The 60,948-nt window shown below is 59.2% G+C and overlaps 2 protein-coding genes across 8 annotated transcripts; one reads left to right on the top strand and one right to left on the bottom strand.

The window, feature by feature from the left end:
- The first annotated feature begins 1,221 nt into the window (after nucleotides 1-1,221).
- Nucleotides 1,222-23,650, top strand: LOC141978693 (signal transducer and activator of transcription 5B-like). 4 transcript variants are annotated; one of them, XM_074941017.1, is made up of 19 exons: nucleotides 1,222-1,358; nucleotides 5,911-6,048; nucleotides 13,023-13,179; nucleotides 13,664-13,753; nucleotides 14,031-14,205; nucleotides 14,708-14,838; nucleotides 14,933-15,084; nucleotides 15,589-15,744; nucleotides 16,221-16,400; nucleotides 16,780-16,867; nucleotides 16,944-17,066; nucleotides 17,427-17,519; nucleotides 18,050-18,256; nucleotides 18,800-18,894; nucleotides 18,987-19,117; nucleotides 19,454-19,609; nucleotides 19,935-19,986; nucleotides 20,749-20,856; nucleotides 23,060-23,650. In XM_074941017.1, the coding sequence occupies exons 2-19, from the start codon at nucleotides 5,921-5,923 to the stop codon at nucleotides 23,184-23,186; spliced, it is 2,349 nt and encodes a 782-aa protein (XP_074797118.1). In that variant the 5' UTR covers nucleotides 1,222-1,358; nucleotides 5,911-5,920; the 3' UTR covers nucleotides 23,187-23,650. The 4 variants fall into 4 exon arrangements, with proteins under 4 accessions (XP_074797118.1, XP_074797117.1, XP_074797120.1 ...); XM_074941016.1 differs by lacking the exon at nucleotides 1,222-1,358 and adding an exon at nucleotides 2,269-2,409; XM_074941019.1 differs by lacking the exons at nucleotides 1,222-1,358; nucleotides 5,911-6,048 and adding an exon at nucleotides 6,607-6,743 and having other exon boundaries at nucleotides 23,060-23,648.
- Nucleotides 23,651-26,721: 3,071 nt separating this feature from the next.
- STAT3 (signal transducer and activator of transcription 3) lies at nucleotides 26,722-60,629 on the bottom strand. Of its 4 annotated transcripts, none has more exons than XM_074940967.1 (24): nucleotides 60,530-60,629; nucleotides 44,157-44,303; nucleotides 42,973-43,117; nucleotides 41,225-41,323; nucleotides 40,482-40,577; nucleotides 40,288-40,369; nucleotides 39,527-39,621; nucleotides 38,583-38,734; nucleotides 37,447-37,605; nucleotides 37,172-37,264; nucleotides 36,152-36,211; nucleotides 35,765-35,794; nucleotides 35,545-35,638; nucleotides 35,297-35,344; nucleotides 34,786-34,869; nucleotides 33,138-33,236; nucleotides 32,334-32,469; nucleotides 31,883-31,935; nucleotides 31,706-31,800; nucleotides 30,670-30,809; nucleotides 29,971-30,183; nucleotides 29,672-29,714; nucleotides 29,103-29,215; nucleotides 26,722-28,855 (listed from the first exon to the last, which is right to left on the bottom strand). In XM_074940967.1, the coding sequence occupies exons 2-24, from the start codon at nucleotides 44,282-44,284 to the stop codon at nucleotides 28,800-28,802; spliced, it is 2,313 nt and encodes a 770-aa protein (XP_074797068.1). In that variant the 5' UTR covers nucleotides 44,285-44,303; nucleotides 60,530-60,629; the 3' UTR covers nucleotides 26,722-28,799. The 4 variants fall into 4 exon arrangements, with proteins under 4 accessions (XP_074797068.1, XP_074797067.1, XP_074797070.1 ...); XM_074940966.1 differs by having other exon boundaries at nucleotides 29,968-30,183; XM_074940969.1 differs by lacking the exon at nucleotides 26,722-28,855 and having other exon boundaries at nucleotides 29,183-29,321.
- Between the last annotated feature and the right edge of the window lie 319 nt (nucleotides 60,630-60,948).

Here is a 60,948-nt window from a genome sequence, read left to right on the forward strand (position 1 = left end):
AGATGGTCACAGGGCAGAAATTCAGTTACTCCCCATTTTGGATCTATCAATCTTTTCCTAGGTTCCTCGGCCAGGAGGGGCCATTGTGATCCTCTAGTCTGACCTCCTGTGACACATGCTAGAGACCTGGCCCCAAATCATTCCTAGAGCAGATTTTTTTTGCAAGTGACTTGCAGCCATACCATGCCATTAGCAACGTTCACCCCAGGATCTCAGGAAGCAGTTACTAAAGCCTCCCAGCATTGCAGTGCGCCAGGCAAGTCCTCGGGATAAACTGAGGCAGAGAGGCCAAGTAACTTGCCCATGGTGTCCAAGGCAGAGCCAGGAAGAAAACCCAGGTGCCCTGACTCCTCATTCCCAAACACGACTCCTTTTCCTCCATATCTGTACTGACCTAGCCCCCTGCTGCTTGCCTGCTCCCTGTGTAACAGACTTCTGCTGTGGGCTCCAAGCACTTTAAAAAGGAAAGGAAAGTCAGTAATTGAAGTAAACAGAAGCTGAAGCCTCCCCCTCCCTGGGTGGCCCATGCCCCTCCCTCTGCCCATAGCTCAGCATTGGGGGCAGCTGCTTGGGACGTGCGGGCAGAAGCAATTGCTGAGACAGCCCCTGGTTAAAGTGAAGGGTGCTCCTCAGGCCTGGCTGTGTAGCTGCTGCATCTATTTGCAGTGGCCAGTGGCCACCCTGCGTATTTCTGGCAGGCGTTGACTGCCCCGTGCTAGCTAGGCAGCACTTCAATTGATCTTGCAGCTTTTCCTTTTATCCCCAGGGGTCTGCCCTCTGAGGCACAGCTCTCACGTGAGCATCTGAGCAGCTTAGCTGTATTTGGAAATCCCTAATCCGTGGGGGATTTTGATTCACGCTCTCTGATCAGCCCCTTCCTTGCTGGGCAGCTGGCGCCGTGTCTCTCCCCGCTGCTGGGGGCCTGCTGCAGAGGGGTGCCCACCGGGGCATCTCCCGCCCTTTGGGAAGGAGGAAGTCTGCTCTAGTGACCTACTTTTCTAGCTGCAACAGACTGCTACACAGCAGAGACCCAGCCCAAGGCTGCCTGCTCCTTGCTCTGGGCTGGCTGGCTCGCTCCCTGGCGCTGCTTTGCAGGACAGCGTGTGCTGTGTGTGTGGGTGGGTGGGGACAGAGATCCCTGCAACTCCCTCCTTCGGGCAGGCCCCTGGCTGACTGGGTGCTTTAGAGACCAAGCCGCTCCTAAAGGTGGGGAGAACCCATCCCACTTGGGGGAACGCCCATGACTGTGCCATCTTCATGAGACAGGCAGCTACTGGGGTCGGAAGGGGCATGCGGTCTCTACCCCGCCTCGCTTCAGGGGAGTTACTGCTCGTTACCACAGACCCAGGAGCTTCCAGGTATGAGCCCCTCCCTCCAGCCCCATGGACATCTGCAGGCGCCTCTCTTGCCTTTGTGCACATCCCAGCTGGAGCAGATTTCCAGCTCGGGTGGACATACTCCCCACTTGCACAGATTGAGCCAGCGTGCTGCGAACAGCAGGGTAGCCTCAGCGGGATGGGTACACTGCCCACCTGGAGTACAATCCCTTGCCGCCTGCGTGGGCAGCTGGTGCGTGCTGCGCAGCTGTTCTTAGCATGCTAGCTCTCACCAGAGGTAGCGTAGGTAAGTCTCCCCTCCAGCTGTAGTGTAGAGTACCCATTGTTGCGGGAAAAGGGCTGGGAGCCCAGAGCTTGTGGGTTCCAATCCTGCCTCCAACACAGATTTGTTCCACAGCCTTGGGCAAGTCACTTAGTGCCTGCCTCCATCTCCCTCTGTCAGAGGGGGAGAACGGACCCTGCTGGCAGGGGGATTGCAGTTACTCAGCCTGCGATTGCGAGGCACGGGCCGACGGAGAGGACGTGGGGATCTCAATGCCACCCACGGCTGAGCCCACGTCACGTCCCGTTCACATTAAAGCCAGAACTGTAAATCAGAATTAGCCAAAAGCGCCATTTTCCAGCTGGTTTCCTTTTGTTCTGTCCTCCCAGACAGTAAAACTATAAATAACTCTTGGGCAAGGAGCACAGATGTAATGTGACCCTCTGACACTTGTGCGCTGCCGGCCTCACGCGGCCTGGAGCTGGCGCTCCCAGTGAGCATGGCTAGATCTGCGCACTCGCGGCCGCGGCGGGGAGGAAGCTGCCAGGAGCCCAGCGCTTGCTGTTTGGTCCGCGAGAGGCAGCTGACGTTTTGGAAGGAAACAGTTGCTCTTCACTCCTTCCTGTAGCAGGCAGCCTGAGGAGCGGCTGTGCTGGGCTGCCACGCTAGGCTGTCCCTGCGGACGCGACCCCTTCACCAAGAGGCAGGATCCCCCTCGGTGCCCAGGGTCAGGGTGCCCAGGTGGCTGGCAAGGCGCTGCCAGGGCGGTGCATGGGGCAGGGCAGAGCGCGGAGAACACCTGTTCCTGCCGTGAGTATCTCCGGCACTTGGGGAAGGGACTATCAGCTTCTGACCCGGGGCCAAGAGAGATTTGTCGCCAGGGCCACCGCTCTGTGCTGGAAGGAGAGAGTTTGCTGCCCAACTAGTAAAAGGCTCCTAGGAATTGGAGAGATGCTGGCACGGACGGCTTACGAGGGACATTCTGTGCAGAATCTTTCTGAAACGCAACTCCTTGACAGAACAAGGAGTAATGGTCTCAAGTTGCAGTGGGGGAGATTTAGGTTGGATATTAGGAAAAACTTTTTCACTAGGAGGGTGGTGAAACACTGGAATGCGTTACCTAGGGAGGTGGTGGAATCTCCTTCCCTAGAAGTTTTTAAGGTCAGGCTTGACAAAGCCCTGTCTGGGATGATTTAGTCGGGGATCGGTCCTGCTTTGAGCAGGGGGTTGGACTAGATGACCTCCTGAGGTCCCTTCCCACCCTGATATTCTATGATTCCATGATCCGCACCCCCGGCCTCTCATGGGTTCCCTGGGCAGAGGGCACAGCTGCCCGCGCTCCCGTGTTGGCTGATCGAAGTCTTGCTACCTGGAAGACCACAAGGGGAGCTGTAGATGGGGTTGTCTGTGTGTGTGGGGTCAGGGGGTGTGAAGCAAGAATGAGAGGAGCTCTGATTTAACCATGTCCGGTTAATGCCTGGTAAGCGAAGACGGCAGCTCCCTGGGCAGGAGAGCTGGAGCGATCGTGGTTGTGCAGGGCAGGGGTCCAGTCTTAACATTAATGCCACTCCCGGGGTCCTTGGATCTGAATTTAGCACTGTCTCCACCTGAGCCCAGCTGACAGGGAGCCAGCCCTGTGCGGCATGGCCAGCAGGTGTTTGGCTGGACCCGCTGTAACTCCGGGTAACATGCCTGCCTGATCATGGGGGCTTCGCCCGAGCTAACGGGCAGTCGGAACCGCAGGCTAGACAGGCCTGGGAGATCAGGCGCCGACAGGGCAGGGATGGTGAGGACGGGGGCTCAGGGAGATGCAGGAGTTACACATGAATGTGTTATGCAGCCCCGGGGGAGAGGGGATGAAGCAAACAGCCCCAGATCTAGCAGCCCTGGGAACGTAGTGTGTCTACAGGAGACCCACAGCCAGAGGTGGCTCATTCTCAGCAGATGCCAGGGAAGGCAAGTCCTGTTAACTGCACTAGGAAACAGCATCTGCTAAAGGAGCCAGCATGGGCTGTGCCCTGGACAAGGGTGCTACCGTCACACGTCCCCTGACCCTAGCTCGGCTCCTGACCTGCGCTGGTGGCACTGCCAGGAGCACGGTGGGGCAGGCTGGCTGCAGGGGCCACGGCTAGTTGGCCAGGTGTAGCCGGTGGTGTGAATTTAGAGGACCTGGTACAACCCCTGTGTGGACATTTAGCTTAAACCTTGTCTAACAGACCTGGGTGAACCTAGACAAAGCTGCTCTTCGCGGAGAATGAGCATCCACAGAGCTCGGCACTGGCCTACCTGAATGAGGGCCAAGTCACACCTGGTGCGAGTGTCCATCGCAGACGAGCCCTCATCAGGGCAGTAGCTCGGCAACAGGAGGGAGGCTGCGTGCTGAAGTCACCCGTTATTGCCCCAGCTCCCGCAGTGGCGGCCGCAGGAAGCGTGCCAAGGGAGCGGTTGTGAAGCGAAGTGTGTGGATGAGGGGCTGAGGGTGCCGGCTATTAGCGAGCTCTCCCTTTATACCAAGGCAGGTAACGCCTCCCCCGCCCCCCAAAACGGGCCGCTCCCTTACTTGCTGGATTACGCCATTCAGACACCTGGACCCCCATCTGCACTAGATAAATGCAGCCACATCAGGGACCCGAGGTACAGCCGGGCCCCGGGGGGGTAGCACAGAGCATTTGCTGTGGGGAGGCCGAAGCCGCCGTGCACCTGGAGCCCCTTGTCTAGCACGCTCCCGAGCCCGCTGCTGGCGCACTGGCACGTACCTGAGGCTGGCTGGTGGATGCAGCTGGGCCTCTGGCCCCCCGCTGGAGCAGGGCTGGCCGCCCCCCAGGCTGGCTGTCTCCTGGGGGCTGCGGCTCCCCTTCTGGTAGAAGAGCCTCCCCCTGCCAGGAGAACTAAACCTCCCCAAATGCTCCTTCAGCCTCCCAGCCCCATTCCTGGCGCTCTTCAGTCCCCCCCAGTCTTGATGGGGGAAGGGGCTTCCCCTGGCTGGGACCCCCACAGAAGTGCAGGTGGCAGCACCAGCCTGTCCCTAGGCCTCCCCACAAGCCCTTTCCTGCAGCCACCCTGCTACCCCCCACCACCCACTCACTCTCCTGAGCTGCAGCTGCCTTGCCCTTGAGCGCTCCTGCACCTTATATACTCGGGCAAGTCCTCCCAGCATGCCTTGCATTAGCCTACAATTCCCATGACCCTCCCCTAGGAACTACATTTCCCAGAATTCCCTTGGTCTAGCTTGACCTGGGACTGGGCCATGCCTGGGGGTCCAGGGCCAGCTCCTGCATGACAGTGCTCAAGGGGATGTTCTGTCCGGGTTTCCCTCACAGCAGGGGGAGGGGATTCATGCAGTGTGGGGTGGGTGAGGCTCGAGCTAGTCGAATCCCTCTGGGACCGTGAGAAACTCCTTCTTGGCTTCTGCATAAGGATCCGGGGTAAGGCAAGCAGTGACCCACGTGCTAAGCTTTGTGCGTGGGGCTGGCTCCTGTACGTGAGTCAAACCCACGTGGCTGCGCGCCGGGACACCGGTACCTCGGACGCCCCTGGGTTCCTGAAAGCGGCATCCGTCTCAGCCAGGAGATACCCCGCAGGCTGCTATGCGGCACCGAATTCCTGCCGGCGTCAGGGTGTGGTGGAGGATGGTGTTTGCTCACTTCTCACCTGGGGACCGGGGAGTTGAGTTTAGGAGTTTACCCGCTTCGTTTTCACCACCACTGCTCCGGGTCAGAACCTGGCTCTTGTCTGGGAGAGCTCGATGCTCGGAGACGGCTGGTAACTTGGGGGGCCTGTCTGAGGGACTCTTTAGGGACTGCTCAGCCCCTGCCCTCTGGAGAGCCAGGCCCTGCTAGGGGCCTCCAACCGGGCCCCAGAAATTGTGAGTTCCTTGGAAGAGCTAGACCTGAGCTCATTAGACATCGAAGTTGCTCCTGCCGTTGGCTTCGGCTCACCCTGTCGCACCCGTCTGCCTGGAGCAGCATCTTTCCCTTTGGGGTGGTGACGGTTGGTGGCTTTTCCAGTCATTCAGGGCCAGGCTGGTGGGCAGCTCCTGCTGCAGCCTCCGGCTCCAGGTTCCCTCTGCCAGTGCTTTTGTCCCCTCCCCTTCTTCACATCCCCTTCTGGGCACAGATCGGATCCTGTGCCCCACTGCTGAGGGAGCAGCTGTGAGACGTGCCTTTGACTAGACAGGAAAGGGTGTGAGGGAGGCAGACAAGTTTCTTTTTCTGCGGGCACGCAGCCCAGAGAGACAATGACCATTGAGCGTGCAAATCCTCTCGAGTGGGGGAAGAACCTTCCTGGGTAACTGTCGTGTGCCTTCCCCAGGTTCTGACCGATGGCCCTGTGGATCCAGGCCCAGCAGCTGCAGGGCGAGGCCCTGCGCCAGATGCAGGCGCTGTACGGCCAGCACTTCCCCATCGAGGTGCGGCATTACCTCTCGCAGTGGATCGAGAGCCAAGCATGGTAGGTGAGCCCGCCCCGCTCCATGCCATTGTCACCGTGCCAGTGAAATCTCTTCCTCCAGGGGCTGCATGGTGGAGCTGGGGGCCGGCTGCTGACGGTGCTCGTTGCTGCTTGCAGAAGGTTCACCTAACTCCCCTTTCCTCTTCCCCCTGCAGTACGAGGGGTCTAGAATGGTGCTGCCGCATGAACGCTGCATCCCGGCTCTGTCCCAGGCTGGGGCGTGTGTCCTCTATCAAACGCTTCCCACTCCCACCCCACTGTTGGCCAATCTCTGTTTTATCAATTAAGAAAGGTAAATGCTGCTTTTGGCTGTGACAGAGACAGGCAGCACAGCCTAGCGGGTCTGAGCTCAGATCTGGGGCCCATTGCTGGTTTGCTGTGCCTCAGTTTACCCTTCTGTAGGCACGTGGGTTACATTAACCAGTCATCCTTTGTAAAGCCTTTTGCCCAGTGCCGTGCATCAGCCTTGCTACCTCATCAGCCTTTCTACCTCTGTAGACACCACTTGAAGCTGCCTGGTGAGGGATCCTGCACGAGGGGAGCTGCCCACTGCGGCAGGGAACCTGGACGCAGCCTCAGTGCCTCCCCCGTCAGAGTTGGCAGAAAGGCTTCAGGGCTGGGCTCGCAACTTCACTCAGCCCGCACAGCAGCCAGGAGTCAGCAGCTGAGGGGACAGCCCTGTGAACACTCAGCAGGTCCCTCTGTGTACGCCCCATATAGTGGGGGGGGCACTGGCATGGTGGGGGAGCCAGAGGGTCCTGCACCCCAACTCTGCAGTCAGACGGGACTCTCAGCCAGCCGGGGAAACAGAAGGTTCATTAGATGACAGGAACATGGTCTAAACCAGAGCTTGTAGGTGCAGAGAACAGGACCCCTCAGCTGGGTCCATTTTGGGGGGCAGTGAGCCAGACAACCACGTCTGCACTTCACTCCTCGTCCCCAGCCAGCCCCAAACTGAAACTCTCTTCAGCCCCTCCTCCTCTGGGCTTTGTTCCTTTCCCGGGCCAGGAGGTCACCTGATTCCTTTGTTCTACAACTCTTTAGCTCTCACCTTGCAGGGGGAAGGGCCCAGGCCATCAGTTGCCAGGAGACAGAGTGTCGGCCATTTATGTACATTGGCCCTTTGCTCTGCAACAATTACACCCCCTTATCCCACCACCTAGAGACTTAAGAAATGCATAGGGGAAACTGAGGCACCCCTACAGCATTCAGAGGAAACATTAAGAACAGTCCCGCTTCGTCACAGTAAGTCAATACCCCTGACAGACACAGGCACATTTTCTTCACTGTCACAATTCTCCACCCAGGTAATAGGTAAGGTCCAGGGACACTCATCTTCTACTCTCCTCGCCTTCCCACATTGCTGACTAGACAAAGCCATCAGCTCACAAGGTTGCCAAGGCTCATCCAAACTTTCCTTACCAAGCACCTTGCCACTCCCAACAGATCCCCTGCCCTGCCTGTGTCTCCCCCCCCTCAGCTGGGGTCTCAGCTCCCCCTGTGCTCAGCGCTGCCCTTGCTGTCCCAGTGGGGGTAGGCAGCGAGCTCGCTGCTTTCCTCACTGCATCAGAGCCAGCCTGAGCCCCCGCTCCGGTGTGCAAGGGGGCGGGGAGCATCTCTCTGTCCCACCCAGCCCCAGGGGACTGGTTACAGGCAGGCAGGTAGCCTAAGCCTAGCAGCTCCTCCCTGCTGCCAGCCAATTCATCTGCATTTTCACTGACCATTTCCCTCTCCGCCGATTGGTTCCCTGGATTCAAATTCAAACCCTTGGCAGTTACCAGAGCAGGGCCTGGATCCTGTCCCAAAGAGACACAGTCACCCCACAACAGGGTCTCGCAGCTGGTATCCTGGAGCACCCCAACGACCAGCCAGCCCCACCCCTCCTGGGTCTGCACAGGGATCTGGGCCATAGGCAGGGTGAGGGGCTTCGTCCCTGGGACCCTCACCCACCTCACACAGCCCCTTAGCATCTGAGGCTGCACCACCCAGGGCCTGACAACAGTTCTCTCTGTCCCAGGATCTCGCCACCCCAGGAATGTCTCCCCATTGACCATCACCTTCCGCTCCCACTGGAGGTCCGAGGGACCTGGCCCCAGGAGACTCCACACAGACATATAGGTTGGGGTCAGGAGTGGGAGCTTGTCCACCTCCCCACCCATCTGGCTGATGGAGTCTATGGCCTTGGGACCCAGCAAGGGAGCTAGATACCGGGGCTTTTCCGCAGGGTCCCCCTGGTTCAAATCGCCAGCCTGCTCAAAGGCAGTGAGGTGGGCATCCACATCCCCCCACTCCTTAACCAGGGGCAGCAATTTAGTCTTGAGGTTCCCTGTGGAACTGGCCCCGCCGGGTCTATCCCCACTCACCCCTGGGGGGTCCCCTAGGCCTCTCCGCTCCCCCACCGCCAGTTCATGCTGCTGCATCTCCTGCAGCTCTTTCTTGGGCTCTCGCTGTCTCTCACAGTCCTCTTGCTCTCTCGGACTCAGCTCCAATCCCGTCCGTCTCCGATCCCCGGATGGGGAACCCGATCGTGAAGACCCCCGTCTGGTCGGGGACAGGAGTCTTGGCGATGCCTGGCTACTACTCCAGCTGCTCCCAGATCCTGCTATAGCCCCATTTGGATCAGGAATCTGTTCCTTAGAGCGGTCATCCTCCTCCAGCTGCACGATGAACTGTGCTTTGGTGAACTTCCCAATGTGCAACCCTCTCTTTCTGCACAGGGTTACAATGTCCTTCTTAAGGAGATGGTGATAGGCCACCACTCCGCTGTTCCCAAGTTGTTGTGGACTCACAGGCCTGTGTGCTCTCAGCTCCCCACAGTTTCCAGGGAGAACCCCTAGTGTGCCAGCCCTTCTTGAGGTCACCACCTCTTTGCCAGGGTCGAGCTGCAGACTCCTCCGCCCCTGGGACCGCTCGCTGCAATCCCCAGGGGAACCCTGTTACTGCAAAAGTCCTTCTCTCTCCCAGGGCCAAGCCGCAGGCTCCTCTGCCCCTGAGACTGCTCACCGCAGTCCCCAGGGGGACCCCATTACTGCACCGTCCTTCTCGCTGGTCACACACTCCCAGGGGTTAACCGCCCCCCGAAACCACTCCTCTCTGAGCCTTCAGCACGCCTGGTCCCCATCAATCCCCCTTCGTTTTACTGCTCCCCAGTCACTTACTGCAGGAAGTGCCATCCATGGGGTGCAGTACATCCCACTTCTGCCACCAGTTGTCACGGAGTCCCCGGGCGATGCTCTGGAACTGCTCCCTACGAAGCCAGGCAGGACTCTGGGGAAGTCTCCTCTCTGGGAGCAGCCTGTCTCCAGGGCAACAAGCTCACCCGGCTTCCACCTTCCTGGGTCTGACCTCGGAGCATTCAGCATCCTCTGCCCCTCCATGCGCTTCCCACAGCGAGTCCGCCCAGGCGGTGTCCTGGGGAATCCAGAGGGTCCTGCCCCCCAACTTCGCAGTCAGACGTGACTCTCAGCCAGCCAGTAAAACAGAAGGTTTATTAGATGGCAGGAACATGGTCTAAACCAGAGCTTGTAGGTGCAGAGAACAGGACCCCTAAGCTGGGTCCATTTTGGGGGGCAGTGAGCCAGACAGCCACGTCTGCACTTCACTCCATGTCCCAGCCAGCCCCAAACTGAAACGCCTTCCAGCCCCTCCTCCTCTGGGCTTTGTCCCTTTCTCGGGCCAGGAGGTCACCTGATTCCTTTGTTCTCCAGCCCTTTCGCTTTCACCTTGCAGGGGGAAGGGCCCAGGCCATCAGTTGCCAGGAAACAGGGTGTTGGCCATTCTCTGTGTCCAGACCCCTGTACACACCTGCCCTCTAGGGCTCTGCAACCATCATACACCCTTACCCCACCACCTAGATACTTAAGAACTGCCTAGGGGAAACTGAGGCACCCCCACAATATTCAGAGGAAACATTAAGAATAGTCCCGCTTCATCACAGCAGTCTCAGAGGCTGAGGGGCTGTGTGAGATGGGTGAGGGTCCCAGGGATGAAGCCCCTTGCCCTGCCTATGGCCCGGATCCCTGTGCAGACCCAGGAGGGGTGGGGCTGGCTGGTCATTGGGGTTCTTCAGGTTATCAGCTGCGAGACCCTGTTGTGGGGTGACTGTGTCTCTTTGGGACAGGATCCAGGCCCTGCTCCGGTAACTGCCAAGGGTTTGAATTTGAATTCAGGGAACCAATCGGTGGAGAGGGAAATGATCAGTGAAAATGCAGATGACCTGGCTGGCAGCGGGGAGGAGCTATTAGGCTCAGGATACCTGCCTGCCTGTAACCAGCCCCCTGGGGCTGGGTGGGACAGAGAGATGCTCCCCGCCCCCCTTGCACACTGGAGAGGGGGCTCAGGCTGGCTCTGATGCAGTGAGGAAAGCAGCAAGCTCGCTGCCTACCCCCACTGGGACAGCAAGGGCAGCGCTGAGCACAGTGGGAGCTGAGACCCCAGCTGAGGGGGGGAGACACAGGCAGGGCAGGGGATCTGTTGCGAGTGGCAAGGTGCTTGGTAAGGAAAGTCTGGATGAGCCTAGGCAGCCTTGTGAGCTGATGGCTTTGTCTAGGCAGCAGGGTGGGAAGGCGAGGAGAGTGGAAGCTGAGTGTCCCTGGACCTTACCTGTTACCTGGCTGGAGAATTGTGACAGGGAAGGAAACGTGCCTGTGTCTGTCAGGGGTATTGACTTGCCTATGGAGGGAGCTACCCTGATCTCCAAGCAGTTCTCTGTGACCAGCCTTGTGTGCTGGGACAAGGGGAATGAGATCCCAAGCTGGGTGTCTGGGAAAGGAGAAAGTGTGTCTGGCTCTTCTTTGTCTGTGGAGCAGACAGAAGGGGCCTTTCAGCCCGTGATGGTTGAGGGTAGTGCAGTTGTCTCAGAGTTGGTTCTGGATTCAGCTAAAGCCCAGGAAGGGAATGGCCCTAAGTTTGTGTCTGCTCGGGAGAATGGCCCTGTAACTCGGTCGCATCCAGTTAGTGTCTATGCAAAATCCCAGAGACCAGACAATTCTGGTGCTTGTATTTTGCCTGTTGCTAGTGTGTGGCTGGGAAAGGGTGGAGCAACTCTGTCTAATCAGGGTGAGATCCTAGCCAGGGCACAAGGAGAGCATGAAGGTGATGTGATTGTGTTACCTACTGAGGGTGTGGAAACCTGTAGCAAGAAGGAAAAGATTCCTGAACTTGTGTGTGGCAAAGGGAAGGAGAATGCTTCTGACCTTTTATCTAGGAAGTCTGTGAGTTTGCCTGAAAGGGGATTGTGTAAGAATCCGCCCGATGGGCCAGAGGTAATTCTGGATGTAAGGGAGACCCAGAAAGAGTCTGTTGTTGCTCAGGAAAGTGTTCCTCTAGAGCAAGCCCTCGGTGAAGAGGGTAAAGGCAGAATTTCTGTGAAGGGTGAACTGTTGCATAGAAAAGCCCTAGGGAAAGGAATCCTCATGGAGTCTTTGTAAGCAGTTTACTGCAACTGAAGGGTGTGAAAGTGATTTAATCAAGAAAGTTTCAGTTCCTAACAGCCAGAAATTTTCTGTTGTGAATGGATCCACTGACTTTCCTGTTGAAAGATCCAGTGTGGATAGCTTTGAGAAGGTCTCAGATGAAGTGAAAGCTGTTAAGAAAGTTAAACAGTCCTATAACCAAGTGGCTGTGTCTGGCCAGCTTGCTGGGGAGACAAGGTTGTTGAGAAAGGAATGTCTCCATGCTAGTTCTGTAAGTGAACAGTATGTGGCCCAGGTCAAGATGGGGGCTCTTAACCAAGAGAGCGCGAATTGCAGGCCTCCAGACTGGAGCGCTGGGAGAAGACCTGATCCCAGTTTGACCCCCGGGGGTTTTGGGGTGGCAAAAGGGCATGGGCCGCATAAACCTTCCCACATGCGGTATGCGAGTGCTATCGACCACCCCCGTCCTAAGGGAGGGCATGAAACTGGAAGGGCTTGGTGTAACTCCCACCAAGGAACGGGAGAGATGCTGGGGCATCCATGGGAACGTTGGTGGCTTCGAACTTCCCCAGGTCACTGGCTAAAGTGACCCCACTCAGTTTGGTCTCGAAGAGGGGAGAGATGTGACGAAGTGGGACTGTTCTTAATGTTTCCTCTGAATATTGTATGGGTGCCTCAGTTTCCCCTAAGCAGTTTTTAAGTCTCTAGGGGGTGGGATAAGGGTGTATGATCCTTGCAGAGCCCTAGAGGGCAGGTGTGTGCAGGGGTCTGGACACAGAGAATGGCCGACACCCTGTTTCCTGGCAACTGATGGCCTGGCCCTTCCCCCCTGCAAGGTGAGAGCTAAAGGGTTGGAGAACAAAGGAATCAGGTGACCTCCTGGCCGGAGAAAGGGACAAAGCCCAGAGGAGGGGGGTTGGAGAGAGTTTCAGTTTGGGCTGGCTGGGGATGAGGAGTGAAGTGCAGACGGGGCTGTCTGGCTCACTGCCCCCCAAAATTCTCTGCACCTACAAGCTCTGTGTTAGACCCTGTTCCTGTCGTCTAATAAACCTTCTGTTGTACGGGCTGGCTGAGAGTCACGTCTGACTGCAGAGTTGGGGGGCAGGACCCTCTGGCTTCCCCAGGACCCCGCCTGAGCGGACTCGCTGTGGGAAGCGCACGGAGGGGCAGAGGAGGCTGAATGCTCCGAGGTCAGACCCAGGAAGGTGGAAGCCGTGTGAGCTGTGTGTCCTGCAGACAGGCTGCTCACAGCGAGGAGACTGCCCCAGAGTCCTGCCTGGCTTCGTAGGGAGCAGTTCCAGAGCATTGCCCGGGGACTCCGTGACAGTGGGGGAAGAGGGGCAGGCATAGGGGGCAGGTGCAGGGCCAGGGGGCGGGCTTGGGATGGGGCTTTGCTCCCATTCGCTCTGGGCTTTGTGTGGTGGGTTGGCTGGATCATCCCAGTGGGCTGAGGGATGGACGCAGGGGGGCCTCATTTTTGGGGGGTTGGGTTCCCGCATTAGATGCAGTCCCTGTGCCGAGTTGGACCCTCCGCCCACTTCCCCCCTCTCTCTGTGCCAGGGACTCCATCGACCTCGATAACCCCCAGGAGAACCTCAAAGCCACCCAGCTGCTGGAGGGGCTGATCCAGGAGCTGCAGAAGAAGGCAGATCACCAAGTGGGCGAGGACGGGTTCTTGCTGAAGATCAAGCTGGGGCACTATGCCACTCAGCTGCAGGTCAGTGCCCAGAGCCGCAATGGGGCGGCCTTTCCCCTCGTGTCCTGCCAGGGGCCGGTCACTCCCACTGGGCGCTCCCCCGTGGGCTGGCCAAGCCTGGCGCGTAGCAAGGGTCTGGGACAGCGGCAGAGTGTGTGATGGCAGGTGCCTGGTGCCCGTCGCTCCCCTCTCCTCACCGCGTGGGACCAGCGCATCGCTGAGCCCCTCCATCCCCTGGCATGTCGCAGCCCCCCCAGCCGCTTCCGTCCCCGCAGGCTCCTCGTCTGGCCAAGGGGAGCTGCCGTCCTGGCACAGTCTGGCTGGGGTGACCCCCATCCTCCCCCACATGGTCTGGGAGCAGGGATGCTGGCAAGGTAGGTTAGGGCAGGAGCAGCCCCCCCGCCCAGTGCCCATGGCACCCCTTTTCCCCCAGCCTGGGGCGGTGAGAGCCCCTGACTGGCCCCGCTCTGCGCTTGGCTCAGGGCCTTTGCTTTCCCTGCTGCAGAACACGTACGACCGGAGCCCCATGGAGCTGGTGCGCTGCATCCGCCACATCCTGTACCATGAGCAGCGGCTGGTTCGGGAGGCCACGAACGTGAGTAGCCAGGCAGGGGGGCCTTGTCTCTCTCCCCGTCTCTCTGGGGCCCCAGGGACACTGCCCCAGCCCAGCCCCGGCGCTGACTCTGCTGGGATCACCCTGGGGCCCCGCACCCCACCCTGTGCACATGGCTCCAGCCACTGCCCCATGGCGTGAGCCTCGGCCTCCGTGCTCTGGGGCCCGTCGCTGCCCCCCATGGCCGCCCCTGCAGCCCAGCCTCTCCCTGCCCCAGGTGTGGGGGGCACAGCACTGACCTGGCGCCCCCACTCTGCAGAGCCCCTCCCCGGCCAGCAGCCTGGCGGACGCCATGTCCCAGAAGCACCTGCAGATCAACCAGACCTTCGAGGAGCTGCGCCTCGTGACCCAGGACACGGAGAACGAGCTGAAGAAGCTGCAGCAGACGCAGGAGTATTTCATCATCCAGTACCAGGAGAACATGCGCCTCCAAGGTGGGGGGATGGGGGGCGCTCGAGCCATGGGGAGAGGGAGGGGCCGTGGGGTTGGACTGCTGGGGGCAGGGACCTGCCCTGAGATCCCGTCCTTGGGGAGACGCCAGCCCGTGCCAGCAAACGTGCCGAAGCACTTGCCCCGTCCCAGCTGCCGAGGGGGCGCCAGGCCCTGGGCTCCGGCTGGGTCCGGCGGGGGCTGCAGCTGGCATGGGGGAGACTCTGCCATAGCATCTGGGGGGGCATCATCTCACCCACCCGCCCACCGCACCCCCATGAGGAGGCTGCAGGTATCTGAGCACTCCCGGGACGGTTCCCTTCCCCTCGCAGTCCCATGGCAGTCCCCAGCTCAGCACCGCCCCACCGGCTCCGTGGGGCCCGGGGAGCGAGTCTCCCCCCACCCCAGGGGCAGGCCTGGCGCAGGGGTTCTGGGGATGCCACCGAGGGTCGGGGAGCCCCCGGGGCAGGCGGGGCTCAGGCCTAACGCTCTTGGCCTCCTCCCCAGCCCAGTTCTCCCAGCTCTCCCAGCTGGGCCCCCAGGAGCGCATGTCCCGCGAGATGACGCTGCAGCAGAAGAAGGCGTCGCTGGAGGCCTGGCTGCACCGGGAGGCCCAGACACTACAGCAGTACCGAGTGGTGAGTGCCGACCCGGGGGGCCCCGCTCCCTGCCCTGGTGCCAGCAGGGGGCGGTGACGCCCCCGTCCCCCGCTAACACCCCGTCCCCTCGCAGGAGCTGGCAGAGAAGCACCAGAAAACCCTGCAGCTGCTGCGCAAGCAACAGACGACCATCCTGGACGACGAGCTGATCCAGTGGAAGCGGCGGCAGCAGCTGGCGGGGAACGGCGGCCCTCCCGAGGGCACCCTGGACGTGCTGCAGTCCTGGTGCGTCCCCCCTCCCAGCGCTGCCGGGAACGGGGCTCGCGGCCCTGTGGGAAATGGGGACTGGGCACCCGGGAGCTGCCGCTTGGCCCCATGGCGGCTGGCTGGGAAACCAGCGAACGGTGCCGCCGGCAGCAGGGAATCCGGGGGAGTCACCGTGCTGCCCTGGGTCGCAAGAGGCAGCCCCGGGGGTGACCCTGGCGGGTGACGCTGCCCTCGCTGGGGTTGTTAGTCCAGGGCACCAGGGGTCACCTGCCCCCATCGCCAGGGATGTGGGACTGGATTCCTGGGGTGGCTGAGCTCCCCACAGGGCTAGGCTAAGGCCGGACCGCGCCAGCCAGGGTTGGCCTGGCTCGGCCTGGACACCACGGCCTGGGGGGTCCCCGTGGGGGAGGCGCAGACAGGGAGCCCCATGACCAGCAGACATGGGACGCCACAGCCTGGGGCTCTGTGATGTCCCTGGGCCTTGCCAGAGCGCTGACCTGGCCCGGGGGCCCCTCGCCCCAGGTGTGAGAAGCTGGCCGAGATCATCTGGCAGAACCGGCAGCAGATCCGTCGGGCCGAGCACCTGTGCCAGCAGCTGCCCATCCCGGGGCCCGTAGAGGAGATGCTGGCTGAGCTCAATGGCACCATCACAGACATCATCTCCGCCCTGGTGACCAGGTAACTCAGGGGGCAGAGCCGGGCTGTGTCTGACTGCCCCACACGGGCTAGCAGAGCCAGGCTGGGTCTGGGCCTGTCTGCCTCACACAGGCTCGGGGGACAGAGCTGGGCTGGGCTCAGGCCCGTCTGCCCCACACGGGCTGGCGGGGCTGAGGCTGAGCTCAGGGCACGGTTGGGACTCTGACCCGACCAGGCAGGAACTGGGCTGCGAGGGGCCACGGGCCGGCTAGGTCGGGGGGCGGGGATGCCGCTGGCACTGCAGGCCGGTGGTGAGAGAAAGGGGCTCGTGGGGCAAGCGCTCTGGGTGGGAGGGGACCTGGCTCGGGGGCTTGGAAGGGGGATCTGGGCGCAGGTGCTGTGAGCCAGGGCGGGGATGTGGTGGTGTCGTTACCCCTCCCCGCACCTGGCGGTTGTAGCTCTGGCCCCGGGGCCCATCTCGCAGCCGCAGGCCCCATGACGCTGGCTCCTCCCCCCAGCACCTTCATCATCGAGAAGCAGCCCCCCCAGGTGCTGAAGACGCAGACCAAGTTCGCAGCCACGGTGCGGCTGCTGGTGGGGGGGAAGCTGAACGTGCACATGAACCCGCCCCAGGTGAAGGCCACCATCATCAGCGAGCAGCAAGCCAAGGCCCTGCTGAAGAACGAAAGCACCCGCAAGTAATGCCCCCCCGCCACTCGCCCGGGGCAGGTCCTGGGGGACACCCGAGCTGGCCCTGCTGAGCCACGCGGCTCCTGTTGAGTCCCGGGGTAACTGGGTGGGGTAACTGGGGGGCTCTGGCAGGACCCTGTGGGGCTGGTCCCTTGTTCTCTCTGCGTCCCATTGCTCACGTAGCCTGGATCCCCTGGAGAGAGCCCAGCCCAGCGTGTGGCTGGCGCTGCCCCCTCTGACCCCCGGGGTATCGCTGAGTGGAGGGAGGGTCAGCCGCATGCCTGTGGGGCTGGCGACTGGCCCCTTTCCCAGCACCCCCAGTGGCGTCCTCTGGCCGTCGGAGCTGGCCCAGTGCCTGGCCCCCCTCACCTGCCTTTCCCATTGCAGCGAGAGCAGTGGGGAGATCCTGAACAACTGCTGCGTGATGGAGTACCACCAGGCCACGGGCACCCTGAGCGCCCACTTCAGGAACATGGTGAGAGCCGGGCCGCAGGCACCGCCCCCGCCCCCTGCCCCCACCCGCCTCTCACGCTCTCCCCTGCCTCCCGCAGTCCCTGAAGCGCATCAAGCGCTCGGATCGGCGCGGCGCCGAGTCGGTGACCGAGGAGAAGTTCACCATCCTCTTCGAGTCGCAGTTCAGCGTCGGCGGCAACGAGCTGGTCTTCCAGGTCAAGGTAAAGCTGGCACCGCTGCCCAGGGGCCTGCCCGGCGCTGGCACCGCTGCCCAGGCCCTGCCCGGCACTGAGGGCTCCAGGAGCCCTTCTGGGGTTGGTGTCAGGTTTGGCCGTGTCGCCCGTCCCCAGGACGGTCCCTCCGGGTTGAGGGAGGGACACAGGAATTCTTGAGCCTCGGTCACGAGCTGGGGCAGCCCTGGGGGGCACAGGGTCCGTGGGTGGGCATGGAGGCGAGAAGCACAGGGGGGGCTTGGTCTGATTGAGAGTCGCCCAGCGGCAGGTGGGGGAAGGGCAGGAACCGGAGCTGGGTCCAGCCCCCACCCCGCCCCACACTCAGCCCGGCCCTGCCGGTTCCCACAGACGCTGTCCCTGCCCGTGGTGGTGATCGTGCACGGGAGCCAGGACAACAACGCCACGGCCACCGTGCTCTGGGATAACGCCTTCGCCGAGCCGGTGAGCAGCCAGCGCCGCCGGGGGGCAGAGTCCCACACCCGGGGGGCCTGCCCTGCTTCACTTGGGGCCCCAGATGTGGGGGGCCCAAGGGCAATGCACATCATCAGGTCCCTTGGTCTGGGCCCCCTGCACCTGGCCCCTCCTGCAGCCCTCTCTGTTCTCGCCTGGGCAGTCTCCCATTCCTGCCCTCAGCTGGCCTCTGCACCAGGAGTTCTGGGGAAGGGAGGCACAAGGGGAGGGCGAGGGGAGCTCTGGGAGTGGGGGTCGGGGGCGCAGGGGGGTGAGGGTCAGGGGGAGGGGGACAGGAGGTCTGAGGAGGAGGGGGGGAGCTCTGGGAGTGGGCGGTACAGGGGCAGGCGGAGGGGGACCCTGGAGGGGGGCGCAGGGGGTGAGTGCCGCAGGAGGGGGGCACTGGGATAATGCATGGATGCTGCTGGCTCCTGGGGCCAGAGCTCTCCCCGCTGGGTTCCCTGCCCGGGTGCGGCTGGAGCCTCCCTGACCCCAGGCACCCGCGCTGCCCCCTCCCGCAGGGCCGGGTGCCGTTCGCCGTGCCCGACAAGGTGCTGTGGCCCCAGCTGTGCGAGGCGCTCAACATGAAGTTCAAGGCCGAGGTGCAGAGCAGCCGGGGGCTGACGAAGGAGAACTTGCTCTTCCTGGCCCAGAAGCTCTTCACCAGCAGCAGTGGCCAGCTGGAGGAGTACAGCGCCATGTCCGTCTCCTGGTCCCAGTTCAACAGGGTGAGCCACGCCACACCGCCAGCCTCTGCCGGGGGGTGGAGGGCGCCGGCTTGGGGGGCTACTTGGTGACAGCAGCATGGGGAGGGTTGTGGGGCAGCAGGAGACCCAGGGTGGCCTGACCCATTAATGTCCTTCGACTGCTGAAATTCTTACCTCGGCCTCCCCCGCCCCGCTGAGCACCGTTCCTCCCGCAGCCCCGGGCAGACATGTCCCCCCCTCCGCCCCCCTCGAGTGCCGTCCCTCCCGCAGCCCCGGCCAGACATCCCCCTCCGCCCCCCTCGAGTGCCGTCCTGCCTTCCCCCATCAAGCGCCGTCCCTCCCGCAGCCCTGGCCAGACATCCCCCCAAGTAATTTGTTCTCTGCCCTGCCCCGGGGGAGACTTGTCAGTGCGGGGCTGGGGAGTGCTGTGTTCTTCTGGGGTTTGCTATGTACAGTCCAGGCTGCTCCAGCACTGCCATGGATTGCCTGCAGCCCCACGGGCCGGGAGTGAGCCCTGTGGCACGACCCGCAGGCCTGGCCGTCACCGCATTGGTCTTCCCCCAGGAGAACTTACCCGGCTGGAATTACACCTTCTGGCAGTGGTTCGACGGGGTCATGGAGGTGCTGAAGAAGCATCAGAAGCCTCACTGGAACGACGGGTGAGAACCTCCTTCCCATAACGGCCGGCATGGCGCAGCCGCCCCCCCCCCCCCCCGACTGCCAGCCCCTCACCCCCTTCTCTGTGCTCCAGGGCCATCCTGGGCTTTGTCAACAAGCAGCAAGCGCACGACCTGCTGATCAACAAGCCGGACGGGACCTTCCTGCTGCGGTTCAGCGACTCCGAGATCGGGGGCATCACCATCGCCTGGAAGTTCGACTCACGTGAGTCAGGGTGGGCCGGGGCCAGCGCTGGGCTGGCTTTGCCGCTCCTCTGGCGCATCTCGCCGCTGGGGCACCCCATGGTTCCATTGGGAGTCTGGTGGGGAAAAGCGGACGGAACGGGGGCATCTCAGTCCGCCCTGCCGGCCGGCACAAGGGGACAGAGACATGGCGGTGACCTCCAGCCAGCATGGCTGGTGGGGAAGGACAGCCCAGTCCCCTGCCCGGCCCACCCGGGATCGGGGCACCTGAGCGCAAGGCCGGGTTTGCTTTCGGCTCCCTTGCCTGCCACGCCTGGCCCTTCGCGGGCCGGCTCACGCCGCCACCTTTCTCCTGTAGCCGACCGAAATCTGTGGAACCTGAAACCCTTCACGACCAGAGACTTCTCCATCCGCTCGCTGGCCGACCGCCTTGGTGACCTCAGTTACCTCAACTACGTGTTCCCCGACCGGCCCAAGGACGAGGTCTTCTCCAAGTACTACACGCCGGTTCTCTGTGAGTCTCTCGGCCGAGCGGAGCCGCTGCAGCAGGTCCGCCCGACGCGGGGCGCTGGCCGAGGGGCTCTGCCGAGACCTGGCCCCCTCGGCTGCTGGCGGGGCTGGGCCTGACCCGGGTGTTCTGCGGCGTGGGTGGGGGGAAGGCAGCTTCCTGCAGCCTGACAGGACGCGCGGGACAGCAGCCAGGCCATGCGTGCGCTTACACCAGCAGGCTGCAGCAGGAGCTTGCGGGTCACGGGGCAGCGCGGGGTTGCAGGGGCAGGGTTCTCGCCAGCACCCAGCGTTCGGACTGCTGGGCTCACGGCTCTTTCCTCCCACTGCAGGCAAAGCTGTGGATGGCTACGTGAAGCCCCAGATCAAACAGGTGGTGCCAGAGTAAGTACTTCCCCACCGGCGTGGCTCGTGCCTGGGCTTCTCCCCCTCCAGCAAGCCAGGCTGTGCCCTGGGCGAGTCCTGCCAGCCAAGGCCCAGTTCCCCGCAGAACTGGTAGGCACCTGGCCCGGCCTTTTGGGTGAAGTGCCAGCAAGTAGCTCCCAGTGGGACTCAACCAGGGGGAGGCTCGCTGCCTTTTGAGCCCACCCTGCACTGGGTTAAAGTCTGTTCCCGGCTGCGAGCGAGCGACTGACACCAAGCATGGCTTGGCTCAGGTGCCAAACCGGGTCTGCTGGCCCCTCAGCCGCAGGCCCCCCATGTGTGAATGCGGGCCATGGCGGGGGGCGTAAGGCACCACGGGCACCCCCCCAGCCTGGCCCAAACGGAACCCCTGGCAGCAGCACCATGATCACGAAAGGGAGCTGGAGCCAGGGCTGGGGCCAGCAGGACCTGAGCTGTCACTCCAGCCAGGCTGGGCCCCAGGGAGAGGGCTGAGCCTGCCCTGGAGCTGGCCCTACAGTGTGACACCAAGGCCCCCAGCATCTCTGCCCCCCCGCTGCTCGAATTTCAGCCGGGGGGCAGGCTCCCTTACTGCTTTTAGCAGCTCCCTCAGTTCTGCCTTGTGCTCCCTCCTTCTTACTCTGTGCATTAGGCCAGCCCCTTGGTGTTCAGGGCCCCCCCCACTTTTTTCCCCCATCATCGGGGCGCTACTTCCTTGTTGGTGTCCCCAGCCCAGCTGACGCGCCAGCCCCTCGTCTGTTCCAGGTTTGCCAGCGCCTCTGGGGATCCCGCCCCCGGAACGGTCACCTACATGGATCAGGCACCGTCGCCGGCCGTGTGCTCCCAGCCGCATTACAACGTCTACCCGCAGAAGTAGGTGCTGCTCCTTCCCCAGGCCTGAGCCGCGTTCCGGGGGCGAGGGGTTCCCCCGTGCTGGGGGCACGTTTAGCTGGAGCATGCTGCTCCTGGCCCCCCGGCGTGCCTATTCTGGGATGCCTCGCCCTGTCTCTGTCTGGACGATCGAGGTGCTAAAGGACCACTCAAGGACGATAAGGTCATTGCGGAGAAACTAAATGAATTCTTTGCATCGGTCTTCGCTGTTGAGGATGTGAGGGAGATTCCCAAATCTGAGCCATTCTTTTTGGGCGACAGATCTGAGGAACTGTCCCAGATTGAGGTGTCATTAGAGGAGGTTTTGGAACAAATAGATAAACTAAACAGTAATAAGTCTCCAGGACTTGATGGTTTTCACTCAAGAGTTCTGAAGGAACTCAAATGTGAAATTGCAGGACTCCTAACTATAGTCTGTAACCTTTCATTTAAATCAGTTTTGGTACCAAATGACTGGAGGATAGCTAATGTGATGCCAAGTTTTGAAAAGGGCTCCAGAGGTGACCCTGGCAACTACAGGCTAGTAAGCCTCACTTCATTCCCAGGCAAATTGGCAAGGCATGATTTCCCTTTACAAAAACCATGTTGACTATTTCCCAACAAATTATGTTCATCTATGTGTCTGACAATTTTGTTCTTTACTATAGTTTCAACCAATCTACTAGAATTCTTTGAGGGGGTCAACAAGCATGGGGACAAAGGAGATCCAGTGGATATAGTGTATTTAAATTTTCAGAAAGCCTTTGACAAGGTCCCTCATCAAAGGCTCTTAAGCAAAATAAGCAGTCATGGGATAAGAGGGAAGGTCCTCTCATGGATTGGTAACTGGTTAAAAAATAGGAAACCAAGGGTAGTTATAAATGGTCAGTTTTCAGAATGGAGAGAGGTAAATAGTGGTGTCCCCCAGGAATCTGTACTGGGCCCAGTCCTATTTAACATATTCATAAATGATCTGGAAAAAGGGGTAAACAGTGAGGTGGCAAAATTTGCAGATGATAGAAAACTACTTAAGATAGTTAAGTCCCAGGCAGACTGTGAGGAGCTACAAAAGGATCTCTCAAAACTGGGTGACTGGGCCACAAAATGGCAGATGAAATTTAATGTTGATAAATGCAAAGTGATGCACATTGGAAAACATCATCCCAACTATACCTATACAATGATGGGGTCTGAATTAGCTGTTCCCACTCAAGAAAGAGATCTTGGAGTCATTGTGGATAGTTCTCTGAAACCATCCACTCAATGTGCAGCGGCAGTCAAAAAAGCAAACAGAATGTTGGGAATCATTAAGAAAGGGATAGATAATAGGACAGAAAATATCATATTCCCTCTATATAAATCTATGGTACGCCCACATCTTGAATACTGCGTGCAGATGTGGTCTCAAAAAAGATCTATTGGAATTTGAAATGGTTCAGAAAAGGGCAGCAAAAATGATTAGGGGTATGGAATGGCTTCTGTAGGAGGAGAGATTAATAAGACTTAGTCGTCTCTTTTCCAAGCTGAAAAGTCCAAGGGGAGATATGGTAGAGGTCTATAAAATCATGACTGGTGTGGAGAAAGTAAATGAGGAAGTGTTAGTTACTCCTTCTCATAACACGAGAACAAGGGGCCACCCAATGAAATTAATAGGTAGCAGGTTTAACACAAACACAAGAAAGTATTTTTTCACTCAACGCACTGTCAACCTCTGGAACTCCTTGCCAGAGGGTGTTGTGAAGGCCAATACTATAACGGGGTTCAAAAGGGAGCTAGATAGATGCATGGGAGACAGGTCCATCAATGGCTATTAGCCAGGATGGGCAGGAATGGTGTCCCTAGACTAACCTCACACTTGGTAAGGCAAGTCACATCTGTGACATCTTTTCACGTGTTTATACCTGCTCCTGTATTTTCCACACCATGCATCTGATGAAGTGGGTGTTAGCCCACGAAAGCTTATGTCCAAATAAGTTAGTCTCTAAGGTGTCACAAGGACGCTTCATTGTTTTCCCTAGCCTTGGTTTGCCAGAACCTGGGAACGGGTGCTGGGGGATGGATCACATGATGATTCCCTGTTCTGTTCATTCCCTCTGGGGCACCCGGCATTGGCCACCATCGGAAGACAGGACGCTGGGCTAGATGGACCTTTGGTCTGACCCAGTCTGGCTGCTCTTATGTAGGTCTCTCTCTCTCTCTCTCTCAGCTCCGACTCCGTCCTGGATCCCGAGGGCGAGTTCGACCTGGACGATACAATGGACGTCGCGCGACACGTGGAAGAGCTTCTCCGGCGGCCCATGGACACTCAGTGGATCCCCCACAGCCAGTCGTGACCCTGCACCATGGTATGGCCCCAGCCCGGCAGCCGTGTCCCGGGGAGACGATCCGGGGCAGGAGCCCCATGGAGAGCAGCCCTGTGTTGGTGTCTCTGTGCGTGGGCCCATGCGTGGGGGGTGCTCGTCCGGGGGCTTTGCTCTGCGCCAGCTGCAGCGTTGCCGGCTGCATCTGTGGGGTCTCCAGCTCTGGCAGGGCCCCTCCCCCTCGCTCAGCACTCCTCCCCTGCACTGGCAGAGCTGCCTCTCTTGGGGCGTGGGGGACGTGGCCCAGCCCAGCCTCCCCCCGTAGCAGCCACCTTGGTTTCTTTATCGAGATCATCCTCTGCCCCATCCTCCCCCGACACGCACTGTACCTTAGGGGGAGATGGCATGATCCCAGCGGGCCCCAGCCCCAAAAGCCAGGCAGGGGGTTGAAGAGCAAGAGGCAACCCTGGAGCAGCCCCTGTTCTGGAAGGGGAAGGCTGGGCAGCAGCCTGGGGAGGGACAAACAGGGGTCTCTGACCCCCTTCCCCCCATGGGCTCATCCCTCCCCTCCCCCTGTTGGCCCTTGGGTATGCCCCCCTTCCTTGTAGCAGCAGGGGAAGGGGGATTCCCCTCTCGCCCCAGCCGTTGCTTCTGGCTCTCAACCACTTTTCTCTCGTGACCAACCAGGCAATAAAACTGATTTTTTTTTTAAAGCCAGTTTGTGAAGTGAGGCTCTGCGACAAGCCCAGGCTGCTCCGGCCGGTGCTCTGGGGTATCCATCCGTCCTCAGCAGCACAGGGCTGCGGGCCCAGCCGCGTGCATGGGGAGCTTGCTGTTCTTAGCCAGCCCCCTGCGAGCAGCCTGCTCAGCACCAGCTGTGCTGGAGAGGGGGCTCGGGTGCATGAGCTCAAGGGGCAGGCGGGGCAGCGCTGGGGTCCCCCGGCCCCCAGGGAGGGAGTGAAATCGGGGCATGCAGGGGCTGGGGAAAGGAGCAGCCCCCCTGCTTCGGGCCAAGCTCTAAAGTGAAGAAACCCAGCTGGGCACTGCTGCAGCTTTGCGGCTCGCCACAAGGTGGCAGCACAACACAGCACTAGGGCCCTGCTCCTGCCCCAGCCCTGCAGGCGGGCACCCAGGGGTGCAGCAGGGACCCTCCCTGGGAGAGCAGCTCCCCTGCAGTGGCGCTAGGCCCTGTCTGCGCAGGGTGCTGCACAATGCACTAGGCTGGGCCCTGACTCCCAGCTGCTGCTGAGCTGGGGCATCCACTCCTCCTGTGGCTCCTTTGCCAAGGGGCCATGGAGCACCTCCCTGCTGCGATAGCAGCTAAGCACCCCTGTCAAACCTGCAGGGTGCCCTCTTGGAGCACAGGTGAGCCGCCCCCTCCCTGTCCTGCAAATAGCCCCTTGCCCATGCTGCTGGCCTGCCAGTAACAGGATTCTGGGCTCTGCCCTGTACCCCCCGTTCTCTCCCTTGCAGCCAGCACCTCCTTTTATACATGGGGGACACTGACCAGAGGGGGTTTCATCCACCCCCCTCCCGCACCATTCCCAACCCCCATCAGTGCCTCAGTGTAAGAAAAGAACCGGGCCTGAAGCCCCCAGGCCTGTGCTTGGTTCAGGCGACTGCTGCTGGCATGAGCAAGCAGAGGATATAAACCGTAAGACATCCCTGGGGCAGGAGGTGGTGCTGGTGAGCTGCCGCGCCCACAGCCAGGCTGTGGCCCCGGCCCAGGAAAGCAGGAGAGGTTCCCTGATGGACCATGGAGATAGAACACGCAGCCATGGCAGGGCTGGGCAAGGTGCCCGCTCGGCTCGAGCCCTGAATGTAGAAGCCAAATGCTTTCTGGCCCAGGGGCTGCTCTGCAGTGGGCAGGGAGCTGGCAGCAAAGGGGACAGGCCCAGGGTGACAAAAGCCAATCTGAAGAGCTTGTGCACAACCCCGGGCACCCCCCCTCTTCCTTGGGAAAGGGGAACTAGCCCTGCAGGCTTGACTTCCAGGCCCTGTGGCTCCTACGCTGGCATTTCAATAACCTTGTCTAGCCCCCAGCTTCTGAGCTGGAGGGGCTAGTCATGGGACAGCGGGGTTCCGGCCCTGCCCAGCCTGGGGCTCCAACCACAAAGTTCAGTGCAAGAGGCTGGGGCTGGGTCCCTGCCCGGACTGTTCATGGCTGGCAGAGCGCCCTGCCTGCCGAGCATGGCACCCGCAGAAGGTACAAGAGCAGCTCAGGCTGGTCTCTGACTCCCTAGGAACAGCCAGGGGCAGGCTGGGAATACACAGGTCTTGCTGGCTGCCAGGCAGAGCTGCCAGGCAGCAGTCTCCACTCCTCTTTCGTTATTCAAGGAGCCAGGCCTGTCCAGGAACTGCAGCTTTGGCTGCAGGGGCCAGTTCTGCTATTTCTATAGGTGGAGAAGCAGCCACGGGGGGCGGGACAGAGGCATCATTTGTCTTGCAGCGTAGCAGCCGTGTTAGTCTCTATCTGCGAAAAGAACAGGAACTCCTTTCCTATTTGTCATGGTGTTTACCATACAGCTCCCCCACCTTGCTATAAAGCGGAGATGATCTAACCCTGGGCCGCGGGGGCTGCCTTGCGGATAAATGCAGCGTAAACGCACATTGGAAGACCAATCCCAGCTCTACATACAAAATCATGGGATCTAAATTAGCCATTACTGCTCACAGCTCTTGGAGTCATTGTGGAGAGTTCTCTGAAAACATCCACTCAATGTGCAGCAGCTGTCAAAAAAGCAAATATCAGGAACCATGAAGAAAGGTATCAGTAAGACAGAATATCATAATGCCACTATATAAAGCCGGGGTACGCCCACACCTTGACTACTGCGGGCAGGTCTGGTCACCCCATCTCAAAAAAAAAGATACATTAGACATTTAAAAGGTACAGAGGAGGGCAACAAAAATGATTAAGGGGATGGAACAGCTTCTATCTGAGGAGAGATTGAAAAGACGGACTAGTCAGCTTGGAAAAGAGAGAGAGCTCCGGGGGGGGGGGGACAGGGGGGACGAGCGAGGTCTCTAGAATGACGACTGGTGTGGAGAAAGTGCTGTTTACCCCGTCACCTACCCCCAAGAACCAGGGCTCACGCAATGAAATTAATGGCAGCAGGTTTAAAACAGACAAAGGCAAGTACCTCAGGCAATGCAGTCAGCGAGGGACCTCTGCCAGGGGACATTGTGAGGGCCACAACTATAACTGGGTTCAAAAAAGAACTAGATACGTTTGTGGAGAACAGGTCCAGGAATGGCCATTAGCCAAGACAGTCAGGGACAACCCTGTGCTCTGGGTGTCCCCTACGCCTGTTTGCCAGAAGCTGGGACTGGCTGACGGGAAGGATCACTCGATAAATTACCCTGTTCTGGTCATTCCCTTAGACGCACCTGGCACAGGGCTTTGCTAGCAGACAGGACACTAGGCTAGACGGACCAGTGGTCTGACCCAGTCTGGCCTCTCTCATTGTCCCTGGTTTTTGCATTTAACCCAACCGAGTCTCAGTGACTGCTTAGAAATTAATCCAGCTGGAGCACACAGTCGCTTTAGCACCTTTATTTAGGAGAAAGTTAAAGCCTGTAAATACAGCAATAAAATATACAAAAAATAAAATCTTTACAGTATTGAGCGTCACGAGGAGATGTACAGGCCGGAGGCGGCCGGATGATGGAGAAGCAGAGAGGCAGTGGTGGAAGGAGGCGGCTATTGTGTTAAGAAATAAACCTGGGTCGGCAAACAGTGTTCACCTCATCCGAACACCTAGGTCTGCACCAGAGGGCCAGGTCGGTGAGTGTGAGCCCACGCAGCGCACTAGTGCAGAGCACTAGCCCCATGCGAAGGCTGCCCATGGTGTAGGGCCTGGAGCAGCAGCTCAGAGCGGGCGCTTGCTGCCACCGTGGCCCGGGGCTTCTCCAGGCTTCTGAGTGAAGAAAAGGAAACACCCACCAGTGTTGATAAGCCTGGGTTTAGACCACACTGTAACATGCAGACGGCTCTGGCTCTGCACCCCCGCTCCCCTCGCCCACGCCAATTCTATACTGGGATCCATTAAGCCTGAGAAATTCAAAGCATGGTGCTTGGTTAAGCACAGCACAGAACTGTCTGTGTGTAATGGCTTCATACAGTCGCCAACTGTCTGCAGGGCGACCCAGTCCCCACAGAGGAGATCCACCTTCTCTGACCCACAACACTTTGCTGGCCATTTGGCACGTTTCCGGCAGACGCTAGGAGAGTCATTACTTTCCTCCTGCTGCCCTCACCCCACACAGCTGGTTGGGAGGTGGCTGCTGACTCTCCTAGGCCATCCAGCCTGCTAGCTTATCGCTGAAAAACCGACCTCCGACTGAAAAGAAGGGCAAAGACCTCCAGGTTTGTCTAGTGCCTACCACTTGGTGTTTCCTTTCCCAGTCCAATGGGGCTGGCGGGCCACGGAGCGGCAAGAACTGGTGCCAGCCGGCCCCGGAGGTCTGTGGGGTTTAAACTCTGGAGGGAGAGAACCAGGGACACTGCGTTTGATTCAGTGCCCTGAGGAGCCCAGCAGCCAGGGCGGGGATGGGGGGGGGGGGCCCAGTCGGGTTACACCAGAGAGCAGATCGGTAACTGAGGGCACCCCACTGTCACGACAGTGACCACCTGGAGGAAGGACCCAGCTGCGTGGGATCAGGGAGCATCGGGACAGCAGACAGTGCGTGGATCTGGTCTGACAGGGAGAGAACTACTGGCTTGCTCGCTGGAGATTCCCCCCGCTGCAGCCCCAGCACACAGGACAAGCCGGGTGTCCCTGCAGGCCAATTTCCAGGGGGCTTGCCTGGAGAGGCCATCCCAGGAGGGGGGAGGCGGGCGCCTGGCTTGCTCATCGCCCATGCTGGGTCTAGCCTGAGCCCCAGCAGATGGGCAGGGAGCTGAACCGCGCCGTGTACATCTGACTCCAGCTCAGGGGCCAGGACAGCTGTTCCCCACGTTGGAGACAGATCGGCCGGGCCACTCGTTACCCCAGCACCGGGGCTGACGGCCCGCCCAGCCCAGCCTCTGGCCTTTCCTGGAGGCCGGAGGCAGAGCCATTGGAATAGCCTGCCTGTCGGGGAGTCGCTTCGCAGCCCTCTTCGTTCAATGGCGTCTGGTGCGCGAGGCAGGTCAGCCTGGCGCGGTCTCCGCGCTCCTCACCCCTGTGCTGACTGGCTAAAGCTCTGGGGGTTAGGGCTGCTGGGTTCCAAGGCTCCTTTCCCGGCTGCCGCAAAGCAGCGGCCTGTTCACCGAATCCTGGTGGGGATCTGGAGGTTAGCGCAGGGATGAGCTGGGAAAGGGTCTGGCAGCGCTGCAGGAGGTCTGGAAAGCGCTTCGCATGGATGGAGGTGGCAATCAGATGCTAACAGGCACTTGATTGAGCAGAAAACGTTTGTTATGGAAGGAAATAGAAAAAAAGGTTCCCTCCCCCCAGCCCCCCGACACCACCTCTGAGCGCCAACTGGGTGCTCCAGTTAGACGGCCGCGAACTGATCGGGACCCCCCAAGGCCGACGTCTCTCCCCAGGGAGCAGCCCGGGGACGCTCTGGGGCATGGAGCGAACGCATGACCTAGCAGGACGAGGGAATGACTTGGAGCCGGGAAGCGAGAGTTGTCGAGACGCGGAGCCGGGCGCGTGGCCCTCACATGGGCGAGGCGGCACACTCCGGAGTCAGCTCCATGTCGAAGGTCAGAGACTCTGCAGGGAAACAGGGACAGGAGCCAGTCAGATCGGGGGGAGCCCCTAGAGCCAGCTGGACACAACACGCCTCTCCCAGCTGGGGAGCCACCAGGCCGGGAAGGGTCTAAGGTGAGCTGGGCTCTCAGAGGGGGCTGGCGCCAGATCCTGAGTCACCTGCCAGCTCGAAGTGATCAGAGGCCCCATGCCCTGGGGCACTGAGGGCCCCAGGTTTCTAAGTCCAGGGGGCCAGGCATTGCCCACTTACCAAACTGGCCTCCTGCGTTGGCCTCCGCTCCCTCGCTGTTATTGCCAAACTGCATGAGCGAGTCCAGCGTGCGCGGGGACATGGGCAGGTCGATGGTATTGCTGCAGGTCGTTCTGTAGCGGGAGAGGGTGGAGGACAGCACAAGAGAAGCCATGAGAGGCCGAGAGCCGCGTCCATCACCGCTGCAGCGAGGCTGCCTAGCATCGGACGGAGCTGAGCCTGTGTGGGAGGGGGAAGGATGGTGCCCTGGGATCAATTCCCAGCTCTGCGCCCACTTCCTGAGTGACCCTGTGCCTTGGGCTCCCACTTCTCCATCTGCAAAATGGCGAGAACCCCCTTCCCCCCACACTCTGCGGGGCTGAGCCGGCGAGCCTCCGAGCTCCTTGGGACGGGGCGTCTCCAGGCGTGTCTGCGCAGCTCCCAGCCCAACAGGGCCGGATCTTGGGCTCGCTGCAACAGAACAAAACAGTCTCGCTCTCAGTCGAGGCACGTCTGTCGTGGCTCCTACAGAGCAGGGCAACCCTGTGTTCAGACACCCCCAGGCAGCAGCCTCCTCGGAGAACACTTACGGGGTGACGCAGATGAACTTGGTCTTCAGGTATGGTGCAGTGCCTGTGGGGAGAAGAGCCGGTTAGTTGAATGCCATCTGTCCCACCCCGGACGGCCCCGCTATTGGGATACCTGGCCAGCCACAGATGGGCCGGCTTCGCTACGCACGAGCGCAGGAAGCATCAATCCAGGCCGGGAGGCAGCTCCCTGCCATCGTGACACTGATCGTTCACAGCTGCCAGATCTCCCCGACGTTCCCTCTCCGCAGAGCTCTCGCCAGCCACTGGCCGGACAGCAGGGGCGGAATGTCAACGACTACCTGAGTCCGTAGCTTCAGGGTGCTCCTGGCTCTCCGGGCGACAGTATTTGCCAAAGGCTTCCTCCTTGGGGATGTCGGGGTACAGGTAGACCAGGGGCGAGACCAGGATGTTGGTGGCATCCATGATTTTGTAGCCCATGATGATTTCCGCGAACGACATGCTGTTGAGCTGCTGCTTGGTGTACGGCTCCACGGACTGGATCTGGGTTTTCCCTAGAGGGGGAGGCAGCAGGTCACGCCGGCCCGGCCCTGGCTCACTTGGGAACCGCCCCGCAGAACGACCAGGAACAGAGACAGCCCAGCCAGCCGCCGCGGAGCCGCTGCGACCGAACAGAGGCAGGTTCTGGGCATGGCAGCAGGGAGCCTGGGAGGGGCCGAACACCCCCCGTTCCTGGCAGCACCAGGCGCTCGGCACCCCGGGGCTGGTTACTACGGTTACCCGGCTCACGTGTCACAAATAGCGACTGTCGTGGGGAAGGAGGGGCAGGGTTTAGAGCGCTGGCTGGGGACTCAGGAGAGCGGGGTCCAAGCCCCCCATGACCCTGGCTGACTGCCGGGCGGCAGAGTTGATTGCAGGGCTGGGCAAAGACACGCTAAGATCACAAGCGCCTTGCTCCACAGTAATGGGACCACGCGGCTCCCCGCGGCTCAGTGCCCGGCCCTGTCCGGACACACGAGCTCTGCCCGTGGGGTGCGTACCGCTGATGTCCTTCTCCACCCAGGTGAAGGTGATGCCCCCCTCCTTGCTGCTCTCGCTGAACCGCAGCAGGAAGGTGCCTGGTGGCTTGGTGCTCAGGATGGCACGCTCCCGCTCCTTGCTGATGAACCCCATGATGTACCTGGCAGAGGGGAGACAGTGCTGAGCCACGCAGCGATCGGCTGTATCGCCGCCTCCCTCCCCCACTCCCAGCGCCGCCGGCCGTGGCTGGGGCTGCACGTTGTTGTCACAAGGGATCCCCCGCCCCGCTGCTGCGGACGGTAGGCGCGGTCCCAGTGGGCATGCAGACAATTTGAAGCGAGAGGAACTTTCTCCAGGGGCTGCTTTGCCCCGGGGTGTTGGCGGAGACAGATCCATTGACCCTTCCGTACAGTTCTTCCTGCTAGTTGCCACCATGCAGCCAACGCCGTGGCCGGGAGGGAAGGAAGGAGCTGTGGTCCAGCCCCGCGAGCATCCTCGGGAGGGGCTGCCAATTTGATACACTTGGGCCACCCTGCCAGGGCTAACGGGCCGGCTGGCATGTCCTGAGGGCCAGATATTGGCTGCAGAGCTTCCCAGCGCTCAGTCCAGAAGGCAACAACCGAGCCCCCCGCCTGACCGGCACCGCACAGGCCAGAGAGCCCACCCAGCTCCAGCATCCAGCCCACAGCGGAGCTAGGGCACATTTCAGGAAGAGACCCCAGTCCTGATTCAAAGACTGCACCACAGCCCTGGCTGAGCTGTTCCCAGGGCTAATGCACCCCCAGTAAAGTGTGCACCCCGCATTTCTAATCTGCATCAGCGCCTGAAACAAAGTTCAATGACTGCAAAGGGACCCAGCACGATTCCGAGCCCAGGGGGAATTCACAGGGGCTGGCGTTCGGGAGAACACCCCAGGCTTTGGGAGTCACTGAGCTACAGGAGACATGGACACTCCCCCCGGCAGCCACCTTACAGCTCCCGTCTCAGCCCCTCCATCCCCTGGGGCCCAGGCCCCTCCCCAGACTCCAGGATCCTAGGGGTGGGGCCACGGCTCACCCTTCATTCCACAGCGCCAGGATGTATTTCTTCACAAGGTCGATGATGTTGTCCAGCCAGACCCAGAAGGAAAACCCCTTGCCAGCCATGTTTTCCTGCAGGGAAGACAGATGCCCGGTCAGCGCAGGCTCGGGGAGGGGAACGTGGAGCAGGAACGTGCCGTGGGGCAGTGCTCACCTTGCAGAACTTGGCCCACGTGATCTGGCAGCCGGAGTAGTTGACGCCTGGCCCTAGGGTGGGGACAGAGCAGGTCGTTAGCACTGGAGCAATTTCCTTAACGAACGGCATTTCCACGGGTCCATGAACTGAGCCCAACCGCAGAGCCCCATGCGCCATACGGGCTGCTGCCACCATGCTCCCGGCTAGCGAGTCAGGCTGGGAACAAACTCAGCCTCTGCCTTTGGCCTGCGTCACTTGGCACGGACCCTGCCGTGCCACTCGAGAGCTGCCCGGGCAGGGCTCACCGGGGGCTAGGCCTCCTGCCGAGTTTCACCTCCACTGGGACGCTGGGCAGGCTCCCCTGGGCTCAGGGACAGAGCCCACACCCCTCAAGACAACCCGCCTGCCTAAGGGGTTTAGAATCCATGGGCACAGCCAGCCCGGCCCTCTGGCGGGCAGGGCAGATTACCTAGGAGTTTCTCTGCCAGCGTGGTCAGCTGTTCGATGCTGAGGCCCCGCTTGGTGGTGGAGGAGAACTGCCAGCTCAGAACCTCGGCCACCTGGTCCCACGTGCCGATCGGGGGCTTGGTGAAGAAGTTCACGTTCTGCGGGAGAAAATGAAACCTCCCCGTGGGCGACGCCGACGGAGGCTGGGAAACACACCAGCTTGCAGCGGGCAGCCCGAAGGGGGATGCTGCCCAGCCCAACTCCCCACCCCACTTGGACAGGGTACCGTGGGAGAAGGACTGCCATCCCATGGGCGGTGCCTCTACCCCCCCTGTGTGTGACCTCGGGCCAGCAACTGCCAGGACTCAGTTTCCCCTCTTCTCCTCTCTGCCTCGTCTGGGTGGCTGGGAAGCTCTCTGAGGCAGGGACTGTCTCACTGTCTACGTGCAGTGCCAGGGCCCCCGATCTTAGTTGGGCCTTCTAGATCATAGCACAGTCTGAATTAGAGGGGTTCCTGTGGCTCCAGCCCCCAGGCTGCGGCCTCCAACCACGTGACAGACCAGTGCAGACTCAGCCCTTGCACAAGGGACCAGGCTCAGGCAGACCGGCCGTGCACCACCACTCAAAGCGCTGCCGACATGCGGCGCACAGACTCGGGTTCGGAGGGCGTTTCACACGGGTCTGACCTGGAGTGCTCAGGCCCAGGGCAGCTCAACTGAGCAGAGACAGACACTCTCGGGGTAGCTCCTCTGGGGGATCTGCTGAGTCTCTCCCACCCAGGGGCCACATGGCGGGCAGGGCACTGCTGGGCAGGCCGCGCACGTACCTTGGGGTTGTTCGTCAGCATGTTGTACCACAGGATGGACGCCCAAGCATTGGGCATCTGGCAGATGTTGGAGATGACCACGACAGGCAGGGAGTGGGTCTAGAGAGACGAGACACATACGAATGGCCCTACTGGGTCAGACCAAGGGTCCAGCTAGACCAGTCTCCTGTCTTCCGACAGCGGCCAATGCCAGGTGCCCCAGAGGGAATGAACAGAACCGGTAATCGCCCAGTGATCCATCCCCTGTCACCCATTCCCAGCCCTGGCAAACAGAGGCTAGGGACCTCATCCCTGCCCATCGATGGACCTAGCCTCCATGAACTTATCTAGTTCTTTTTTGAACCCTGTTATGGTCTTGGCCTTCACAACAACATCCTCTGGCAATGAGTTCCACAGGTTGACTGAGTGTTGTGTGAAAAAATACTTCCTTTTGTTTTAAACCTGCTGCCTGTTAATTTCATTTGGTGACCTCTAGTTCTGGTGTTAAGGAAGTGTTGTTTACTACTTCTCATAACTACTTTCTCCACACCGGTCATGATTTTATAGACCTCGATGATATCTCCCCTTAGCCGTCTCTTTTCCAAGCTGAAGAGTCCCAGTCTTATTAATCTCTCCTCACACGGAAGCTGTTCCAGACCCCTCATCATTTTTGTTGCCCTTTTCTGAACCTTTTCCAATTCCAATAGATCTTCTTGGAGATGGGGCGACCACATCTGCATGCAGTATTCAAGATGTGGACGTACCATGGATTTATATAGAGGCAACAGGATATTTTCTGTCCTATTATCTACCCCTTTCTTAATTATTACCAGCTTTCTGTTTGCTTGACTGCCGCTGCACACCGAGTGGATGGTTTCAGAGAACAATCCACAATGACTCCAAGATCTCTTTCTTGAGTGGTAACGGCTAATTCAGACCCCATCATTGTATATGTATAGTTGGGATTACATTTTCCAATGCATTACTTTGCATTTATCAACATTAAATTTCATCTGCCATTTTGTTGCCCAGTCACCCAGTTTTGAGAGACCCTTTTGTAGCTCTTCGCAGTCTGCCTGGGTCTTAACTATCTTGAGTAGTTTTCTATCATCTGCAAATTTTGCAACCTCACTGTTTACTGCTTTTTCCAGATCATTTATGAATATGTTGAATAGGACATGGTTATTTCCTTAGGTCCCTCCAGACACACCCCCCACCTGCCCCGGCCCCATCTCCCGGCCCAGGCCCTGCAGCATGCTGCAAGCCACGCCGCCTGGCTGCGCCCTGCCAGGGGTCCCTGATGCGAGCGCAGCCTCGTCTCTAGCGCGCTCTCCCTTCTCAAGCTGGCCTCCCCTTCTGCCATGAGCGGCTTCGTCCAGTGCCGAGGCCACAGCAGCGTCCTGCCTCCCTTCGCCCATCTCCTCCTGGGAGCCTTGCGAAGGCCAGCAATAGAGGTGAGAGACAGCGCTCTGCCTAATGCTCTGTGTACCCGCAGGTGGGGCGTTTGCTCCCACAGGCCTGGACAAGCCATCGGAGAAGCGGGGCCTTTATCTGAGGGGGAAGTCGGCGGCACCTTCCCCACTGGGCTGGGCGACCCCGTTCTGCTCCCGCCGGGGAGCAGGGGGACGGATACACAGCTCCGCCTGGCAGCAATTCCCACAGGACTCACCTCCAGGTCGATCTTCAGGCCCTGGTGATAGACCTCGGTCTCGAAGGTGATGAGGTGGAGCTCCTCTGTGACGATCAGGGAGGCCTGGGAAGGTGACAGGGAGGGCATTCAGAGGACACCAGCTTCCCCCCACCCCTGGGGGCCAGGCAGCTGACAGGCCAGGCACTGCTCTGGGTCACAGAGCCACATGGGGCGCCAGTGGGCTGGCGCCTGGGCACAGTGAGGTCAGCAGCAGCCTGTGCTCCCCAGATGCCCTGCGGGTACATGCAGGCTTGACCCGTTTTGCAGGGGCCCGCTGGGGGGTTGCTTTGCCTCCCTGCAGAATGCGGCGCACAAGATCTTCCCTACAGACGGTCTGGAGAAGGAGAGAACTCCAGTGAGCTCTGGAGGGGCTGCCCAGGAGGAGAGCCTGGCGGGAGCTCCCCCTCCCTCTGGGCTGGGGACCAGAGGGGTCTCCTTCAGGGCCCCCTAGGCCGCCTCTCCAGCCACATGCGCAGGCTCAGACACTCACGTCGCAGTTGGCTCTGCCCCCGTTGCCACACCTCTGCTCCCGCAGTGTCTGCAAAGAGAAGGGACAAGCTAAAGCCCAGGCCAGCTCCCGGGCCCCGGGCCCCAGGCCAGCTCCCGGGCCCCGGGCCCCAGGCCAGCTCCCGGGCCCCGGGCCCCAGGCCAGCTCCCGGGCCCCGGGCCCCAGGCCAGCTCCCGGGCCCCGGGCCCCAGGCCAGCTCCCGGGCCCCGGGCCCCAGGCCAGCTCCCTACCAGGTGCTTGAACTCTGCCGACAGGCTGCCGTTGTTCGACTCCTCCATGTTCATGACCTTGGTGTTTGTCCCCAGGATGTTAAACTTCCGGGACCTGGAGGGGGGGGGGGGGGGAAGAGAAGGATGGTTAGGACCCCCCAGAGCCCAGCAACAGAGCAGGGGGCGGGACGACACGCGCCTCAGGGAACGGAGGAAGACAAGACGCGTTGGCTCCACTTACCCCCGGAGCGCGGCAACGTCACCAGAGTCCCTGCAGAGGAGACAGAGGCACAGTGTTGGTTCGCTCCGGAGTGGAGGGCACATCCCATTTATGCCCCCCACCCAGGTGGGCACTGCAGCTCCCAAGGGGCCCTGACTTCGTGTGGACGGCTCATGCGCACCCTGAACCCAGCAGCCCAAGGGCACCCGAACGAGAGCCACGTGCAGTGGGCATGAAAGCCTCCTCTGTGCCCACAGGGCCCTCGCTCCTCCTGGATCTCAGCACAAGGGCGGATTCCCCCAGGAGAGGCTGGGGCCTGGGCAGAGCCCATGGCCACGGCTTGGCCCTTCGTTCAGCGACTCCTCCCCAGCCCCGCGGGTGCAGCACGGCCCAGAGCACAATACTCACTTGTCAATGCAGACTTTGATCTTCAGCTGGTAGTTCAGCTCAGGAAACTTGACGAGTAACCTGTCAGAAGGCAGCAGGCGTTTCAGCACGAGCCGTTTGGATGCCAGAGCAGCCTTCGCCGGTGGCCACGAGCCGAGCATCCCAGGAGAATCGCAGGAGGTTTAAGCACCACTTAAGCACTGGGGCAGCGCTGTTCCCACGAAGGCTCCCAGGCAAAGGCCCAGGGAGGTCTCCGCTTCCAGGAGATTAGAGCCCCATTCCCAGGGTACCAGCCCTTGCAGCTGCTGTCGAGCGTGCTGGGAGCTGCGGGTGCTCTGAGGGTCAGGCTGTTAGCACCCACTGCCCCCTTGCTCCCCCACGCACTCAGGGGACAGGCTCTCAGCTGGGGATCTGACCGGGGAAGGGTCTGGTCCCAGGCCACGTGGCAGGACCACAGCGGAACTGGGATCAGCACTCGGGATCCCCCAGCTCTCGACCTCACGCCCGTCCCTCCCCACTCTAGGAGCTCCAACGCCAGCCGCTGGACGACAACACCGCACCGGGGCGTCCGCCTCCAAACCCGGGGCCTGGGGTCATGCTGCTCTTGTTGCCAAGCGTTCCAACATGACGGAGCAGAAAGGTGTCGTGTGGGAGAGGCTGGGCCAGGGGAGACCAGCCACAATGGGAATATGGCGACAGGAGCCAGGCACGTGGGCGAGCAGAGGCACCACGCCCCAAGAGATCGGTCGAGGCAGAAACGCCACCAGCTGCGGGTGCAGGAGCACTTGCCATGTCCTCCCGCCAGCCCCGGCTGCAGGGGCAGAGAAACAAGAACCCGCAGTCTCCGGGAACAGAGTGGCTGGCGCTGTGTCAACAAGGGGCCTGCTCCTGCAGCCATTTGGGCCGGATTCCCCACCCTGGCAGGACAGGCGTTCTCCAGCCAGACGAAGGAGCGAAAGGACCCTCCAGATGCACGCTAACAGCGACTGTGCATTTGGCCTCCCCACCTCGACAGCTCCCCCAGCACAAACAAAGACTAACCGGACTTTGGTGGTGAACTGCACGCCAGTTTTGATGACCAGGGGGCGATCCGGGTGCATGGGCATGCAGGGCTGCCTCTCCACCACGAAGGCACTGCGGGACGAGAGCATATGGGGCGTCATGCTCGGACCTGGGGGGGGGGGGGGGGGGAAGAGACCTGCCTCCCAGACACACCCGCGCTGCCAGCCTCCTCCCTGCAATAGCTGCTTCCAGTCGCGCACAGGGTCAGCGGGAGCCGCGATTTGCCCTCGTGACCTGGGAAGTACGCACGGTACCTTTTCATTAGATTCCTGAACAGCTCCACAATCCTCTCCTCCAGCATGGGCCGGTGCTGGACGATCGGGTCTCCCTTGTAAGACACTTTCTGCTGCAGCTCCTCTAGCTTCTTGATCTGCTGCCGCGTCTGGAGCTGGGACTCTGCGAGGGATGTGATCCTGGAGGAGGGGGGAGCCGCGTTAGCGCCTCTCACTCATTCAGCCTCTTACTGCCCTGGGCGCCAGCAATCTGCAGCCAGCAGAGGGGAGAGGCCTGGATCCCCGCCCAGCACCTTTCCCCGCGGGCTGCAGGAGAACGCCCGAGGCACACGGTTTGCAAAGGAGAAGGGTGTAGATTGCTCAGTAGTGGTCTGGGCAGGGCCCCGAGTCGTCACACCCGCTGGGGCGAAGGGTTTGATGGGCCTGTCAATCGACCACCATTCATTCTTCCGGCAGCCAGGCGGGCTGGCCCGAGGCGTGTTTGGGCGGGGGAGACACTGGGGACTATTTAGCCAGGCGGGAGGAGGGGCCAGGGACAGAGGTCCGTTCCTGGCGGTTTGAATTTACCCACTACAAGAAGGATGTGGAAAAATTGGAAAGCGTCCAGCGGAGGGTCACAAAAATGATTAGGGGGCTGGAACACATGACTTATGAGGAGAGGCTGAGGGAACTGGGATTGTTTAGTCTGCGGAGGAGAAGAATGAGGGGGGATTTGATAGCTGCTTTCAACTACCTGAAAGGGGGTTCCAAAGAAGATGGAGCTAGGCTGTTCTCAGTGATAGCAGATGACAGAAGGAGGAGTAATGGTCTCACGTTGCAAGGGGGGGGGGGGGGAGGTTTAGGTTGGATATTAGGAAAAACTTTTTCACTGGGAGGGTGGTGAAACACTGGAATGCGTTACCTAGGGAGGTGGTGGCATCTCCTTCCTTAGAAGTTTTTAAGGTCAGGCTTGACAAAGCCCTGGCTGGGATGATTTAGTGGGGGATTGTTCCTGCTTTGAGCAGGGGGTTGGACTAGGTGACCTCCTGAGGTCTCTTCCAACCCTGAGATTCTCTGATTCTAGGATTCTCTGCCCGGGATCCAAGCAGCACCCAGCCGGCTCTCCGCTGGGGAGCACTAATGGGAACAGGCTGCGGGGGGGGCTCATGGGTTCTCACCAATTTTCCAGGCGATCCAGGCAGATGTTGGGAGGGCCCCCGATACAGGCGATTTGCTGCCTTCTCTTCCAGTCAGCCAGCTCCTCGTCTGCCAGCGTCTTCTGCACGTACTCCATGGCTGACAGCAGCCCGGCCAGTTCGCTCACAATCCCCTGTCCAGGGAACAAGACAGTCAGGTGTCGCCGGATCCCTCCAGTCCCTGCAAGTTCTAGATCCCTTAGACGGGAGGAGCCCCTGAAAGGCACCTGCAGGTCTGCCAGCACCAGTGGCTTCTACTGCGGCTCTGTGGGCGTGTCCTGTTCTAGCCGGTGCTTATATCAAGCCCCTCACCGTGGTATCTGAGCATCCCGACACTGCATTTAGGAACAGATGTTCAAGTGCTCAATGCTCAGAGGTGGGGCCAGATTTCCCAGCTCAGCTCCCAACCTGCCAAGCTCCGTTCTGGCCACGTGTCATGGTGCCTACGTGGGAGCAGAGCCCTTCCGGGGGGCCTGGCCCCAGGCTGCTCTCCACACACTAGATGCGCCGAACACACGGCAGCTGGGAAGTGGATTTAGGGAAGTCACTGCAAACTCCTGGGGGTGGCAATCGACTCAGCTGTTTGCTTTCAAACAGAATCAGCAGAAGTCAGGGCTGGGTAGGTGTGAAAGCGCCTGCACTGGGTCAGCGAGATCACACATGATACGTCTGACGTGTGCACACGGACAGGCCGGGCACGTCCCGCTACGCAGCTCAGCTGCTCTTCGGCACGAGGCCACTTGCTGACAGAGGCAGGAGCTGCCTCCGCTCTTTCATTTGGTCTTTTCTACTCGTGCCTAAGACAAGAGGAGGCCGGTTTGGTGCCCGAGAGGAAACCGCCCAGGGACTTTGACAAGTGAGGGCATGGGGGGGGCGGGGAGGCTGAGCAGAGGGCAGACAGAAGCAGGGGGAGGAGAGCCCTGTACTCTGCGCATCTGGTCCAGCGCCGTCAGCATCTGCTCCAGCTGCTGCATCTTTTGCCGCGTGACAGACTGATTGTTTCCGTTCAGGTCCTGCATGTCTGGGTGGGGAGAAGAGCGAGTTACTCGCCAAGCGCACGCGCCCCAGCCCTCTCCCAGCACGGGGCGCCCAGTGCCCCCCCAGCTCCCTGCTCAGTCACCTGTCCAGCAGAAGGTGCTGGGCTTTTGGTTTTAACTCTCCATCTCTCCAGCCCTATAGGTGCTGGAACTAGGGGCGCTGGGGCTGCCGCACCCCCGGCTTGAAGTGGTTTCCATCACGTACAGGGTTTACAGTTTGGTTCAACAGCTCTCAGCACCCCCACGAATTGTTCCCGCACCAACATGGGAGTAGCAGACCACCCCCAACCTCTCACGTATTTATCCTCATCCCCCTTCCCCCCCCGGTCAGCATCAGGATCCCCACTGCCTGGGGGCCTGAAGCCCAGACGGTGACTGTCCCGCCGGGCTGGGATCCCCACCGCACGCTGAGGTTTAGAGCGCGACCCCCATGGACTGGCTGAGGCACAGACTGAGCGACTGCCCCGAGTCACAGGGAGTCTGTGGTCGAGCCAGGAATAGAACTGGGGTCTCCCGAGTTGCAGGCCAGTGCCCTGTCTTTGCCCTCGGTGGGAGGAATGCCAGGCTTGCCCCCAGCGCTGGCTCAGACAGGCCTCGCCAGATTGCACCTCCTGGCACATTCCCCTCTGGACAGGCACTTCCCCCTTTACCTCCTTGGCTTTTCAGCGTCTTGTAGTTGAAGTCAAAGTCGTCCTGGAGATTCTCCACCACCTTCATCTTTTGCTCCAGATCCTGCAAGGTGAGGGGTCGGGGGTCATCTCAGGGGCAGAGGTTCAAACACACTCAGCAGGGCCATGGGGTGGGGATCCCCAGGGCTGGTCCCCGGGCAGCTGGGCTGACCTACCTGCACCCGCTTCCGCACGTCCTGTAGATGCTGCTCCAGCATTTGCTGCTTCTCCGTCACCACAGCGGCCGTGGGGTGCGACGCCTGCCCGCCTTGCTGCGGAGGGGAAAGGAGATGGGCGTTTGCGAGAGCCGGATCGCAGACCCTGCTGCGATACTGTCTGCCCGCGGGGGAGCCGCATGCGCTGCTAGCGAGCTCCTGGATCAGCCGGGCAGCTTGAGCACTCTGGCCTCTTGGCTCAGGGCTTTGCAAGCAGATTTGCCTCCCCACCACGAATCAAACAGGCAGCGTCGAGTCCTGGGATTGCAGCTCGGGGGCCCCAGATCTTAGTAGATGCCCCCGCCCCACGCTGATGCCCAGAGTGACAAGCTGAACGCAGACGAGGAGAGAAGACAGGTGGACGCACAGACCAGGGGGCAGTGACGCAGCTCCCCCGAGCCAAGCGAGGACTAGCACTGTGCCCCTGAGCGGGCGCTGCCTCGCAAACAAGCAACAGCGGCCCAAGCCAACTAACGGCCGTCCTGCACTCGCCACTTTTCCCACACGCTGAGCGAACATGGCCCCCTTCTTGATGGATCCTGCGAATGGCCATTCAAATCCCACAAGGCCTTAGGTACCCCCTACACCCCCCCACTTCTACCCAAAGGGCGCGTAGGCCTGTTCTGCATCAAGGAAGGGGGGGCGGGGGGCTTGTCTGGCAGGGAACTGCCTCAGCGAAGAGCTGGAGCTCCCCCTGCTCTCACCTGGGCCGCGGTTGCAGCTGTCTGGAGCAAGCGAGATTCTTCCCAGAGACACCGAGCCACGATCCGGGCTATTTCCATCGGCTTTTCCAGGTACCTGCTCTGTAGGCATTTTTGGAGAGAGGGACAGGAGAAAAACAAAAACATCCAACCAACGTTGAGCAGGTGACAACAATGATGGTGATTTTCAAGCCTAGGGCAAAGGCCGAGTGTTTCAGAGCCATTCAGGGAACCGCTGAGGGGTTTAACAGGAACTGGGAATCACGGCCTGCTAGGATGAGGTTCTCCCTCAAAAACACTGCCTAAAATGTAGAGTGGATTCGTCACAGTTTTGCAGAGTCCAGCACGAACTGCTGGTCTCTCCCTGGACACAGACGAGCCACAAATGCATTTTACAAGTAGTTAGTAGAACCTGCCAAGCCCCCTCCGTGCCTCAGTTTCCCCAGGAAGTGACCTGGTCACAGAGAGAATCATTGTCGGAGTTGGGACGATAACCCAGAAGTCCTGGTCCCCAGTCCTCTGCTCTGACCACTAGGTATCACTGCCCACTATCAGTTCTCCAATCTGCCAAAGACTGAGTGTAGCAGAGATATTAAGTGGTGGGGTCGTGAGAAACCAGTAGGGCAGGAATGTTAACCCACCCACAGGCAGCTGAGGTCGTTACCCAAAGGGCATTTCAACCTTGCAGCTCAGCATTGGCCTTGGAGGGGAGAGGACAGTGCCCTGTTCAGGTCGCAGACAAGGCAGAGCCGAGAGTGCACACGGCTTTCTCTGCCATCAGAGTGGGGAGGCAGGGGCTGCTCATCAGCGACATCACGTGGCCTCCGCCTCTTCTCTGGTGCTTGAGGAGCGAAGGGGGAAATGCCAACCAGGCTCCCAACCACCTTTGGCCAGGCCTTGCCTCGTGACTCCTCCGCTTGCACTCTGGCTAGGGCAGGAGGGCTGGGTGCGGGACAATGGAAGCGCGTGCTTCGCTGGGTTTCCGATTCAGAGTGTTGGGCAGGGCCCCCAGCAGCCACGCCACGGCCCCATCAGCCCTCCGGAGGGGCCAGAGGGCAAGGGCTGTCAAAGATCTCGGACCAGCAGAGCCACGTCATTGGGGGGCAGGAGGGTTACCCGCATAGCTACCCAGGTGCAACCCCTCATGTGGACAGTTCTGCTGCGATCGAGGGGCCTTGACAGGGCCAGGAAAGGGTTAATGAGCTGCTGCGGGCTTTGTTAGTCCTACCCCGACACATTGGCAAAAGGCTTGGAGGGAGGCGTAAAGGGGGAAAGCTGGGGGCTGGCTGGGCGGGGTCGTCGAGCTCGGACTCAGACAGGCCTGGCTGGGGACAGGCGCCGACCCGAGACTGCTGCTGCCAGGGCCCCGAGGGAAGGCGATGCCGAGGTGGGACTGCTGCTTTGGAGTGGCTACCTGCCCATTGCTGCCAAGCGAGACGCCGGCCGGGAACACTCTGCCTGAAGGGAGCGACAGCTCCGTGCAAAGGGCCCGGCGGCGGTTTCTCGCGTGGCTACGTGGTGCGGCTAGACAGGGCCTGAGGGCGAGTCGAGCCCATAAGTTTCGTGGGTCCCGAGGTCAGGGAGGCAACGGGAGCATCCTTAACTAGCTGGCCGGGCTGAGCCGAGAACCCGCTGCCTCTGAGCACGAGAGACAGGAGGCAGAGCGTCCCCCAAGCGCCCCACCCTGCCACCAGTGCTACTGACCCCGGAGGCTCTTCCTGGGGCCCCCAGCCCGGTGGCACGGCACCCACCTGCAGGAACTGTTTGATCCTGCGCAGGTTGTGCTGGTAGAGGACGTTGGATTCCTGCAGGAAGCGGCTGTACTGCTGATCGATCTCCCCCAGGAGGTTGTGGAAAACCAGCGTGGCGTGGGACTCCTTGCTGGCGGCGTACGCCCTGCGTGGGAGGGACGGCACAGAGGCGGGACTCAACTAGCCACGCAAAGCAGGTGCAAGGAGGGGGTAGGAACAGTCCGTGCCAGCAGCACGGGCCCCACTCTGCTCACCCCAGGGCGACTCCATCGGCTGCTTGGGAGCGACTCCCACCTGCACAGTGAGAGCAGGCCCCGGCTCCCTGCTGGGGTGTGACCCCCCCCGGGCACCCAGCTGCCTGACGTGGGCCCCCTAGGCAAGCCCCAGCAAGAGCAAGAGGCGCCGTCTGCACACCTGAGTCGAGTGGCTGCAGAAACCTGCTCATCCGTGCGCGTAGGCCCGACTCACTCATGCAGGCAGCTGTGCATGCAAATTCTACGGGGACGTTTTTAGGCTGCCCGACAGCTCAGCCTGAGTCAGTCTTAGCAAGCCGAGTACGCGCTCTGCATCGGTCCCCTCCACCTCCCGCCGCGGGGAGAGTCTGCGAGAGCCAGCGCCCAGTCCCAGACCTGCTTGCGATGTGTCAAATCCACCATTAAAAGTGCTCCAGCCAGCCCCGGCCCCGAGCTGCCCTACCTGCCTGCAGGTGTGACACACACCAATGTTCACCACCTTGGCAGCGTCAGGTCGGCCAGTGACACAGGAGAGAGGGGAGGGGAAGTGCTTGTGTTTGCAAATTCCTCCACCAGCTCCGGTTCTAGGAGAGATGCTCAGCAATGGCCAGATTCACCCTCTGCAAAGGGCTAAGCACCAGGGCCAGGCAGCCTGAAACCCCCCAGGCGTGACTTCAGTGGCATCTAGCCCTGGTATCGGCCCCGGGCATGGGAGAGGGTCATCCAGACAGCCACAGCAGGCCAGAGTGCTGCCACGCCATTTGGCAACAGCAGCCCAAGCGCAGGAGGTTTGGACAGAGGAATTGCCAGGCCAGGTGCCCACCGAGTGCAGTTTCCCGCCCCCAGCTGCTGCAGTTACGGGATACCCGCCCCAGGTAAGTCCCTGCCTGACCCCCATGCGCTGGAGGCTGGCTCATGCCCCGAAGCAGGCGGGCAGACACGAGGACTTACCAGTCCTGGCTTTCGATCCAGGGGGCCAGGAACTGCCTGAGCTCCATGGGGAAGCTGTCGCTATACAGCTGATGCAGCTGCTCCAGGTAGCGCGTGTCCAGCTGCTGCAGCTGGTTCCACTGTGCCATCTCGTCCGGCTCTGGAAACCTGGCAACACACGGAGAACCGCGTCAGAGCCGCAGGGATGCTGAGCCGCAGGGGGCCGCCGCGGGCTCCAGGGGCGCGTCTTTGTTCACCGGGGAACAACTCTTGCGGGGCGTCTGCCACAGCGTCAGACCCATACGCTGGAGTGACGAGTGATTGTCATCACAGGCCTGTGGGGAGGGTCCCGGTCAGATTTTAAACACCACCCCCGTTTTGCCAGGCTCCTAGCCCCACTGGTGGGCCGCCTGAAAGGGTGGCATCTCCCATGCTTGATCTTCGCCCAAAGTTCGGTTTTATTTAAGGTTGATGGAAATCCCCTGGGCCATTTCTGAATTCAGCAGAAAGAACGGACCCGGTCTTCCCTATTTTCAGAGGCGTTCCTGGCTTTGTTATTGCCCCTCTGCCTACAGGAGACAAAAATAACTCCCCCTAAACACTGCAGAGCGGCCCACCCTGAGCGCCTCCCCTGGGCAAGTGGGACTTGCCAGAAGTGTTTCTATGAATCCTGTGCATGTGTGACGAAGTGGGACTGTTCTTAATGTTTCCTCTGAATAGTGTGGGGGGCCTCAGTTTCCCCTATGCAATTATTAAGTATCTAGGTGGTGGGATAAGGGTGTATGATCATTGCAGAGCCCTAGAGGGCAGGTGTGTGCAGGGGTCTGGACACAGAGAATGGCCAACACCCTGTTTCCTGGCCACTGATGGCCTGGGCCCTTCCCCCCCTGCAAGGTGAGAGCGAAAGGGCTGGAGAACAAAGGAATCAGGTCACCTCCTGGCCGAGAAAGGGACAAAGCCCAGAGGAGGTGGGGCTGGAGGGAGTTTCAGTTTGGGGCTGGCTGGGACATGGAGTGAAGTGCAGACGGGGTTGTCTGGCTCACTGCCCCCCAAAATGGACCTGGCTGAGGGGTCCTCTTCTCTGTACCTACAAGCTCTGTTTTAGACCTTGTTCCTGTCATCTAATAAACCTTCTGTTTTACTGACTGGCTGAGAGTCACGTCTGACTGCGAAGTTGGGGGCAGGACCCTCTGGCTTCCCCAGGACCCCGCCTGGGCGGACTCGCTGTGGGAAGCGCATGGAGGGGCAGAGGAGGCTGAATGCTCCGAGGTCAGACCCAGGAAGATGGAAGCCGGGTGAGCTGTGTGTCCTGCAGACAGGCTGCTCCCAGAAAGGAGACTTCCCCAGAGTCCTGCCTGGCTTCATAGGGAGCAGTTCCAGAGCATCGCCCAGGGACTCCGTGACAGCATGCCTCAATTTCCCCCTACACTTTGCATTGCTGTTGGGGGGAGGGATGGGGGGGAAGGATTACGTTTGCTCTCAGGGCAGACTAACAGCGAAGCAAGGGGGCTGCAGCCCAGAGTGGCCCGCCCTGAAGGTAGAGGGGCTCCCCTGGGGGTCTGGCACACTGATTGGTTCTGATCAAAAGCTGGGGTGTAGCTCCGATCCTGTGGATCCAGGACACCAGGACTAGCTGCTATGGGCCAGATAACAGGCTGTTGGCTTCCCCAGGATCTCACGGAAAGGCTCCGTGCAACACTCAGCAGGACAGGTTGAAGGACACACTAAACAGAGGTAGGACCAAGTTCTCTGACTAGGGGATTTAGAGACGCCTCAGGAATAAAAGATAAATCCGACAACCTTAATCTCAGGCCTATCTTCTGACCCATCTGCCCTAGGGTCCATCTGCAACTGGAAAGAACCTTGGTCTAGAATGAGCTGCCTGAGTGAACAGATCTCTGGTTATTAGCATAATAGGGCAGCTAGACTTTGAAGATTAAAATTCACCCTGGTGCAGTGTCAGCCCACGCTCCCCTCTCACCCTTTCCTGCACAGGCCCGTGCTGGCTCCCTGCGCAGGAGTGAAATTCACCCTGCAACACAAGGGCCTTGCACACGCTGGTTTTCAGGAGCTCGATGCCACGGCACAAGCCCCAGGCTTCGCTCTGTGGTCCCTGGGGGCGGACATGCACCCGGCTAGCGTTCTGGCTCAGAGCCTGGCTCCAGGCAGTGCTGTGGTTGCATCGGATGAAGTGAGCTGTAGCTCACGAAAGCTCATGCTCAAATAAATTGGTTAGTCTCTAAGGTGCCACAAGGAGTCCTTTTCTTTTTGCGAATACAGACTAACACGGCTGCTCCTCTGAAACCTGTGGTTAGAAGGTTAATGAGGAAAATCAAACAAGAGGCTAGAGCCTCCTGGTAGGCCACTTCTCGTGCCCCCCGCCCCCTTTCTGCTGCCAGGATACAACTGCACCTACTTGTCCACCCGTCCACCAGCAGCAGGGAAGCGCACGGAGAGAGGCGGCTCCCAGGCATTTGCTCAGGGTTAGTTTGATGCCACTGAGCGCAAGACCCCAGGACACTGATTTCCCCTCGAGGCCCCTAAGACACATCCCATCCACAGGGGTCTTCGGGGCTCCGTTCGAGAGCCCCGGCCTTTTGCCTGTCTTCTCGTTAGCACAGCAACTGGTTTTCTGGGCCGCTGGAGCGTTTTCACCCGCGCACGCTGGGCTGGCCGGAGAGCGACACCATTTCAGTTCAGCAACACAGAAAGCAAAAGTCAGATTCTCCCGGGCGAGCCATTTCCTACATGCAACAACACTTCTGCCTTGGACCAGCGCCAAGCACTGTTTGAGAACGAGCTGGTTTCAAAACCAAAATCATTGAGTTGTAGCCCCAGCCACCAACACGGCCCGGGATCCTGAAGGCAGCCCCCTTCCACACAATTCACGCTCGCCCTTAGAACTGGCAAGGTCCCTGACTATTTTGCATCTTCTACTCATCTGGGGGTGGGGGTGGCCTGAAGATCTTCTCTTTGGTGAGCGGCTAGGCGCGGCCACGGTAGAGGTCTCTTTATTAAAGCACGAGCAAGCCACAGGAAGCAGCGTACCCGCGACTAATGCTGCTGAAGAGCAGCCAGTTACCAGTGTGCCTTCTCCCTTCAACCCAACCAGTAGCAGCTCCTGCGCCGCTCGGGGCCTGCAGGGGCAATGTCATGTCCCGGCTGCCACCAGGCACAGGAGCCGCCCGGACGCCAACCCGGCACAATGGGACTCTGGACAACAGAGAGTCACACGTGCTCCTCGGGGAGAGGCCCAGGAGGCTGCAGGCAGACACGGGAGTTCACGACGGCTGCAGCTTTCAGTTAGGAGCCTGGATAGGACGTGGGTTTTGCTGGCCAGAGGGGCCCTGCCACTGACTTCCATGGGCCTGCAACGCCTCTGGGGAAAACCCATCCCCGTTTTAGGTGCCTCACTTTCAGCTCCTGATTCAGCAGAGCCCTTAAGGATGTGCTTGCCCACCCTGGTTCAAGGCAGTGGCTCGGGCCCGGACAACGTGCTTGCCCCCGCCCGGTTCAAGGCAGTGGCTCGGGCCTGGACAACGTGCTTGCTGAGCGGGGTGGGACTGCTCGCCTTTCTGGGTGAGGCGCGTGCCTCAGGGACCCCTCGGGCTCCCGTTCAGCAAAGCTGCTCTTGGCTTCCTACCTGCAACTGGCGGTCAGGATGGCTCTGCTGCAGCGGCCCAAGACCCGCACGGATTTGCACCCCACACAACCCTCTATGTTCAGCACCAGAGGACAGTGCCCAGCGGCTCCGGCTTGGGAACTCCCAGGACACAGCCTTGGTCTATGCAAAGGAAGAGTGAACCCTGAGCCACAGGCCAAACCCACATCACTGGGGGATTAAAGAGACACGCTGGGGGGACAGTGGGTGTGTGCTGTCCTCAGGAAGATCTCCCCCTCCCTCCCTCCCTTACAAACCCACCAGCGCCCCTCACGACATTACATGGCCCAGCGGCTTTCACAGGATGTATGTTAACACCAGGGGGAACGACTCCTGGCGAGCCGAGCACCACCGTCTCCTCTTGCAACCGGAGGTGGGCACCAAGCACGAAGATGAGTAATCAAGAAACACGAGCAGCCCACACAGCTCAGAGCACCAATAACCCTGCTCCGACTCGAGAGCCAGTCTCTCAAGTGCTGAAGAGTTTCAGGCTCTAACCCTCCCCCATGCCCCTACCTGCAAAGATTTAATCCCCCACCTGCCTCAGCGCTGGTGTTAGGAGTCCAAACCTTGCTAGTTTGGCTATTCAAGCCTCCAAGCGAAGGTTGACCATGGAGAGGCTGAGAAGACACAGATCGGCACACAACACAATATCCATGCGACTTGGACCCAACGAGGGAACTCGGCCCTGGGCAGAGGGGCAGCTCCAGGGCCACATGCCAGGTTAGTGGGATTTCTGTGGTGCACAGGCCTGGTGCTAGCTCTGTGCACAGGGTGAGCTTCACCCCAGTGGGACACACAAGTCACCCCAGAAGCAATTCTGAAAAGCCATGGACAGGCAGCCTAGCCTGTGCACTGCACAGCGCCCCTCAGAGCCAAACCCTGAGGAGAGCTGCCGATATTTAAATGGCTACGGCCCCAATTCAGCAAAGTACTTAAGCACATGCCTGGCTACAAGCACACAAGCTGCTTAAAGTATTTGCTGAATTGGGACCCAAGGCCCTAGAGTCTGATCCTGTCGACTTCACACAGCTTCAGCAGGAGTTGTGCCTGCCCGAGGCTGCAGGAGCAGGGAGCCGTAGGCATCCTTGGTTCAGAAAGCAGGGATCTGCAGCTGAGCCCTTTGTACCAACTGGGACTTACACCGTGAACCTTCTCCCCCACCCCACCCTCTCTTGAGCACAGTCCACAAGACTTCCCAGCACTTCAAAAGGAGGAGTGAACCAATCAGGCAGAAGAGTCTGCAGTTTAGATTTGGAAGTGGAGCTCTCGTCCCATCACTATGCAAATCTCTCTACAGCGAAGCCAACCCCCAACTATCCCTGCCAGAAACATCCCCCTGCCAAGACCCGGCTCTGTTCACGCAAAACAGAACATTTTCGGTAGGCTCCCTACCTTCACCTGGAAGGGCTCTTAACCAGCCCAGAGCAGCCAGTTAAGTGACTTCAGCAGAATGCCGATACACACCCAGCCACAAACCAGACTCTACCTTGATTCTCGTCTTTGGTTTCCCTCCAGAACCAGCGCAGGGAATGAGCCACCCGACTTACAGTAAGTGCAGGAGGTGGAGACTGCCAGGAACCACAACAGAAACGAGGAAGAAATAACTCTTGGGTTTATTCCATGTGTGTCAATGGGAATCAAACAAAAACTAGCAGGGGAAACCGTGGCTTGTTCACTGGGCAATCTGCAACTCTGTGAAGGCGTGAGCAAATTCAGTCACCACTAAAAGGTCAGCTGAGCGCAACCAGCTACCGCTAAAGTTCAGCTGAGCGAACCTCGTCACGGGTAATTTTGCTTTTAAACCAACATTTCAGCCTGTGAAGTATCGGGGTGAGATGCTGTGTCAGTTCAGTATCTCAGCCAGAAATGGCGGGAGATGGACAGCAGCAGATGGGCTGGCATTGCAGTAACTAGAGTTCGGTCCCCCTGAGACAGGCCAGGGCAGAATGAGAAGCTAGGAGTGGTCATGGGTCACAGAGGGACCTCTGCATTTTGCTTTGTCTGTCTGTCCCGAGAGCAATGCGGGGGTCACAGCCTGGAGAAACAGGGGACCATTCCCTCTCTTGCTGGGCTTGCACTGTTATAACCCTACTGACTTCCACAGGGGTAGCTCCCACTCTGTGACAGAGGGCAGCCGGGACCTACAGCTTCGGTGATGGTAAATAACGGTGGGGAAAACCCAGGACAGGTAACCCCACATGAAAGCAATCCAAGCAAATATTACAGGACAAGCTTGCAGTCGGGAAAGCCTAATTTTGTGGAGTTGGGGGTGTGAGAGGTTACAGGAAGCATCTCAGATCCCATCACATGCCTCCAGTCGCTCCCTGCACTCGCCACCTTCTGAAAGTCATTGGAGTTAGAGATGGGGAAACCCCCCCAGCCACTCCCAGCAGTTCAGTGTGGATTTCTGCAAGCCCTGAAGCCGGGTCTAGGCTTAGACGCCTGCAGGAGAAGGAGCAGCTCAGCAGGATGAGGAAGCACAAATCACACACATCAGACCAGAGTGAGAACAGCTGCTTCTCTGCTTCTGTTTTAGCAGCAGCCAAAGACCTGAATCTGAAGAAAGAGAAACTTACCAAAGCTGCAGTTTCATAGTAATCAAGCTGTTTTCCCTCCTCTGCCTGCCAGGGCACCAGACCCTCGTGTGGATTAGCAAAACTGCTGCAAACTTGGAACGTTCAGCACCTCGGAGCCTAACATGGGTCAAACTAGATACTCAAAGGGAGGCATCCAGAACATGAAACTACTTGGAGAAAGTTTAGCCCTAGGTGACCTGCCCACAACCAGCCTGTGGCCAAGCCCTAAGGCCTGATCCCTAAAGAAGTAAAACAAACCAGCGGAACATTGTGCATTGTAATAAAACCAAAACCGAGCTCTTATGCCAAAACCAGGAGTCTATCGAGCACACCACAGCAGCGCCGTTCCATGTCTCCTACGCTCCTCTGCAGTGCCGAAAGACTGCAGCCCAAGCTGGGGAATGGCGTAACCGGGTTTGGCAGCAATCGCTCTCCACACTAGTCTGTCTTCATACGGCAGGTGCGGGCGCCCTGGAGCCCATGTCGCCAGTTTCACAAAGCCCCGAGATAGTCTCCTATTAGCCCTAAAATGCTTCCAAACTAAACCGGCTCCAACCCTGATGGAGCAGCTGCTTTTTGCAGCTCACTGCAGATGAAATTAGCAAAAGCATGAAGCTTAGAAAGCCAATTTGACCCCCAGACCTCCGAGTGCTTCCCAAAGGGGAGCTCAAGTGACAGCTGGGGAGAGACACCTGGAGAGAGGGAAGGTTCACCCCAACCTCACAGAGGGTAATGACTTAAAGCCAAAACCAGCTACCATCTGGCTCCCCCCAGCCCCAGCCAGCCAAACCCAGGATGCTGGCAGTATCTCCCATCTGAAGAGACCAGCAGTGCTCGGAGGGACTGATCCGGTGCTTGCTGGAGTCAATGGACAGGCTCCTCTTAGCATCAGTGGCTTTGCACCGACCCTTCTTTGCCCATGGACTGTGCCCCAAGTCTGCCATGCTTCACCAGACGGGCTGCTGCTCCTCCAAAGCCTCAGCCCAGACCATAACCTCTCCCGCTCGTGCTGGGTGCTCAGGGACCTCCTGGATTTACAGCTGCACCCACCAGTGTCCCCTTGTAGCTGCTGCGAGCTCGGAGATGTTTGCATGGGCTCCCCTCCCATTCATACTCCTGCAGAACATCCCTGGGATGCTCACTGCCCTTGGATGGGGTGGGAAACAACACTGGAGAAATACAGAGCAGCCTGCCTGGTCCACAGACTACAGCCCGCCCGCATGGAGATTTCAGCCACTTGGATTCTCCGAAAGAAAAGGAGTACTTGTGGCACCTTAGAGACGAACCAATGCATCCGATGAAGTGAGCTGTAGCTCACGAAAGCTCATGCTCAAATAAATTGGTTCGTCTCCAAGGTGCCACAAGTCCTCCTTTTCTTTTTGCGAATACAGACTAACAGGCTGTTACTCTGAAACTTGGATTCTCTGAAGTGTCTTTACCACATTACAGAACAACCCTCCTCTTTCCGCCTCCCAGACATGCGTGGGGGGAATCCCGAGTACTCCTCACTCCCTCTAGCCGTTGCACAGCGGGGGAGAAATGGCAGGTCCTCGGAGATCTCGACCAAGGCACAGGTCGCTATGTGACTCGGCACAGAATTGTGGGCTGTCTAGATACAGCCACACGGGTCAGGCCAAAAATGTATTACGTAATCAGGTAACTCCAGTCACTGTCCTCAGAGCCGCCTTCTCCACAAGGCCTTCTAGTCAGCCTCTTCATGGAGAGCAAAGCACCGTGCTTACAGGACGTGTCCCCTCCAACAGTCGGACTGCCCTCTTACTCCTAATGCCAGGAGGGCTGGATGCCTGCTTCCTGGAAGAGCTGCCCATGGGGCAATGTGATCATGCACCCTGAACACCTTCCAGGAGACTGCAGAGCGTGGCAGGAGCCTCGCCACAGGGGGTGTTTCCCTACTAAGCCCAGGAAACACAAACCCAGCCTCCAGCGCAGCTGAACTTGTGCCCCACTACGTCTTTCATAAACATCATTTGAAACTACTCAGATGACGCCTGGAGCGTGGCTGTTTGCACGGCTAGACAGGTGTCGGCAGCCCGAAACCAAGATCCCCGGGCTGCAGCGCGGCAGGGACGTTCTGACCAAGTCAGCCACGGCTCGCTTCCGGGAACAGTTCCTGTACTGAGTGCCAAACCAGTCTGGGCTTCTGTTCAGCTGCAAAATGCTTCCGAGTTCCCACGGCAAGCCCCAGGCAGGCCCAGCTGCAGAGAACACTGCTTCCAGGAGCAGGCCCTGCACACGCACTCTCTAAATCAACCCCCGGACACAGGACCCGCAGGCCGACTGGAGCCAGGAACAGTTGGCCACGTAAATCACCCCAGAGAGCTACGGGCTGAGCTTGCCTCAGCCTCTCCCTCAGCTCCAAGCCGGGGGCGAGTGGGGAATACTGGACAGGGTGCAATGAGTCACCGTGTCCCTCCCCAAACCCCCGCTTGTCTGTCTGTCCCATCTACCGCTTATGTCTTGCCTCTTGTCAGCCTGCTGGGGCAGAAGCTGCTAGTTCCTAGGTGGGCAGGACAGCCAGCGCAGCGGGGCCCCTCGCGGCCAGAGCCTCTGGGGCTGCCACCATCCAAACGGCCACTCACAAAAGCATCTCAAGGTGAATCTGCAGAGTTAAAATACTCTGCCCACGCTGCACGGGGCTCGGCTCCTCCGCCACGCACTGGTCCCACCCAGGGGGAAGGGAAGGAAAGGGTTCAGGACGCGCTAGGCTGACTGGCCCACCACCAAGCTAGCAACAGACAGGAAAGCACGACGCAAGGGCTGGAAGCTTTCACCTGGGGCAGCTTTGCCATCTCCTCTTTCCTGCCGCTCTGCCCAGAGGCGGGGAACAGAATTGAATGCAAGGGGCTCCTGTCCTGGGGGGGAAGTTAGCCACCGGCGTGGCTGCATCCGTGCCAATGGCTAGCAAAGTGTCCTGGACTACTATGCCAGCAGGGACGACCGATCCTCTGGTCTGAACCTCCCACATTACACAGGCCACAGCCCAGCCCTGAATTAACGCGTTGGAACTAGAGCAGCCCTCGTTAGAAAAATGTCCTCTCTCGATTTAAAAATTGCCAGGGATGGAGAATCCAGCCCAGCCCTCAGTAGCTTGTTCCAACTCCCTGTTAAATTCCCCTCCCTGTTAAAAACCATGACTCATCCCCAGTCCAACTTGTCCAGCTTCCACTTCCGGCCGGGGGGTTGTTACACATCTTTATCTGCTAGATGGACGAGCCTCATCAAAACTCTGCCCCCATCCAGGTCCTAAGAGACCGATCCACTCAGGCTTTCACCTTCTCTTTGCTGGGCTAAACGTCTTGAACTGGCCGGGTCTACCACGAAAAGCATGTTCTCCCAGCCTGTATCGTTCTCCCAGCTCCTCTCTATAATTTATTAACATCCTTCTTGAACTGCTGGCACCAGAACAGGACACCGGATTCCCGGCAGTAGTCAGATCACTGCCAAATACAAAGGCAATACAGGTCATCCGCCCCCACCCTGTTTATGCACCCAAGGATCATATTGGCCCTTCTGGCCGTGGGGTTGCACTGGGAGCTCTTGTTCAGCTCATTACCCAGCATGAGCCCCAAGTCTTCTGAGCCCCTGCTTCCCAGGGCACAGTCCCCTATCCTGCAGGCCTGGCTGATGCTCTTTGTTCCTAGATGTGTCATTTACCAGTAACCATATTAAATGTATATTGTTGGCTTGCACCAAGCGATCCAGACAGCTCTGTATCAATGACTGTCCCCTTCAGTATTTACCACTCCCCCAACCTTTGGGTCATCTGCAAACTTGATCAGTGATTTCATGTATTCTTCCAGGTCATGGATACAAATGTTAACTAGCGTAGGGCCAAGAACTGATCCCTGCAGGCCCCTACTAGAAACACTCCCGCTCAATGATTTCCTGTTTACAGTTCCATTGAGACCTACCAGTCAGTCAGTTTAACCCATTTAGCATGTGTTATTTGGATTTTATATTGTTCTAGTTTTTAAAATCAAAATGTTGTGCAGTACGTCTTACCGAAGTCTATGCTACCAGTGCTATTCCCTTTATCATCCAACCTTGTAATCGCATCAAAAATATCTGTATCAAGTTAGTCAGACAGGGTCTATTTTCCATAAAGCCATGTTGATTGGTATTAATTATATTACCCTCCCTTAATTCTATATTAATCCAGTCCTGTCTCAGCCATTCCCATTACTTTGCCTGAGATCAACATCAGGCTGAAAGGTCTGTAATTACCTGGGTTGGCCTATTTACCCTTTCCAGATACTGTCACATGAACTTTCTTCCAGTCCTCTGGGACTTCCCCAGTGCTTGAAGTGTTATTGAAAAAAAATCAACCAACATTAATGGTCGATTGAGCTCCTCGGCCAGCTCTTTTAAGACCCTTGGGTGCAAATTATCTGGACCTGCCAATTTAAAAACAGCTAATTTCAGCAGCTGATGCTGAACGCACTTCTGAGCTACTATTGGAATTGAAAGTGTTTCATCATATGACGACTAGATCATATCTAGGTGTTTCCCCCCCCCAAATACCAAACAAATATTTCCTAAACACTTCTCCCTGTGCTGCATCATCATCGACAACTGTAGGTGCTGCTCCAGTGCAAGTAGTGACTGGCACCAGTGTGGCCACCTACAGTAGGGGTTCGTGCTGGTGGCTAAAGCCCCAACACAGACAAGCCCTAAGAGAAAGGAGGAAGAGCTACTCCGTCTCCCACCAGCCTTCTGGTCACTTGCGTTATTAAAGCTTTAATCTGACTAACCTTGAAGCTTTAATGGGTCCCTCACCCACCCAACCCAGATTTGCTACTGCTCCGTCTTCCCAGCCTAGGTTTAAAGATCTGAGGGATGAACCTTTCCGATTCTGCCTGGCTTATGTCTCTCTGTGGTTAGCCTTTCCTTTCATCTCTGGAGCAGAGCCAGCACGTAACCATGCTGAATACACAGTCTGACATCACACAGGCACTTGGCGAAACAAACAGAGACCGCGCGAAGGTACAAAACGGAGATGCTAGAACATTCACCTCAGGTTTCCTTGGTCACGCTACAGCAGCACTGGAGGTGTGCGGGGGGGGCAACAGGTAACTCGGATCACTGCTAGCAGGGGACAGGCCTGCACAGCAAAGTTTCCTCCTCAAGAGGCAAAAGAAATATACACTGGAACATTACTTCAGCCTGAACGGAGGACTGGCTTCCTCCCAAACAGCTTGCAGACGCCGTTATTTTCCTAGCATGCTTCATTTGGGACCCAACTTCCTGAGCCGTTACTGCACCATGCCAGCAATTATGGGAGGCCATTTTAAGTTGATGCATTAAATGAGCCATGTCACAGCACGCACACTTCTGAGCACAATTCTCTCCTGCACCCTAGCAGCTGAATAGAGCCACAAGGATCATTAAACTCCACTGTATCTTGCTGTGGTGGAGGGCAGGGGTGCGTCATGAAGGGTTAAAGAATAGCTTCCGTCAGTCCTTGCACTTTGGACGCTTGATCTCCTGCCTTGGCAGGCATTCCCGGGAACGTCACTCTGTAGTGAGCCAGAGGTGCTGTTTAACTGACAGACGCCACCAATCGCTCTCCTGCAAACAACCTGTGCTCTGGAGACTGAGTTCTGAAATGCAGCTGAGGACCATGCAGTGCAATCTGTGCTCCAGATCTCTTTGGGATGGGGGGGAGGGTTGTAATGAACCCAAAATGCAGCAGCGAATGCTGAGGTCAGCATGCCGAGTGGGAAGCTGCATGGCAAGCTGCAGGGGACAGCCAGACCCCTCCAAAGAGCCCCCGTTTTCTCAGAATACTCCGGGGCTATTCTCACGCCTCCACCGTGCCAAGCCAGGAGAATGATGCCCTGCAGCTTGCTGGGTAAGGCAGGCTGGAAAACAGGAATTCTCCTTCATGAAAAATGCTGAGGTTCCATCACGTTTCCATTCCACACTGGAACAAAACCGAGAGCAAGAGAAAGGCGCGCACACCAAAAGACCCAAAAGCCTGGTGCTTCTGGCACTCACCTGGGATGCGGGAGACCCAACTTGGAGTCCCTGCTCCAAGTCAGGCAGAGAAGGGATACCTGGATCTCCCACGTGCCTTAATCACCAGGCTAGGAGGAGTGGGTCTCTGTCTCCCTCCCTCCCATCCTGGACCCGAGAAATCTCCTCAACAAACTTTTCATCAAAATGTTTTGGTGTTGATAAATTGGTATTTTCCAACGAAGAAACAGCGAGGGAAACAATTCCCAACCCGCTCTCAGCAGAGGTCCTGTCTGTGGGAGAGTGATTCCTGCCACCCACTAGCACCCACCGAAGCTTTCAAATTAACTTCTCTTCCTTGTCCATTTGTGAGGCTGCAGGTTTGTGAGGCTGCAGCAGTAGATGAAGAGAACTTCCCCAGCTCAGACGAAGTTCTACCTGGCTGTCTGTAGCATGACAAAACATATGGACTTCTCCTCCTGTAAAAGAGAAAGTATGTTGCCCCAGGCAAATGGGCAAATAGGGTTTGCACGGCTGGTTTAATGAGCGAACATGACTCTCCGGGTTCAGGTGGCCAAGAAAAGCAACCCTGGACATGGAGAAAGTCAAGTAATCAATGCAGAGATTTAGGAAAGGGTGAAGGATGGTGCGGCTGTTCGGTGCTAGCCAGGAACCCGGGGAATAGTCCATGTGCTACCACAGAGTCTCTGAGTAACCTTGGGAAAGTCACTTAGTCTCTCTGCCCCTCATTGCCTCATCTGTAAAATGGGGAGAATACACCCACCGGGGGATTGAGAGGCGCTCGGATGCTGCGGTCGTTGGGGCCAGGTAAGGACTTAAGAGGTTCCCTGACACCGTGCTGAAAATCATCCCCCATCATGAACCCCAGACCTTGCGTTTCATCCGAGGTGCCAGTTTTCTTACTAAAGACAAAGGTCTGGTCCAGCTGAGACCTGAGCCAGCACAAAACGCACTCTCACTGTGATTCTTTAAGAGCAGTTGCAACAAGCAAAGGAGAATAAAATGCAACCCAGAGTTCACATCTGTTGGAAACATGAATCAGCTCGCTAAGCCCTGGGTTGACCAAATACAGAACCAAAATTTCTGGTTTTCAGTCTTGATTACCAGTAATCTCAGTAAGCCAGCAGTTTTGACCGGTGTTAATGCAACACCTCTAAAGATAGGTTCCACAAGCTCGGCTAGAAATCCTTATTCTTAAATATTGTGAAATTCACAGTGCCCGAGAGCAGTCTGTGGGGCGCTCAAGGCCAGAACCCAATAAAAAACTAGATTTTTGGATGTCCACAGTTTGGCTTCAGTTCATAGATTCCCCAGTTCATCTACTCCAAAAAGGCAGTAGACAGCCAAAGCTTCCTGAAATGTCATTTTAAAATGCACTGAACTCTAGGAGCGCATTCACTGAATGACCAAGGCCACCTCTACACTGCTATTGTGTTTGCAGAGCAGTTGCAGTACTTTGATAATCAAGGCTCTGAGTAAGATGTACAGCAAACACTGTCACCCCAGGGCTCACTGCAGAGGCTGGCTAGGGGGAGGAGTGCTCAGGGTCAGAGTCTGGATGTTTTACAGATTGGCTGGTATTGACCAGACTGTTCCTTCCTTGCAATAAACCAGCTGGGATTTGTGGGAGGGACCACGGGCAGCTACGGCTGCCTTTTTCGACTGGACCACCACTAGAAGTCCAGTTGGTGGGGCTGGCATGCTCCCTACCTCGCTCCCCAGAAGCAGCGACATGTCCCTCAGCTCCCAGGCAGAGGCACACCCAGAGGAACTCACACACCAGTTCCGCAGCTCCCATTGGCCGGGAACCGCAGCTAATGGGAGATGCAGGGGCAGTGCCTGCGGGCAGGGGCAATGCACAGAACTGCCTGGCCACACCTCCGCCTAGGAGTCAAGGGACATGTCGCCACTTCTGGGAGCCCCCAGGGTAAGCACTGCCAGGAGCCCGCACTCCCTCCCACACCCCAATCCCAGCCCAGAGCCCCCTCCTGCACCCAAACTCCTTCCCAGAGCCTGTACCCCACACCCTCTCCTGAGCCCCTTCCCACACCCAAACTCCCTCCCAGAGCTGGCACCCTGCACCCCCCCACACCACAACCCTCTGCCCCAGCCCACAGCCCCCTCTCACACCCTGAACCCCTCATTTCGGGCCCCACCCTGGAGCCCGCACCCCCACCCCAGAGCCTGTACCCCCTCCCACACCCCAACCCCCATCTCAGCCCAGAGCCCCCTCCTGCACCCCAAATCCCTCATCCTTGGCCCCACCCCAGAGCTCACAGCCCAACCCCCGACCCAGCCCGGAGCCTCCTCCCACATCCTGAAGCCCTCATTTCTGGCCCAACCCCAGTGAGGCCTCAGAGCAAGGGTGTTTGGTTTTGTGCGATTAGAAAGTTAGCAACCCTATGGGCGGTGGGTATGGAAAGCCAGGGAAGGCTAAGCCTCCCCTGACCCCGGCTGTGGCCCCACCCTTGCTCCCCCCTCTCCCCTGAAGCTGGCGGGGACTAAGCTCCAGCTCGCAGCCTGGAGCTCAGGGCTTGGGCTGGCGGATAGACGCTGGAGCGGCTTGGGCCGGCGGATAGACGCTGGAGCGGCTTGGGCCGGCGGATAGACGCTGGAGCGGCTTGGGCCGGCGGATAGACGCTGGAGCGGCTTGGGCCAGTGCTTGGGCCAGCCAGTGGCCTGGGGCAGCTTTGGCCAGCCTAGCGGCAGGCTGGTCAAGGCTCCTCCAGCCACAGGCCTGGGCGGAACTAGGGGCTAGCCTCCCTGAAGGTGGGGCTCACCCACCACCCTGTTGTAAAAGCACCAGGGGGCGACATTCACATACACTCTTAGTAATGCTGATTCCATGCCTTTCGGGTACAATGCTCTTACCTATTTCTTTAAGGTGCCAAGCTCATTTCTGGGTGCCAGAGAAATGGCCCCGTTCCCCCCCAGTGGCTGCAGACCTAGCACCCCAGGACAGAGAGAAAGTGGACAATGACTAACAACAAAAGTTAAATTGCAGAGTCTTCTCCTGGCCGAGGCTATGAGACCCACCCAGCATCAACAATAATCCAAGCCAATGGATATTAGGTCTTTTTTAACATGCTTCAACTTTATGCATCCCTGCTGCTAGACAGCAAGAGGCGCAGGGAGCTTACAAACGCTGGCAACAGAGTTTCTCAAACAAAAGACACCTTTTTCTACGGACAGTGCAAACAGACGCCCCCCTCCTGCCACTGGCTGGGGCCTGGGGCCCAATTCGCTCAGGAAGTCAAATTCCAGCGAGTTACCTCAGAGTGTGGTAACAGGACGAGTCAGTGGCCCTTGGGGGAACAGCAAAGCAAAGGTGCTTAGCAGCTGGGGCAAGCTTCTCAGTCCAACCCCTAGGTTGATACTGAGTGACAGCAGCACCTGTCGGGTCAGGCTCCCCCTCGCACAGCTGGTCTACCTCTGGGGCAAGAGGCTCCCCCAAGGGAGCCCTGAGCATTCACTGCGGCCCAGGGCCACCCGCATTAACCCAGGCGTGCGGCTGCAGCAGGACCAGCTGGGGAGAGCCAGCACCCAGGCCAGGCTGATGCAAGACAAGATGGATGTACGAGCGGGGCCGGGTTCCGGCTGCCACGGGCATCGCCACTTTCAGTTTCCTGACCCTTGTTCATTTAAAACTTGCTCTCAGAACAGCCACCAGCCGCTGCCTGGCTCAAGAGAGACAGGCACCAGGGCAGCCAGCACCCATGGGAGCAGCTACCAGCCCCCCCAGTCTGACCCCAGCACCCACGGGTGCACCTAGCAGCCCCCCCAGTCTCACCCCAGCACCCATGGATGCACTAGCAGCCCCCCCAGTCTCACCCCAGCACTCATGGGAGCAGCTACCAGCCCCGCTGGTCTGATCCCAGCACCCTTGGGAGCAGCCAGCCCTGAGCTACTCCTAGCAGCCTGGCCCCAGCACCCATGGGTGCAGCTACCAGCCCCCCGGTCTGACCCCAGCACCCATGGGTGCAGCTGCTTCCCCCCATCCCTGCGCCTCCAAGCGGTCTGACCCAAGCACCCGAGGGGGGCACCCACACGCACTCTTATGCCTGGGGCACCCATGGGAGCAGCACCCCGGGGACCCCCCGAGCCCCGCCCCTGTGCACCCGTCCCCGCGGGGACCCCCGCCAGGCTCCCCAGCTCACCTGCGGGGACGGGGCTCCCAGGCTGGGGGCGGCGTCGGCGGCTCCGGCTGCCTGGGGCGCTCGGCCTCCTGCTCCCTCCGTGGCGGACCAGAAACCTGCGGCCCCTCCGCCCCGCCCCTCCACGGGACACGTCAAGGCGCCGCTGGCCAATGGCGCTCCGCTTTTGCTCATTATTCACGAGGGGACTTGACCCCTTGGCCAATCAACACCTCACAGCCCCGAGACTCATTAATTATTCATGAGTTGCCGGGGGGGGTGCCCCCGGTGGCTGTTCCGGCATGAATCTTCCCCTCCCGCCGCATGGCCGGGCCAGGGGAGAGGGGAGCCCGGAGGCTCCGGGGGGGGAGCGGCAAGTGCCGGGAATGTCCATGCGGGAAACTCAGCTGAGTTCCGGGCAGGTCCTGACATCAGCGCGGCGG

This window comes from Natator depressus, chromosome 27 (genome assembly GCF_965152275.1).
Source record: "Natator depressus isolate rNatDep1 chromosome 27, rNatDep2.hap1, whole genome shotgun sequence".
NCBI classification, from domain to species: Eukaryota; Metazoa; Chordata; order Testudines; family Cheloniidae; genus Natator; species Natator depressus.

Coding starts and splice junctions, on each gene's coding strand:
- LOC141978693 (XM_074941017.1), top strand. CDS start 5,921: ATGGCCCTGTGGATCCAGGCCCAGCAGCTGCAGGGCGAGGCCCTGCGC. Junction 17,067..17,426: donor AGCTGGTCTTCCAGGTCAAG/GTAAAGCTGGCA, acceptor CGGTTCCCACAG/ACGCTGTCCCTGCCCGTGGT. Junction 19,987..20,748: donor ATCAAACAGGTGGTGCCAGA/GTAAGTACTTCC, acceptor CGTCTGTTCCAG/GTTTGCCAGCGCCTCTGGGG.
- STAT3 (XM_074940966.1), bottom strand. CDS start 44,284: ATGGCACAGTGGAACCAGCTGCAGCAGCTGGACACGCGCTACCTGGAG. Junction 29,216..29,671: donor AAGTTCATCTGCGTCACCCC/GTAAGTGTTCTC, acceptor CTCCCGCTACAG/AACGACCTGCAGCAATACCA. Junction 28,856..29,102: donor CAACGCAGGAGGCCAGTTTG/GTAAGTGGGCAA, acceptor GTTTCCCTGCAG/AGTCTCTGACCTTCGACATG.